Below are 68595 nucleotides of genomic sequence, written 5' to 3' on the forward strand. Positions count from 1 at the left end.
TTTATAATGACCTGTGACAGTACCATAGTTTTATTCCCCGAGCTGGATCGCTCTAAGAGGTGGTCGTTACATAATAAATCGAAGTACATTTCGACAAATTACAAAAACTTCACTAATAAACTTCTAGTTATTTATTTTGGTCACATATATCAATTTTCGAATTAAAGCAAGTTAACTCTCAGGACACATACACTCGAAAAATATATTGAAACAAGTTTCGGTTTAAGGATAAGCGCTGTCAAAGTTGACGGTGAAATATATTGCTCTTCTACTTGTTCTTTTTTTTAAGAAAATGTCTTTTTTATGCATCACAGGACAAATTAATGCAACACTGATACATTTCGTCGCCAACTTCTGGAACGCATATCTCGAAACCAGTGCTATTCTAAAAATTCGTTACAAGTGGATGCACCTTTCGAACTCGCAAGCTACGATTCGTTAATTGCATAATGTGCCCTCAAATGATTACTTGAAAGGTAATTACGGAGGTTTTGTAAATTAGTCGATTATGCGTTTGAATTCATCGTGCAAATAAGGTCCGTCACTTCGACTAGTACAGCTCTAGGAGGGAAATTCTGCCGCTGTATCTTTTGTATAAGCCTGCGCTTCTTTTCTTGTTTTTTCTTGCGTTATCTGTGAGTGTGCAATAATATCCCCCCCCCCCTTGTGTAATATCCCTGTGGAGTATTTAAGGGTACTGTAAATAAATATTTACCACTGGAAGGAAAATGTTCTGTTGTGCAACTCTTTCAAAGAAAATGTACTACATAAGCACCCATGTCGCGCTAAGGGATCTGTTCCTTCCTTGCGTAGACAAGCGGGAAAGCACGTATGCTCTAAGGCTGATTGCCGTAGGCAAACGGGGGCAGGAGGGTAGGGGGGGGGGGGGAGTCAATGCAAGTAAGCTCTTGTACCCTGCATTTCCTGCACGGTATAGAATTCCAGGTGATTATTCTGCGGTCCTCCGCTACGGCATGCCTCACAAGCAAGTTGTTGCATTGGCGCGTAATACGCAAGAATTTTATTATTCAGCTCCCTAGGAGTAAATCTCTAGATTGTATGGCAACTGCAAAGATTTTCTATTGCCCTTCGCTGTAATCTCCGCTCGCATAGAATTTCGTCATAAATTATAGTGGACACTGCGCGATGTTTAGAATGAAAACACATGTGGGGCTTCGGAGAAGCGAAAACGCGCATTTTTTCAACCGTACGAAAAGCCGCATTCTTTCGATAAATTTTTCACATAATATCCACAGTAGGGTAGCGTAAATGGCATTCGAAAGAGCCAAAATAGCTCCACTACACTGCTCTGTCGTCACCGCGAACCTCTCAATTTGACGCCACCAAAAGGGGGGGAAATCAGTCTTGCTTTTTTCTTTGTTTCCTTTTCTTTCTTTTTTACCTTTCTTTTTCTATGCTGCTTCTAGACTGACCTGCTATGCGTATGGAGAGTAGAACCGCTCTTCTGATACATGTCCTTAAACTTTGTTATTCAATGCATTGGCGTTCCAGGTAATGAGTCCCCAAAGCCGCCCGCCCTCAAGCAGTTTGTGACGACTTGAATTGGAACACCAATTACCTTTTCAGCGCATAAGTTATACATATTTGTTATTTATTTAAACATATTGGTAACCCTCATTTTGAGCGTCATTACAGGGGGTTATACACAAATACAGAACTGATTTGGAAGGAACTTTCATGTACCATCCAACATATCCAAATATCAACATAATCGAAGAAGTGGCATGGAAAGATTTACAAGGAGTATAGCACATTGCGTGCAAAAAGCCACAGCAAAAGATTGAAGGCCGATACGGTAGCAAATAAGTGCGAAATGGTAATCACTGCACAAGGAAAATTTCGGTTTTATGAAAAAATTTATATTTTTTCTTCATTTCGTCTCTGCCACGTTCCTTGTTCAGTTGCCACTTGGCGTGCAACTTCCGACCTCTGAAGTACCTTAATGTTAGCATATCTTAGCCGCGGTTGCCAATAATATTTTTCGGTGGCATCCCGAGTTCCCGTAGACAAACAACCTTGTTCTCCTTTTTCTTATTGGTTTTCGCAGAGGCGAGCAGCGACCATGGAAGTGGGAGTGTTTCTGTGCAAAGTAAGGATCGCCATCACGTCCATAGAGATTGGTTACCTCGGCTATAGGGTAAGACACGCACAGATTACTTGCCAGCTGCGTTACGGTTTTCAAAGATGCAACAAAATGTGCTGAACAATTTATTTAGTGTTTTTTGTTTTATTTTTCTCATTGTTCTTGCTCTAATAGACGGACGATGTTTTGTGCAGCTAAAATATTTGTACGTTTATCACCCTCCGTTTGCTTTTCACAAGGAAAAACGTTTGTGCAGTGAATATTGATTGATTGATTGATTGATTGATTGATTGATTGATTGATTGATTGATTGATTGATTGATTGATTGATTCATTGATTGATTGATGTGAATGAATCCTACCGTTTAATCAAAAGTTCATAGTGTTCGACAAGTTCTGTCTTTATTTGTGTGTGTTGCGTTTTCTTACCATTTGTGATAAAGTAACGTGGCAATGAACTTTAATTGTACCTACAATGTCGCAGACTAGCGTAAGAAGAAATCTATCAGCCAGCTTCGTACATTAAAGAATGCTTTCGACGTAGCACCAGCGCCATCAAAAAATGCTCTACATTCTATATCCACCGCCAGTGCCACAGCTTGTCAGACACCGCGAAGGCGCATAGGGCACTGATATCGCGGTACATTGGCACCTCGTAGGCCCGGTAAAGAATACAACACTGGTACTACTGCTAGTGAACAATCGCGCACTTTAATGCGCATACATGCTGTTTGAAAAATCAGTAACATTCAGAGCACAACGTTAATGGCCAGTACAGTCGTTGGTCGTCGAGTCCGGTCCCACCAGTCATGTGCATCCGCTATTCATGAGTGACTCGCTGCACGTTCTAGCGCAAGCGCTCGTGCTCGCTTACCTTGAAGAATGTATCGCTGCAATCGCGTCGCGCCATTGATCTGATTAAACGAGGCTATTTTGCTTTGCAGAACGACTACATTGTGCGAGGTTTTTTTTATGAGAATATGCGCGTCTCTCACCGAGGGAGAACTTGAGCGCAGTGATAATACGTTGAAAACAAACGCCTGCAAAAAGTGAAAGGACGGTGCCTGTCTATAGGCATTTGTGTACCGGCCGCCCCAGATAACACGGTGCGAGATTAAGGACAAAAATCGAAGCCTACTTTTTTTTTGCGTAGGGGGAGGGAGTAGAATTGCTTGCATGTTGCTAGCAACCTTCGAAAGAGGCGGCCAGTAAGTTCGTACCTATTAAGCAATTATTGCTCAATAATTAACAAACCTTAAAAATGAGCTACGTTACGTTACGGCAACAAAGTTCATGCGAGGTGTGTAAAGCCCCATTTGAGGACGCCACTCTCATTTTTCTGTCTCCTTCACGCATTTTTTAAGGAAAGTTCGCGAAACCATTAAAGAAGGAGTCGCGGCTATCCGGTCGCGCACCACAGCGTTTATTTTTTTTTTTTCATGAGGAAGAAGAAGTTACGCGCAAAGTAGAGCTTCGCAATCAATCAAAGTGGTGTTTTCAAATGTGCTCTACAAGCCCTGCATTGAAATTGTGGCCATCAATTTAATAAATATCAATGTAGTTTACTAAATCTAACTATTTTTCTTCCAAGCAGATAGCATTGGGCCGCTACGACCTGCCGTTGCACGTAAGTCACCATTTGTGATGCAACTCGTAAGCGTGGGATTTTTTGCGTACCGCAATTATCGGAGAGCCTGTTCACGAACCATATGACTTGGTATAAGGCCGCGACGGCACCTGAAGCGTTCGTGGCGGCGTATGAGTGTTAAATCTACATGAGTTCTCAAGGCATGAGGCAGTCGTACCTACGGGTTTGGCTCTCTTCTATGGTTCGATTGACTTTTATGGTTCCGCATATTTTAAACTTAAATACTTGCTTGTTTTTCTTTGTACTTTCTTTTTAAATCACCTGAGGCTGATACCGTTGGTCTCTCGGTGCATTTTATTGAAGGAATGGAAACTAACTGCATGAGAGATTGACACGTCCTGGTAGCTAAGGAAAAACATTGCCCAACTAACTTTTTTAATCATTCTCTTTAGGGCAGAATTCTAAAGGACTGAATTTGCAACAATGAAACTGAAGCTGAGCAGCAGTGAAATTGTCTTTGTTTAACAGAACGCGTAAGGTTGTAGCGCCACTTTCTAGACATCCGGCCTTAAGTCGTGCTACGGAATGCAGTGGCGTTGCAGCTAACAGTTTCTCAAAAGCGTGCCTGAAGAGGCTCGGAATAGTTTCATGTGTAACGCAAATGCATTGTATTAGCACAATTTAGGAGTGGATACACTGAAGGTGCCGCTAGCCTTAGGATTCCAGCTATGTAGACATGCGGTCGTTGCCGGTGAGCTTCAATTTCGCCGTTAGTTCATCGCTTTATAAAGGAAATGATACGCTAGGAATCGTTTACTTCTCGCAGTAGCATATTTGGGTAGCTTTTGTTCTTGCATTGCATTATTCTTAAAGAACAGAGCCGTTGAGCACATACGTAGCGGCAGCATATGTGTCCATACATATAAGCCGACTCATCATGTGCATGCTCCCTTCAGCGCCGGCGTGGAAGGCAACTGCAATCCTCCTTTCTTGACGCCTTCTGAGAATTAGTCTTCTCCTGCCACCGACGCAGGGGGAGAGGGCAGCGAGTGAGGAGGAGAGCTGTCCTTCGCGAGCGCTCCATCACGGCACTTATACCTTCAGACGCCCCAAAGCTCTCATTCGACAGTACATGTATCTCAAAGAAAGATAATTGTTGGAATTCGCCGATGAACATGCCCTGCTCATGGGATGAGCAAGAAAAGCTTATACCCTTACCACCGGCGCCTTCTTATCGGTAAAAAACGTCCGACCACTACTGGCCGCATCGAAAACGGGTGAAACAGACAAACGCTGCTATTCTCTTTAATGTAATTCGCCATCTGAGCATGCAATTTCTTGCACAAGTGAAGCCCGCCTCTTCGAGTAATTCCCCTGATTTGATCATCATGTTTGTGGCGTCGGACGTTCTTGTGGCTTCGTTTATTGGGCCTTATCTGCCTTCATTGGTAGATAATGCCTGTGCTCTTTTTTTTGTGTGCGAAAGGCAATGAGTCTCTGTGAACACGCATAATCTCTCTTAATTGAAGTGGTTCTGCTGATTCGTGCGTCCGTTGAGTAATGGTTTCAATACCGGGCGTCTGTGCTATAGGTCCTATGGTCGAATCCAGCAGTCGGACAATTTCAGTAATCTTTATTTAATTATTCAAAACACAGCCCTTTCTTGAAAATGATCAGTTTGCAAAGTCACGAAGCCGTTTAAAGCCACAAGGACGAAATTTCGGCAAATCCATATGCCAAAAATAATTCCCATGCTTACTGACAGCTCCCGCAGACACTAGCGTCACGGTTCCATCTAGTAATTGCATGAAATTATGAGGTGACAACAGTGAAACTCAGGATCGGGCAGGTCGAATTACTTCGTCTTGCTTTAAACTCGCTCTTATGTTCACATAAACTCAAACTTGTCACTTGAAACCAGTACCTGCATAATACCGAGGCTTCGACAACTTTGTACATAGTTGAAATAGATGCAATGCTCTGGCTAGATTGATAATTGAGGCTTACCGTATTAATAAAGTGGGTGATGTAAGCCACGCTTGAATACAGATAGTGTCGAAGGATCTCGTTTCGTCGCATACGTATGACTTCTGTTTTTCCTTCTTTCTTTTCTTTTTCGCTCGTTCTTTACGCGATAGTGATGAAATTGCCAATTCGCAGGCCTTGAATAGAGTCCGCTAACGCAAGGCAGGGATCGGCGAAAAACACAATTTGCGATATCCACTGCCGAAAGCCACGGCTTTATGCGCTGCGGCTGGCGAGAAATACCCATTTCTGCTTGGTGTAAAATACTTCAACATCGGCGCTTTCATGGCAGACGAGGCAGAGCTATAACACGTAATGTGCTAAGAGCGAATAAAAATACCTGCACCGCATGTCACTGCTAAAACAGTACTTACATGCCATTTCGAATTTCACTTTTTGCCCTGTATGTAGGTCCTGTAGACTAATGTCCCTGACAGACACAAAAGCAAAGTCCTTTGCAGTAAAGCCCTTTTGTTGTTATTCTGAAGGACCCTTTGTAGAAATCTGCAAAATGACCCTTGCAGATAGGAAAACCACGAAAGTTTTTAGGTGGTTCCTCAGATCAACGATGCAATAAATAATTAAACAAATAAATAAATAAATAAATAAATAAATAAATAAATAAATAGCGCTGCTTCTTAGAGCAACAAGAGTGAAAGCACTTTAAAAAGAAGCTGTGCGTTTAGATTATATTTAGCGATTGTATACAACCTAAAAACTTTATTTTTCCATTGCTGATGGCTTATAATGCGCATGTTTGTTTATTTTCTTCGTGTCTTTGCGTTCTTAGCCGCAATTTAAATTGAGCTACCAACTATGGACAATCGGTGTTTTGCTGTGCATGCTGCTTATTATTGTGCTGCCATGGTACTTGCCACGTTTCTTCCGTCGTTTTTCACGTTTCTGTTGTCCTGCAAGTGACGTGATGCAAGCGTTTCAGAGTATAGATAGAGTAAGCCTTCACTGTTCGACAAATCACATAGCGGCCAAAAATTGAAACATTTTCGCGAGGTAAAAAAAAATACTTACTGGGCACTATAGTTTTGTGACAGGTTTCCTTTTATCGACAAGCTATGCACACTGTGTACGAGAATAATGCCCTTCCCGCTCGACAAGTAGATGCGCTATCTGCTTTCCAACAAAGGAACTTTGCTGTAAGGCACATACTCCTTTATCGTCTGTTACTCCGCTTAAACGCCTTTCCGGTAGATGTCCCTTTACCTATAGGACTTTAGAGTGTTCGCATGTCAGGAGTATAAGCGCTTTCTACGCATCAGTTTCGGTTTCCTTTTCGAAGAGGAGTGTGTGCCATGATGTCATAACTCATAAGGCAATCACGCGGGAGCAAGCCATGATGAAGTTCTTGCACTCGCTTTCGCTCGCTCGGTCGTCCGCTATGCTTAGATCGGGCAGCTGAACGAGCAACAGCCTAGCAGACGACCGTAGCCGGGGACGAGCCGGAGCAAGATGGCTGGCACTGACGTCATCGTAGGCGCCATGTTGATGAACCAGCACGGCGGGTAGCTGCATTCGTTGGCGTCTCGCGCTGCTCCAACACATTGCAGCACAGTGGGTAGAACAGGGCTCTTTCCTAAGCTTTACTTTATCCACGAAAACAGGCTACCCGCAGCAGTGACTATGTGATTGCATCGGTCAGTACTGACGTCATCCTAAACGCCATCTTACAGAAACATTGTGGCGGGAAGCTGCGTTCGTGACGTTACGTGCAAGCTATCTTACAGTTTGTATTCCAGGACTACTCTGAGGCGTTCCAACATACCTGGTATCCGTAAATAATGTTCAGAACCTTAGATTTCAATAATTTCGAATAAATGCTAGACAATAAGAAACGGCTTTCCACATGTGACAAGATAACTCATAAAGTGCTTGTTTTCTCATTCTACACGTCAACGTGTGCACCCCTAGTGGCACGCACAGCATCCAGTCTGGCCGTCGTACGCATCGATATTGTCGGATTGCTTGCAAACGCCTGCAAACGTTGGCATCTGAAACCCTCCTCCTGTTCACGAACACTACCTGTCTCCATAAATGACCTATAACAAGAAGGATAGTTGGTCGGGACGGTGGTTCTCTTACATACTGTGTCCGAAAGTTTTGTTGCACTTGGGTATCGGACTTCGTTTGTATGAGATTTCTCCTGCGGTGCCCACACTTTTCGGCAAATCTGCGTCACCTGGAGAAATAAAAACAAAATACTTTACGATTTATCTTATTACAACCCTAAAACCGTTTGTTATTATCAAGTGTTGTTTTAAGGCTGATAAAGTCTAAAGTTGTGAAGGTAATTTATAAACACCCTATTTTCTAGGATTTCGAAGTCCAAAACTTTCATTTCAGGAAAAAAAAAAGCGAAATCCTGAAAACGTCATGTGAGTGCTCGTTTAGGTTAATTCCTTAATCTGCGGTTTCCCTTGCGAGTCCGTCACTATATTTACAGCTACTTTCTCTCGCAAGTAACTTCGACGTGCCGTCCATTCTAGTTGCTTACCCTTTCAATACTGAACGAACAAAACGCTAGTTCCGTCTGTCTGAACAAAAAGACAACTTTGCTCTTACCGCAGAATCGCGCAGAACCTTGGCCTTAACTTTTCTAGAAAGTTACATGTTGGACACACATTTTCACTCATATATATCTCGTATTTAGGTCGTGGCAGTCTACCCAATATGTGCTTTCTTATAGATTTCGCAAAAATTAAGGGCTTGCAATGTAATATATTTTCTCATTACTTTCAGATGTTCTGCTTTTGCAAGCTCTAAGCACAGTGACACTTTTTGAGGAGCACTTAGACGCACTTTATAGATAATGGGCTCTCGTTACCTTACATACCCATGTGACGAAAGCACTAAAACAGTGTTGACAGATACAGCATTCCTTAGAAACCCTATTTTCAACCATTTCGCGGTTGGGTAATTGATTACTATAGAAAAGAACAATGAAAACTTCATTTTTTTTTATTTTGTGCCGTAACCCAAGTGTTGGTACGTCAATGCAACATCATAACTTTAAAAGTATTTAAAAGTATCTCCCTGTATTTTAGTCGTTTTAGAACACTAAATGTTCTCCATAGTTCATGACTTCAGTTTTCTTGCTCTTTTAGAATGCGCTGCAGTCTATTTTAATGAATGAATAATCGACTAGGCCCAAGCGGGCGCTTCCAAATCAATGACGTCACGACGTCTTGCTGGGAGAACGTTAGGGTGGTGTCGCCAGCTGTCTTTTGTTCTTGCGACTTTTCTGGCTTGCCTCTTCTCACGGCCAGAGTGGCATTTTTTGCTATCTAAGAAGGGTAATTTACATATATTTTGCTGTTCAACTAAGAAAGTTCAAGCTTATTTTTCTCTTTAGTGTTCCTTTAAATAATAACGGACGTTTTGATGATTTGTCGTTGAGCACGAGGAGAGAATAGGCGTTCATAAAATCTACAAGAAAAATCTACACTTAATTACAGCGCGAGGCGTCATGTTTAACATGCTGTTACGCGACATGTTACGCTTTATAACGTGACATCAGCCATTGCAGTTGAATATTCTTTACCTCTACAAAATCTTACTCCGATATATGTCAAATCTGGGTTTCGCAAGAAGTATACGAAATATGAACATTCGGACGGATATTATACCCTTGGACAAGACAAGAAGCATCGCCTATCGACGAACTATGAAAGTGCACACTTTTTTCGAAGTTGGTGCATTTGCAGTGCGCCATGGAAGAACCGGCCATACGTAATCACTCTTTTTGTTGCAGTTTTTCAAGGGGCAGAACCAAAGGAACGCTGTGGTAAGGAATTCCCTATAAGTTCCCTAAAGCGATGCGAGGTTGCACTCAAGTTAGCTCACCAGTGTATGAGCACTGTCTGTCAAGGAGCAAACAAAATGGATGCGCTGTCCCGTCAAAACACCACCGACCGATGGTACACTTCGTCTCAGTAGTTCCATGCTGCGCAGCCAAAGTTATCAAGCGTGGCACGGCAGAGCCAGCTGCACCATTTACCAATACTCACTACAATATTTTATCTCTGCGCAAAATTTGAGTTCGAACGAGTCAGCGGTTTAACAGGAAGAGCAATGTATAGCTGGCGCTTTCATTATCGTTTAATTACTGCACAGCACTCATCATAATAACTCTAGGGAGCACCTGATGATTGTGCGATTAAAATTCACTAGTACTCAAAGCACAACCATATTGTAGAAAATGTGCGTAGCACCATTTTCCTGAAATACGGAGAAGAAATGTGCCGTGAAACGCATTGCCTTTCCAGTAAGCTTTTTTTTTTCCACATTTTTCGTGTTACGCAAATATGTTACTTCGAGCAGCACTCAATTTCGCTGCATATCTTCAGTACCAAGTCCTATTTCTTGCAACTTGTGGAAGGCGCACATTTTCTACCAGAAGCATGCGTTTTCAGTACCGGTCGACTTCAAATTTAGGATTAATGCGTGTCTTCGAAAGTCAGTAATGAAAAGGACAATTAGTTGCAAATTTTTTAACAATCGCTTTGGGGATAGCGTCAATGTCGCGCTTTTTGAGTACATTTCATTTAATCAATCACGAATCCGAGAAGTGCTAAAACATATGATGCTTATTAAATGGGCTGATAAATGTGTGTATTACGTTGCTATAGTGATCCGTGAACAAAAATTATATATTTATATCTTATTTACTGGTTTTAACGTTGCCTTATTGCCCTTACGACACTTTATGCCTTTAATTTATTCTTCTTTCGAGGATGGGAGCGAGGGGGTTTAGTTCACCTTTATCTATCTGGTAACTGTAACAACGATATATTCACACCCTAATCTCTGTATTGTATTTCTACCTTTTCTATATGTACGTTCATGTAAATACGCACTCGTATTGGTTACATGTCTATTTCCCCTTGGCGTATATTCCATCACTATGCTACCCACTTTATTCGATGTTCCTTAATGAATCTGTAGGGTAGAAGAAATAAACATGTAAATTGGCAAATATCACACAGTCGTTGCTCAGACACTCAATGTATCTCAGTATTTGTTCTAATAGCAACAACGCTGATCATTAGAAACTAGGCTTACCATCTCTGAAAATGTGCTTAGCCGGAACGAAGATCCTGGGCGGGAACATGGCGAAGTTTTTACCGCTTGATTCACAAATTTCATCGTCGCTTCCGCACTGCCACAGCAGTGCAGGAGAAAGACGAGCGCATGTCACCTTGCGTCTCACGTTTCATGTTCGCAAGTCTTCCTATAGAAACGTTCGCTCCAGGCTGACGCTTTTCTTTCTCAGCCACTTGTCGTCACTTCCTAGAAAGAACGTGTTTGAACATGTTTCAACCTCTCTAAAGTGTATCGTGGGTGGCTCAGTCAGGAGGCTATCCCACTCAACGAAGAGAAAACATTCGCAGGAACAAAGGTGCATTCGGCAGACAATCTGAGATCGGCAACGATAATGGGTAACCGGCACTGAAACTTGGCATGTCAACAGCAGCGCTGTACCACATGGGCTACACGGGCGGAGGAAACAGTTATCAGCAGGACAAACTACAACTTCGCGCCAGCTAATCACACGATCATCTTGTGGCACATGTGTCTAGCGTCAGAGCTGAATGGGCACCGAAGCGATAGAACGACAGCAGCGCATTGTGCTGCTCACTACGCGCATGGCAATGGGCAGAGATCGGCTTGGCGGATCGGGCTAAAACAAACGTTTATGCAAAGGTGCGTCTGTTATCTCTCAAATACTGAAGCATTTTGGGGACCTGGCTAGTGGACTGCGCCAGCATATTTTAGTAGGGCACTCATACTCCCGTAGCACCTCCTTGCCAGCGCTGGTACTCCTATCGGTTTGCTGAGGCCGTATTACGTAAGGATTCTTTTATTGGGATAGCAATTATATGGACACTCCAGGCGCACTTCTGCTGCTGCTGTCGGCGTCGCTGTGCGGTTCCGTATAAAGTCCGAAGGCGATAAAATTGCTGTCGCGTGCTGTATGCCGTAAGTACGAGTGAAAGAGTGCAGGGTGAGCCGGCGAACGCGACTCGCCCTCGGCGGCTGCTGATTAGGGCGCGGTTGTGCGGGCGCCGTATCATGAAAGCGATCTGCGACGTGGCCAAAGTGCGCGCCCGCGCGAGCCTCATATTCAAGCGATCTGCGATGTTTATAGAGCGCCTGCAGTGCCGGTAACTTCGTATGTCCTGTGCTTTCGGTGTTTCGTTCGCGTTGATGTGAGATGCACGAAGGTCAATTCACTCGCTGCTGCTGCCGCGATTCCTCACTCCAGCGTTTTTAAAAACTACGTTTCCGCGGTCATCGAGCGAGATATCTTCATCTTTACCTATACGCGCGTGACGCCATGCTTGTTAATTTAGTTAGGTAAGCGAATGTTTACAAATTTCTGCGGCCGATAGCGCTACTATCCTTACTTCGTATAGCTATCTAATAATTTGCTATTGCAATAAGTGCTTCGTCTTCCGGGCGAAACTGCGACTTTTTAAGTCTCCTTCCTTATGACGAGCACAGGACACGACGCCTACGTTATCGCCATTATCGGTCCCTAGTCTCGATCGATGATAACAGAAGTGAATCCGTGGGAAAGAATCTTTAGCTTATACGGTCTCTGTACAAACAGAGCGTTGAACCATAGAGTACTAATCAATGAATCCGAAACATCGAGAATAACAAAGAAACATGAAGAGAGTCTACGCACCGGTGAGTGAGTGAGGGAATGGAAAATGTTTAATTAGGTCTGACGGGAATAGATAGGAACATGGCAGCTTTCGGAATAGTGAACCAATGACTGGGGTGCAAATCTCTGGTAAAAGGAAAACGTTTAGTTTGGGTTAGTTATATTGGCAACTCCAGAATTGGTTGCTTGTGCTGGCGGCTCTTTCGTTTGGTGTTCTGCTTAAGTTTCTGGTTTGTAGCGTAGAATCGAGGCGTTTCATCGAAGCCGAACGAAGCCGAGCGAAGCCGAAGGGGTCCCTGCTGCCCATTACCTTGTTTCGATCGCTCGCAAGGATTTCAGGGTAGTAACCGTTGCGTTTTGCGTGCAAACGACCAGCCTGCCAAGAAAGCCGCAGCAGCCATCTTTAAAGACAAAGAGCCTTTCAAGTGAGCCGGAGGTTGAAAAAGAGAAGCGTTTGCGCATAGCTGGCCTTCAAAAGGTGCAGGCACTTGTTTCCCTCGTTGCTGCACTGCTGCAGTTATGATATTTGACTGTTTTTGACCTTCACAGGCAACTCCACAGTGGGACTCGTGTTGCGCGGTATCCCACAGCATCGCACAATACATAGACAGTAACGTCTGTCGGGCTTTCAGAAGGCAAATACGGTTATTGTTCACTGATCGAACGAGGCTAAAGACTGTTAAGTTACCTAGTCAGTGTGTCACCACACGAAAACAGACGAGAACTCCGTTTGTGAGTGGGGGTGCACGTTCCGCTATGTGGTTAGCTTGTTTGCGCTTGTTTGCGCTCGCATTACGCAGTGTTCGAGGTAGGGTCCAGGCTTGGGAGTACAGCAAACACCCGCCACGTATAGGAATTCTCGAACACCGGTGAAACGTGAGAAGTAAACAACCAGTCGGACCAAGTTTCGGTTCTTCCAACAGGTTGCCGAAATATTGCGAGGGTTTCTTTTTTAGCAATGTCCCTTCTATTAGTATAAATACATGACTAGGAAACTAAACGAACCGGTTGTAATGGAACTCAACTGTATGCACAGTGTCGGAAAGCAAACTATCTTGCGCTGTGGCCACGCTGAACGACCGCTGGTTGGTGTTGTTTCTCAATTTTTTGAGAGCAAATAAACAACTCACCGCTCTGAATGAGAAAACAGCATATTCTGCCTACACCGTTAAACTAAATTATGCTATCAAAACGATATGTCGCCAAGCGGCATAGCATGTGTCATGATCAACTTTATACCTTCCGACCTAGTTATCGTTGTTGCTACCGGTGCCTGCGGACAAAAGTACATTAGCGGGAATATTCCTGGTGTTTAACGCATTAATAACGCTAACGCTGGGGCACGAAATCTAAGCTAGCCAAACGAAATGAAGCTTGAGCGCACATCCCAAATTTATTGAAGCGCCTGCCTAAGCAAAGTACTTGGCACGCAAACAGCATAGTTAAAATGTACAAAAAGAAAGCAGGAGCTTTCTCGCTACGACTAAAGATGTCGTCCCGAGTGAAGCGTTTCGAACAAACCACCATAGTGTCAATCACATTTTTCTCAATGCGCAAGTTTCTTTTCCATGTCTACCTCTGTTGCACATCGCCTGCTACTTTCGTGAAACAATGAAGTAATAAATTTCTGTCTTTCCACCTGTATGACACGCGTAATGGTATACAGCAAAACTCTTTCGACAACAGTCTTTTCTTTTTCGGGCTTGTGCGCCGCGGCATCACCATCACTCGAGAACTACTGGGCATTGTTACAGCGCACGTTGTGATGTGAGAGCGTGCGCTGAACATAGATCGACTGGTTCTCGGCGCTGACACTAAGGGAAAACATTTAGTTCGAGTCGTAAATACGCAGTATCGAGGCCGTTATATATTTCCGTAGAGCTGGCACGATGTTACGCGTGATCTTAATTTGCTTACCCCCAGCAGCACAGTGGAAGCTGCGAATGGGACAGCGATATGCCATATGACAGGTCACGTGAATACTCTCTATAATGCGTAGTACCTGTAGCCCAGTACAGACAAAATAATGCGCCAGGAGAGCGGCTTGACACTTCATTTAGAGCGATTATACACTGCGAGACTGCAGGTAAGTTTAAACCACATGGGGTTCGTTATAACGTGCTGTTATGCGTAAGTACACCTCATTGCATGCTTGGAGTCAGCCACCACCTAAATATGAACGGAATTTAAACTCGGGGCTTCGTGCTCGAAACGATCTTCCCTCATTGTGCCACTGCAACGAGATAAAAACTTTCCCTTAACACTAAATTATGGGGTTTTACGTGCCAAAACCACTTTCTGATTATGAGGCACGCCGTAGTGGGGGACTCCGGGAATTTGGACCACCTGGGTTTCTTTAACGTTCACCTAAATCTAAGTACCACGGGTGTTTTCGCATTTCGCCCCCATCGAAATGCGGCCGCCGTGACCGGGATTCGATCGCGCGACCTTGCGCTTAGCAGCCCAACACCATAGCCACGAAGCAACCACGGTGGGTAATTTTCCCTTTCATTAATGTTCCTCCACCTTCCAAGTTTCCGCGGAACTAGTTAGCCACATTATATGTTTCTGCGACTCGAGTTGTCGATTAATTCACCCTCGCTCTGCGATAGGCTACTGTCCAGTGTAGCTCAGATGGTAGAAAGATCACCCGCGAAAACGTTGACCACGGATTCAATTCCCGGACCGGCACGAAATTTTCTTTCGCTGCGATGCTTTCTTTTTCAGAAATTCTTGACTTTCTTTGTAGTCTAATGCTACAGTCAGGTGGATGACATTGTTTTTTTTCCTTTTTGTAATCCTCCTTCCTACTTGCTGGCTTTGGCAGAGCTGATGTGACATCTACCACTCTGCCGAGCGCTACGGAGGCCTCTCATCTGATTGATCATATAGAATTCCTTGGCCTTGTCAGGTGCACGCGCTTTTACCCCTACCAAAGGTGAACGAGGCTAATAGCAACCCCCTCTTCTTATCGGATCAAAACACTGGCCTAGTTGGTATTGACTGAAGATGAAGTGCCACGTGTGGACGTCAGCCACTTTGTCAAAACACGCGTGTTTGCTATCACCATCATGGCACAAGCACAATGCAGATCGTGGAAGCGTAACACAAGCACACTTTATTCATTCTAGCCGCAACAGGCGTGTAAGTCATTGAGAAGACTAGTTGTGAGTCACTACTTCAGCAAGATCAAATTGCCTTCATGTAAGCCACGGGATAATGTTGTAAATTTATGTTTATTTTGTTTTATAGCGAAACTTTATTTGCTTCTTTCCCAAATTGGCCAAATCTTGCTACTGGCTGAGCTACTTGCTGTCTCGCACGATTGGTTGGTACAGACCGTAATGCTTTCGGCACCGGATATCATGCGAACCGAGGTGGACCTTGGCGGCATTTCATGTATAGGGGCTCCGCCACACACACGGCGACGTCGCCATTCCGTCATCGTCATTTCACCGCCTTCATTCCATTGTGATCAGTCCTTCGTTGCCATGCCGTCGTCATCGTTTCGCCGCCTTTACCTGGTAATCGTCATTGCGCTGTCATTTTCGTCGTGATCACACCACCGTCATCATGTCATGATCATCATTCCGTGTCATCGGTTTATTTGCATTCCGTCATTGATATTCCTTAGTCGTTACGCCATCGCCGTAATTTCATCGTCGTCTAACCGTCATCGTTATGTCACCGCAATTATGCCATCGTAAGTGCACCGGCCGCCATCGTGCCATCGTCTTCACACTTCCTGGATATACCGTCGTCGTCATTGTGTCGTCATCCTAACTTCCAAGTCATGCCATCTTCGACATGCCATTGTGGTTGTTCCATCGTCGCCATTCCATGGTAGTCATTCAACCATCGTCCTCCCATTGTCGTCACGCCGTCGCAGTCACACAGTCGTAGTCACCATTCCATCAACATCATGCCATTGTCGTCATGCCGTCGTCCTCATAGTATGTAGCGTCATCCTATGGTCATTATGCTGTCGTCATATACTGTTGTCGTTAGTTCATCGCCGTCATTGACTCGTCGCCATTCCACCATCGTGGTGGCTGGGATCCACTTGTTTGGGCGCCCCATATTCATGTTGAGCGAGGCGTATGCTGGCGAAAATGTGTCCAACTTGGTCACGTGCTTTTTCCTTGTAAATGGTTGCGAAACAAGAACACCGTTCTTCACAGAAAGCAATCAAAGCTCATCGTCAAGCGATTCCCTCAGCGCGTGGAATCTGTACACTTCTTTTAATTTGCTGTGGTATCTACTCACCCAGAATTTTCCGCGTACATTGGTATTTATGTTCTTGCAACAAACCTCTAGAAGCGAACGCAGCGCTTCCACTGCAGCGCTTGCTCATTTGTCTTCTGTCGCGTCTGTCGCACCACGGCACATTATTGTCGACCCTTCTTATTGCAGCCCTTGGCCTCAGCCAGCCAGCGTGTTTTCAAGAGGAAACTTCGGAGTGATAGAGAGTGGAGGAAGGTAAGGCACTAATACCACAACATTTTAGTCCAAATATAGCGTAAATGCGGAACCGTAGAGCCCATAGTATTTACCCAGAGGGTATCTCGTCCTCCCGTTGTAGTTGTATGTGCACGAGAATAACTAACTTTGGTGCCGAGATCATTCGCTTACGAGGAAATGATCTGTCTAATCTTCCCAGTTGTGGCTTTGAACGTTGTTGATTTTTGTATATACGGAAGGCAAGTAGGCTCCGTACAGCTGCATAAACATTGCGGGTGGCTACCGTTACAACGAAACATATTGTTGAAAAATATCACCTCGCAAAGTCACAAATTCGTATAAAGCCAAGAGGAATAAGTTGAGGCAAATTCATTTACTGGCTGTCATTCCAATTGTAGCTGAACCGCCATGCTTACAGCTCCCGTAGACAATAGCGGAAAGGACTGCTCGAGGAAGTTTACGTATATTCCAGTGAGGTACACGCAATGTAACTTTACTATTCCAATCATGAGTAATTAGGTTTTAAAGCGAAATCTTGATGACGGCCCCCAAGCAGGCCGTGTTGGAGCATCACAGCGTCAGCACTGATTGACTGCCGCAGCCGCATAAACTTACGTGACCTAACATGGAGGCGGTAAAGTGCTATGTGAGACACAAACATCAGGAATCACTTGTTAAATATACAACGCATATTGTGATTTATTTGGATTAATTATTACTGCGCGTCAACCGTGTGTCAATCGTGTCTCACTCGTGTACGCATCAATCGTGTAACCAGCGTGTGTGGCAGAATAGGCGTTCCGTTGCACGCGTTACGTTGCACTTGCGCTTTATATCGACCATGCCGTCGCACGCCGTCCTTCAGCGCCGCACGAACACAACTGCGGAACGCCCATCAACAGCTTCGCTGTGAAAGACGCGTTGCGTGTTTTTATCGCGCGATCGTGACTCTTCACTGCATTTTCTCGGCATCCCGCGCCTCAATGCAGTCACGTGCCAGTTCTAGGGAGAGAGTGAAATGTTCCATTATTTCGTTGAAGTGCATCGATTATTCTTAAAGTGTTTTTCATTCCAAAGACGGAAATAGTTTTCCCTGTTCATGAATGCTTTCATCATTCCCAACAATCACTTTTCGTTGTTCTGTATTCGGTGCAATGCAGTTCTACCACGTCTCCTACCTCGGCATGGAAACCTGCTTGCTGATTATTGACGTAAGTGTTTTGCAAGCAGGATGAAAGAAAAAGGATTTTTACAGCTCTGTTCAGGTGGTTCTAGCTTAGTTCGTAGTATTACTGACTACTTCCGCATCTTCGAAATGTTGCACAATCTCATTTGATGGTATCTTCGGCAGAACGGTCAAAGCTGCGGCTCGAAGCAGTCAGATCTGGAGCTCCTCTTCGTCACAGCCAGAGTCAGGGCACCTCAGGTGAACACACCTAGAGAGACAGGAATGGATCCGTGGGCAACCTCCGCAAATATGAGACTGCAGAGCCAACGTCCCCGCACACCACAGATCCAAGAAAATTGGCAACCTCCGCTTTCACCGCTCAGGAAAAGAAAGTGGCGGTCATCACGAGATCGGAGCGGCTCCGAACGCTCTTGGACAGATCTGATCACACGGAATGAAATACCCAAAGCAGGTTTCGAGCACTCCGTTTCAACAAGCGAAATACAGTGTCGCCTGTCAGAGCGTCTTAGAGCATTCGATAACCTCCAGCCGAAGATACCATTCGTGTCAACGCTGAGACATTACTATTAAGCATGCTTTTTCAATCACAATTTAATGTCACTAAAATGTGCGGTAATACGACCTCCTCAAAAGATTCAACTAAAGCAGTAGTACTGAGAGTTAAAGTACATAATAAAGCAAAAGAGAAAAAAGTTATTTCAAATAAAGAACTTGTGGCACCCGCTTCAGCTGAGTGTCGAAACGGCTAAGAGCTAGTCGGTCCTGATATCCTACAAGAAATATACCTATAATGGCATAGAGCCTGCGACGTCTTTAAAGCGCCTCTCACCAGATCTGGCCGTTTTGAGCTGACAAGCACAGAACATACATTGCGCGATAACAATCGCGTCTTCAAAGTGTTATATCGCTACGCGCCACGGAAAGATCTGGAATTTCAATCCGAATGCCGTTTCCTTCTTCACTCGCGGCCTCCGCGCTCCAAGCTGGACGGTGACGTAATTGTGCCCCTGCGCCTACGTAATCGTGTCCGCAGTGTGACGTCGCTCATGGTGACACGTGACTTCAAGAATGATTCAATACAACAGCTGTCATTTGTGAGATCTGTTGCTTGAATTGACGAATTGAAGTTTAGAGAAATAATAAAACACACAAACGGAATGTCTGTTTTTTTTCTTTTGTTTTACTTCGCACCGAAGCAAGAGACATGTACTCCCGCTTCGTCTGCTTGTTTCTATGGTCGTGCGGTCACGTGCGCAGGTACCGAAACTATGCCATTTTCTACCGTGTTCCAGCGCGTGATCACACTTTGCGATCCGCTTGTTCTGCCTCAGTATTCGTGTAGCCCTGAATTATACCGCTAGTCATGTTTCCTGGTGCACAGCGCGCAAGATCCTGCTCTGCGCGAACGAGACAATAGCTCGCGCGCGACACCGTCGGCGGAAGTGTGAAGCGCCGAAAACGAAGCGAGGAACCAAAAAAAAAAATTATAATAAAGGCGGGGCCTGTGACGTCTACGTCACGCGATCCTCGAGGCCCTATATATGAGAACGCAGGGAAGGAATTTCGCTTGCGAAGGCTAAGCGGGGCGAGTGGAGAGGGAGTCTCGCTATGCAGTGGAGCCCGCCTGCCGAAATCATGGGTTCGTGGCACTGAAATATGTCTATCTCGGCTCTTAAAGGGAAACTGAAGAGTCTGTCGAATTCAATAAAAAGGTCATATACGGATGCGGGAACCTTATAATAATAAAGCAGGTAAAATTTTGGGGCAGATTTTTCGCTTAGGAATGACGTAATCGTCGGTTGAAATTGCGCTGTAGCTCCGCCCCCCGTCAAGCGCCGCGCGCTGCTGCTGACGCTGACGATGCGAGCGCAAACCGGAAACCGCGGCGTAGTGATGTCAGCACTGGTGTTCCGTTCCTTCGCACTCTCCGCGACCGTCCCTGACCATGCTTATTTCTGCGTGCGTGCCGCCCTAATCTGCTTCGTTCACCCTACATTCCTTTGTTCGCGTGTATATAGAGTGGTAATTGACGTGCGCAGCATCAGTCGAACTTGCAGGCCGATCTAGCCGGCGTTCTGCACGCAGCCTACGGTTGCACGAACACCAGCGGCCGCGACGATGTTCCATTAGTTCCCGCAAGACAAGAAGCTTTCAGCTAAGTGGGAGGCTGCTGTGAAGCGAAAGAACTTCAAGCGCTCAAGAACAACAGTGCTGTGCTCTAACCACTTCCGTGACGATGATTACTACCAGAGTTTAGCAATAATGCGTGCTTTGGGTTCTCCTTCGTGTTAGCACGCTGAACAGAACGTGCATGTTTATCTACCACCTTGACGCAGGTTTCATCGCCAAGCGCCGCGAATTTTCTATTCGCGCGTGTGTTGTGAAACAGCCTGCATGCAGCTACCATAACGCAGTGCAAGCGCAAAGTTTGCATGTGTTGGAAAGCCTGCTCACGCCAAGATGCTGCACTCCCCCTTCTCTCGCACACATAGAAACCGATAATCTCACCTAGCCGACGGAATTCGCCGGTTACGAGTAGCGTGCGGAGGGCACGCTAATGATCGAAGATTCTATACTACGCGGGCTACAACAGCCGGTAAACTTTTCCCGCGTTTAAACCGTGTGTGTAGATTGCCGACAGCGCAGAAATGCCGACGATCGCATCACCGCTTACGTTCTACGAAAAGGCATGCAGCAACATAACACTACAGTTGTTTGCCTGGAAACGTACTCACTGGATCGCTGAATGCAGCTTAGCAAAAAACTTACTCGCCAAAGAACATTTCCAACACAAGGAGATGCTAACACTTCGCCTTCGTTCGCGGTGAAAGCACTGCTTGCACCAGCATTTTGTTCTTCTTGAAGAGGCCGGCTCTTCGCAATCGGCTTGTATATGTAGGGAGTAAAGTATAAACCGCATACAAGTGATCTTGCACGCGATAGCGACAAGCGAGGCGATGGCTGTCGCGTTCACTCGTCGCCTACACGCCGAACTCCACGCGAGCGACGGCTTTGAGCGACGATTTCCCGGTATGAGGGCAGCAATATAGGCGCCGAAACTAGCGTGACGCATGCTTTATCAATTTAAATTGATGTATTTTACTGTACAAAGGAGCATAACATATTTCTGAAGGTCTTGCACTAGGTTCTTGCACATGTAAAATTTAATAGTTTGCTCGTTCCGTGCGACAAACAGTAGTATTTGAGTACATCCAGGGCGCTATAACGTAAAACTATTCCAAACTTTTTTATTCCAATTCTGCTATCAGCCCTCCACGATTGGTCAAAAACTTTTTTCGACCACCCCCACTTAACCTGTCTGTCACACGACGTCACGAAAAGCGCGATTGCTTCCCATCTGATATGATGTGTACACACTGATTATGCATGATTTGAAAGAAAAAAGGAAAACAGTTATTTCTGATTCGAACCCATTTCGCCATTAGCCCTCGGCTATTGGTAAAAAGTTTTCGGGCTGCACCCACTTCACCTGCCTGCCACGCGACGTCACAAAACCGCACAAACTCACCACGTCAAAGTGACGTGTATGCGATAAAGATGCATTAATATGCCGAACAAAACTGAATTCTCTTCGGAATAGCCGCAGGCTGCCCCGTTCCGAAAGGAATAAAAGATGGTTGCCGCCGATCGCTGAGACGCTGGCTACTCGCACCTGCCCGAGAGCATGGGTGTATTTGCGTATAATAAAACTTCTTGCGTGGCCGTATAACGTTTTCGAACACTTTCGGCACGTTTACCACCTCATTCTGCCAACTCTTCTTTACTGAGGGTTAGTTTTAACGTCATTCTTGAGCTTCCGTTGCATGCCGCCGCGAATTTCGACGAGCCACCACAAGCTAAGTAAGGGAAAGCCGACCAATCGCAGATGCCGGCCCCACCCTCTTCATCCGGCCATCGATTTTCAGTGCACTGGCTCTGCCCCAGCGGATCCCTCTCCACTTGAGCGTTCTCCTCGCCTCCTGTCAGCCAATTAGATACGACAAGCCGCTCAGTGTAGGCAATGTTATTCGTTTTTCAAGCAAAAAAGAGTGACCTCCTACACTCTTAGGCAAAGTTACACCCTTTGGAGTGCCCCTTCGGCCACAGAACGATAATTGTCATCTGCCTTGATGCGTTTCCATCCTTCAACGCTGCGAGCCTGGTACTTTCCAGTAACGAACGGCATGCGCGTTATCAGTACGATAGCGTCCCCGAGAGGAAAATAGCGGGCGCGGCGTTTTCAAGAAAGGAAATGCATCAAGGCAGATAACGATTATTGTTGTGTGGCAAAAAGCGCAATCCAAAGGGTGTAACATTGCCTAAGAGTGTATGAACGAGGAGAGTGTTTGATTGGTCTGTACAGACAACCCTGTTGGTGACCGCCCTGTGCTTGCGTCGGTGGTTACGCAAATTTGACGTCAGGAGATTGGAATAGAAACATATTGGAATAGTTTTACATTATAGGGCCCCCAGTTCCGGCTTCGCACTATTGGCTAGTCGCTCATAGCACTTGCGGGCGACGAGCGACGAGTTCTAAATTTCTAGAAACGAGCGATCGAGCGACGACACCGAGTGATCTGTTCAGGCGACGGCCTGTTCTGTCGCTCGAAGCCGTCGCCCGTCGCCGTCGCGCGCAAAATCGCTCTCGTGGGGTTTGGACTTAACGCCGAACTCCTCATAGAAACGCAAGCTCTCGAAATTTTCCACAACCGTCTCAGCAAAACAGCGCCAAACTGCTTTGCACCGTGCTTCGTGTGTAGCGGCAGCAGTCGGTTCGGACGAACACCATTGTTGACGTCACGAGGCGCCCGGCTAATCACAGGCGGAAACGAGTTCGCGAGCTGCCCCGAATCAGCTGCTGCGCTTTTTGTCGAAATAAAATCTGTTTGCGCTTTCTTTCGCGCAATTTCGATGCGATATTCGAATTCAGAGGCTTCAGCACCATGACGTACTGCTCCTCACTCATTTTTTCTCGACAAGCTTTCAGCTTCCCTTTAATGAGCCGACTTGAAAAATTTTTGCGGCAGAACGCTCCCTACAGGACACGTGACAACTTTCAGCGCATAACCAAAATATGCTACGGGGCCTGGTGAGAGGCCCTTTAACACAAGAAACTCTGTGCCACATGCAATGCGAGTGACGGGGTCAAATACTAACCTCGATGTCGTTATTTTGAACTTAGTACATATTCATTGGTGCTAGTCCTGGCGAACAATATATGCCAAGGTGGCTTCACGAAGACTTGTTTGCTGAAAACATGTGCTCACGCAATTGTTTGCATTATTCAAACTATTTTACGCTTAGGTTTGTAGTTTCGACTACAAGATGTGAATCCGCTATTTTGCTTGTAGTTTTATATCTTTGCTCAATCTTATCAAATCCGATTAGAAATAGGGCAATACCTTAAGCATTATTTCCAGCACTATTGTATCAGTAGGGAATCGATAGGTTTTTTTGTCCGCTAAGTTATAGTTTTTCAGTGGCTTTACAAAAACACTTAGGACTTCAGGAAACACTTGCAACTAAATATTCACCGCTGCCATCATTCTGTCTTATTGTTTTATTTAGTTTTTCAAGCTTGTTGTTTAATACACTAGTTGCGCTTTAAAAGATTGCGTAAATATTTCTGCAATACATTGAACAAAAGACTAACTAAAGGTCTGTGAATAACGCAGCCATTCATGTGATGTGCTTTAGGTAGCACTGCAGTTTAGATATAGGTTCGAAGACAGGAGCAGCCTTTGTTACTTATAGAATATTGATTTTTGCTCTATCTTTTGATTGGGGACTTCGTGCATATTGTGAGTAACCTATTTAGGAGTACGTCATGCAACCTGAGCAACCTCAAGAGTGTCGGCGCGTGATGGAGGAAAAGGAAAAAAAAAGTTGGCAAATCAGTAACGGGTAGTTGATGTAGTAAATAAATAACCCGGAATTATTCAAACGAAAGCAAGAGAAACGGAGACAATAACTTGGTTTCAGAGGAGGGAAATAAAAACATTCGCCGAATTTTCCTAGATGCCAAGCAAGAAATCGAAGAAAAGCTTTACAACAACAACTATAGGCAGCGCCTTGTTTCTTTAGGCCCGAGCTGACGGCCTGAGAACAAACATACAAGAGCAAATATTTGCAACAGGATTAGGCATCTGCCTGCAGCAGCAAATGATCCAGTCATGACTCAGCAAACTGTAATGAAATGTCAAGACATTCGCCCATCCAGTACTGTGGAGAACGTCCACCTTCCGGAGTGACTTAGGGTCCAAAGCTCAATGGAGGGATACCAGGTCAGCGGTCGAGATAAGCAGCAAACGCTTCGATTATTCATGTAATAAAGCAGGGAAGAGAAGGAATCGGGTTCGGTACCGGCATTGGTAACCTTACAAGATAAAGTGAGGTAGACAAAATGCTAGGCTGCAATAGGTATACAATAGATATACATATGATTAGCTCGTAAAGGCCATGTGACACTTTGTCGCCGCCCAGTTCTCGAACGAATGCCATTACAAATCATCATTCATTCTCATGTCCTTCATAAGAGGGTCCTTTGCCGACTAATGCTTACGTGGCTGTTTAGAAACTGGATCGTATTTCCGTAGACAATTCACAATAGCAACGGCTGCGTCACATGGAGAAAGAGTACCACTCAGAATGCAAGTGTTGCTGAATTTGCATCATATCTAGAACTCCTTCCATTTACGACCATTTAAGGATCCTTCAAGCCAGGTAATTTCATGCGTCATTGCTGTGAAGCAGTAATTTAGGTTATCCTGTTTCTTTTCCTTGTTTTTGTTTTCTTCTTTGTTACATTGCTAAATAACTGCGGGGAGCTAGCGACAACCAGAAATAGCACCAAATATACGAGAATACAGGAAACCACTCACTTTGTCTCTAGGGAAAGCTGCTTATGAAATAAAGGAACGCCAGCAGTCCAGATTGGCCTCATCGTGTTGTCATGAATTAAAACGAGACGCGTTGCCACCTCGAACCACATTTCTCACGCCAAGGAGGCTCCTCCTCCTGACTTGACGTGACTTCTCCAGTTTCACTTCTCAAAACGTCTAACGTTGTCTCATGCTTCCTGCACCCGCACTGCTTTGTTGGTGTTTTGCTGCTCAGAAAGAACAAGTTAGGAACGGGACACGCTCTGTTGAGGATCCACGCCATGTTGTCTAACTCGCTGTATTATGGGCGCAGTAACGTGCCTCCTTATAATTCGTGACAATATTTTTCGGCAGAACTTGTTATGGGGCTAGTCGGTTCTCGCTTATGGCACGAATAATAGCGTCAACACTGCGGACACAATTAGTGACAGGACTAACGTTCGTAGCGCAGCGTTTGTTTCAATAACGCCTCGCCACCAATCTGACATGCGAGAAATACACCTGTAACGCTAGGTAAGACGTCATGATCGACTTTTTGATAATAAAGAAGCCTTGCCCCGCGGTCTGAGTAACGTAAAGCATGTGAAGAAATAGCATAACGGGACTTAAGCACACTCGTTCATGACTATAAGAGGAGAACGCTCAGGCCTGTCGAGGGCAGTTTCGCACTTGGCGTGTATGTCGCTCTGCCACACATGTATTTTGTTGCGCTAGCATTAAGGTACCAAAGTCGAAAAAAGTGTGCGTGGAGTATGGGAAACCTGTCACGTGTGTGTCACATGTGCGTGCGAGTGTGGGTGTGCGTGCATGCGTTTGTGCATGCCCCTCTCTCCTCGAAGAGGTATGGCGTGTGCTGAGCGAGCTTCTGAACAACACGCTGCAGTGTGATCAACTCGGTAGAAGTTATGGATCTGGGACCTCAAAGAGGTGCGACGTTGCTAACGCGTTTCTCTCGCGTTTGCCGCTAAATCGCGAAATAATTTTTCTCTGTTTTCTTTTCTCATTTTTCTCGTTCGCAGGTATACGCTACCTGGCGACTGGATGCGTATGTGCAAAAGATGGTCTCCAAGGGCCTGTTTTACTGAGGCATAAAAATTGACCGAGATTCTCCGCAATTACTATTTTATTAGCGTACGAAAGGCATTACTGCGAACACATGGTGAAGCAGTTGCACACGTACTCCTTGCTTTCCACTCGTGTTTGGAAATCATGAGAGAAAGGAAACATTGTGGTGCCGAGAGCAACAGAATGCACGGATGCAACAATCATCCACAAGCAATGAAAATACGCTCCTTCCGGTCACTTTGTCCTCTTTCTCTGATGCGCATGCGCATTCGAAATTAAGTCAAGATCACATGAGAGCTGGTTCCGTAAGGTATACACAGCAGGTAGAAAGCAACCGAGAAAGGACTATAGCACAGGAGAGAGGCGACAATTCACTCGGCGCCCTTCTTGCCTGACGTGCACGTACTTTATAGGATGTAGGAATTTGTCAAACCTATTACCTTCCCAGAATATCGTTTGGAAATTTTTTGAAGTGTTAATTAAAAAAGTTACCCGACTAGCAATTCCTCTCGCTCTGAGCGCATTTACCGTGAAAGCACGATTCACAGACAGTGGAGGACTCTCACAGTGAGAACTGGCCATACTAAATAAAGCTTAAAAATAAAGAAAAAATAAATAAAGCGAAGGGAAGCCAAGGGCCGGACATGTGCTTTTCTTAAACCTAATTCGCGAATCAACTAGTAGATTAACACGCTTTAAACGCAATATTACTTGTTTGCAATACAAATAGCACCTTCCCAAAAGCATCTTGCTTCCGATGTGCTTATTACCATTTTTGTACGCTCTGCATTCTTGCTCTATTACTGCGGCGGTATGCCAGTGGCTGTGGTGCTCTGCTGCTTAGCACGAGGTCGCGGATTCGATTCCCCGCCCGCGGGAGCGGCATTCGGATGGAATGGAAGGCACTAACGCTCAAGCGCCAGGTATTCAGTGCAATGTACAGTACCCGCCAAAATTATTCCGCAGCTCCCGTTTACGCCACAGCGACGCAAGGAAAAGGGCCGACGTAGGGTATGCACAGCGATCCCAGGTTGCAGCATCCAAGTGCTGTCACAGTGAAAGCAAACTTGACAGAAAAATTGTAACAGAGCAAACACATGCAACCACAAAGTACCAAGGACGAAACACAAGCGTGTGCGATATTTCTATTATGCGACGGGCGTTTGGTCGACAGCTGCGATTTGCCTGTGAATCAAATAGTATCTGCCCCATTAGTATGGAAAAAAAAATTGGTGTCCAATCCACTCTGTGAAGGTGGTTGTACAGTAAAGCTGAAACGACGCCTAGAACGCTTACCCATTGCGACGTAGCTTGACATTATTCACATGGTGACATCCACACCATGCACTTTCTTTAATTATTAGCCTAAGACGTTTCAACGGCCAGCGACTTGGCTTGCGCCACTACCTCATGCACCTACAAAAAGGACCAGAGAGAAGAGAAGTGGACTTAACACTTTCGCTGTGCCTCGTATATAGACTCTCCTCTTATGAGGAAGCTTTAGCTAGGGCCCAACTCCGACGTGGCCGATTCTTATACATGTAACACGCAAAAACGTTTTTCTATGGATAACCTCTGGACCGATGTTAATAAAATTTGTTGCATTTCAGAGAGAAAGTTAAATTCTCGTCACTCTTGGAAGCGAAATTTCAATTTAGGACCTGAATTTTGTTAAAAAGATTTTTAAACATTCGGAAGTTTGAAAAAATTGAAGCACGAAATATATAAATTAATAGCTCCGCATCAAGAACAAATATCGCATTTGTGTAAACGGCATCCACTAGGTCATTGGAAGCGGACAAATTTGATGTGTGAAATTGGCCAAATTTGATATATGAATTTGTTACGTTGTGTACAAGGGTCCCACAAAAGCTGTATTTCCATATTACAAACTTTTTTTGAGATTCACGTGTGACATAACAATTTTGTCCACTTTAGGTGTACTATTAGATGCAATTCACATAATTCTGATATCATTTTTATTGCTGCGTTACAGCGTTGTAAGACTTCGTTTTCTGGGGATTTTCTATTTTTGGCACTTTTTAATAAAAAGTTGACAACCTAAATAAAAAATTTGAAACAAACAGTCACTATATTGTAAGTGTTTTCTTTTAAGTGCAACAAACCTCGCCAAATTTGGTGCACTGGTTGCCGATAAAATCGAATTCTCTTTTTACATGTATTTAGATAGGAGCACCCGAGCTAAAGCTTCATCTTAAAGAGTCCTCCCTATGTCTGGCCTTCCCACAGCACTGTCACAGCACAAATCCATTGCTAGACGGGTTAGTCTTTTGCATGCGAAAGCGTAGCTACGTCACTCCCTGCTTCGCATACTACAGTTGCCACTTCCCGGCAACTGCAACTTATCGAACCATAATCTTTTCCTGGAACGCTTGCGGCGAAGGCTATGCTTGAAGGCGAGCGTTCTCCATCTTTTTTTTTTTATTTTCGCATGGCCGGCGCCGCAGATGCTCGGAGGCGAGCGCCATTTGGTGGTGCTGCAAGGATCCTAGCGCCGCACGCCTTCTGCTGATTGAGGGGGGGGGGGGGGGTAGACGTATACAGCTTCGCTGCAAGAAAAGTAATTAACGTAATTCTGTGGTTTTGCATTCCAAAATCACAATATGATTATGAGACGGCGTAGTGGGCGACTCCGGATTAATTTTGACATCTTGCGGTTCCTTAACGTTCACCTACATCTAAGTACATGACCGTTCACGCATTTCGCCTACACCGAAATGTGGTCGCCGTGGCCGCGATCACACTCAGGCGCGAGATTTTTCTCTGCTAAAGCGCCGGCAGAGCAGTGAATGCGCATGGCTGTCAGCCATGCGGACATAAATATGCGTTCTATTCGTGACAGCCTCACAAAAACTAGCTGCTGCATTATGGAAGTGTACAAGGAATTATTTGAAAGAGAACGTCAAAGTCGTGGGTTCGTCTCACACCGGAGGTGGTGAGTTCGGCTCTCTACCTTCACAATGTCAATTGGAATCTAACTTCGAGATATTGCCGGTTCGCCCACATCACCAACTTGGTTCGACTTCCATCAAATGTCGTGGGTTCGAGTGCCTGGATTAACTGTATCTTATTACCTGTACCTTAATTAACTTTGCCGTAGTCAACACCACAGGTCGTGCGGACGCTTTTTCTTCGCATCAGCTTCACACTTATTTATAAAGCAAGTGACGTCCTCATTCGGACTAATTAACACCAAAGGTGGTGAATTCCACTTCCACCAAAGGTCGAGGGTTCAACTCCCTCTAATTTTGGTGTCATGAATTTCGGTGCCATAACGCCGAACGGCACAATGTCGGACATGGAATTTTTCGTACCATGAGCCATCTAAGGTTTTCGCAATAATGAGGAAATTCAGCCATAACATGCGGTAAGCTAGCATAAGACAGAGGTCATTAGTACTCACTAAAAGATGTCTTCCTTCAGCAGCGGAAAAAAATGGGCAGAACCCATCTCACGATGACGGTCGACTGTAGTGCGTTTAACATTGAATGAATGCAGCGAGACAACGTACTGCCACCATCGACATGAGATATGAGGCGTGTACTGCAGCGGAATTACTCTTTCGCGCGTCCCTAACGACAGTCGTAGTTTCGCCCGAAAGGCGAAGCATCGATTGCCATAGCAAATTAGCAGACAGCCATACGAAGTAAGGATAGTATCTTTATCGCTCCCAACTACTTGTAAACATTCGCTCGCTAAGACGCATGGAATCAGTGTGCGCAGCAAACATGAACACATCACACTCGATTACCGTGGACACTCGCGGTCACTATGGCGGCGTGCTGAAGAAGTGCTTCAGCGCAGCGAGCGAAGTGACCTTCGTGCTGTCTATCGCATCAACGCAAAATGAGCGCCGAGAACACTCAGCACGCACAACGCTACGAGCCGCAGACACACCTTGACTCTGCCCCCAACGCCGATCGCTCTCAAGATGCATCCACGAGACCGCGTGCAGCCGCCACATACGCTGTTCCCACCGGAAAAGTGGCACATGCCCAGTGCATTCGTGGCACAGTTCGTTGAAGCATTCGTGTGAAATGCGTTTGATGAAAACCGGCACGTGCCCAGTGCATTTGTAGCGCAGCCTCCTAATGCGTCGGGTGGCTGTCCTCCAGGAATCCTTGTGACGTGGGTTTGATTCCGCTCACCATTAAAGAAATTTAAGGGATCTTTATTATCATTGTACTATTGTCATACCTAGTACCGAAGCTGGCATGAGAGAGAGATAAAACTTTAGTATGTCCTTGATGGGGTTCAGGGGTGGCGGGGGTCGGGAGATTAACCCCCAATCTCCCCCTTCCTTAGACGGCGGCCAGTCCTTGCTTTCTGGCGGCGTCGTCGGCCATCCGGACGGCCCAGAGCTGCTGCTCTGGTTCCAAGCTGAGCAGCAATGTCTCCCACTGATCGGCCGCAGTAAAGCGTTCATTGAATTACGGCGCACACCTACTGGCCTATACCCAGTGATCTTAAGTCGGCGTCAAATAGTTTCCTTGAACAGCGCTACCAACCCACTCTCGCATCTACAGGGATCCATGCCGGCGTGAAAGAGGTTCGTTGAGGAGCGGCATGTATGCGCACATTGTCGCGTACTCAGCGACTCAAGTTGGTCCGATGGTGGCTTTCGAACCTTGAACTCAGCAGGCCGATGCGACACTCATTCGACCACGGACTTCCCAGGGACTCAGGTAGGCGGGGGAAACGGTTAGATACATAGTTCCATAAAGGATGCTTTACGCAACTTGAGCCAAACATGAAAAAATATTCACATGCTGCATAGCTGAATGGAACCAAGGTAATGTTGTTTTCCGTCGCTTAGAAATAGATTATTTCTTGCATTCCTCCTCCTTAGATAATTAATTTTAATTTAATTGTTAATTTTATTTCGGCATTACGGTACATTACAGCATGTACAAAAATGCTAGGGGCACACTTCAACTTCTCAATCATTATAGTTAGACTAAAAGTGTCAATGAGAAAATTGTAGAGTAACATGAAAAACTCTCCATACAGCTTTCTGGCGCACAATACATGCTACATAAAAGTGTTTCTATGAGCGTGAAAGAAGCCCGCGAATAGACACACCATTGCCGCGCGAATCGCCACTCGAGGCACTTAGCGTGTACTATGGGCCCGAATAGACAACCTACTGGCGGCTGCAGTTTGATCTAGGAAACAACCAGGTTCGTATGTGCCACTTCGTATGTTCTCGAAGAGACCAACTTACGCTTCATCATTATAAACCTGAACCATAATCGTTAAAGTATGTGCCAATAATGAATTACCGATTATTCCCGAAGTCAGCCCCATGATTGCGTCCGCCTTCATGGCGTGTCGCGGCCCGGCTGTCCGTGCCGATTACGACGTTTGGCTCGCGTAGATTGTTTTCAGACACCGAGTTTTTTGTTCATTCCGCTTTCTCAGGCGCAGGTTTCGTCATTGTGTGACCCAAGAGCATGCCAAGCGAATGAGTGGGCGGTGCGAACGGGGTGCGATAACGCTATCGCGTCCCACTCTTGAAGGCGAAACTTAGGCGTCCTCCAATTTTTTTTCACCTTCACCCATCCTTCAGAGCTGAGTAGCCAGCCCGACCGTTACTCCGGTTAACCTCTCTGCCTTTTTGTTGTTCTTGTTACTCCGCACAGATGGCACATACCCACTGTAGGGATCGGCCAAGAATTAGGCGGTTCGGAGAAAATGGATGAAAAATGTTTAGAAAGAACGTGTTAGGGGAAGACGTGTTCTACTCGGTGTTCAAAGTGTAACAGTCGTCATGCTGAAGTGAATCCAAAAATAGGTAAATAATATTATAATTTATTGCTTTATGAAGGCAGCTAATTGGCGCCAAGAACAAGGTCTTTCATCGCTGTGCAAACATACTGGTGGCTGTGCTTCAACGTGGAAGTTCCAAACGAAAGCAAGACGAAATAGATTGTCTCCCACGTTCATGCTGAGGCCAAGCTTGTTTAAAGAGACATCGAGCATCCTTCTTTTTACTGAGGGAAATAGTCGACATACAAGAAGAAAGTGTTCAGTTTCCGATTCCCCACACTGTGTACGCAAAGGAGATGCCGCCAAACCAGCCTTATGTGTATAGAAATTAATGCCAGGATGTGGCAGCGCAGCCTCGTTAGCGTAACCTCTAATTTGCGTGGCAGGCACACTTTACAATTCCAGGGGAATAATAGGTGTTGGTTGTCAGACTAATAGAGCGCCAGGATATATTTGTACAACTCGTTCATCATTGTCAAACTCCTAAACTTACCGACAGTGATAGAGGTGGTTCGAAGAACGCCAGATACTAAAGGACCACCCAGGGAAACCTTTGCTAATGAGTCGGCACACTCACTGAAAGGCGTACCTTTGTGCCCAGGCGCCCAAATTAAACGAACGAAACGCAAATGAAACGAAGCCATAGATATCTTGCTTGCAAAATATTTGAGTCACTACACGTTGTAGGCGATGAACATAGAGTGAGTCGGTTATGATAGCCACTGATTAATTAGAGGGGCTGAATATGGCCTGTGCTAAAACTACAGCTAAGAATTCTGTTAGATAGATAGGAATAAAATCTGGAAGCCTAATCAAATAGTACCAATCTAGCGAGAGAAAACAAAAATTCTACACCTGCCTTTTTCCTGTTCTGTGCGGCTTCTGTCGTTATTACAATGTTCGTCTGAATATGACTCAAGTGATCAAGAGTCATTGAGAATTCGTTAAATAAATATTTTGCATTATTTGGGTGAATGTTATCGAAAATAATTTCAAGAGAGACAGTAGTATAATTTGCTAGATTTATCTCATACAGTTTACCAATGCAGAGTTCAAGTCATATCTTATTTTCTTTCTTTCTCTTTCTTTCTCTCTCTCTCGCTATGACAATGATAAAAACTACATTGTTAATGTATCCTCTATTGTTCATTCTCTACCATTTTCCCACTGCTTATGTCTCCTTCACAAAATTTCAAAATTCAGACTCCAGAAGGTCAAATTTGAAAAACTCAATTCAATATCTTCTGCATACTCTCCTCCTTCTCGTTCTTAAACTTTTGTTTGACATGTTCTATTTAACTTTCATTTTGCAAGCTTTTTACATATATAGTTCTCTCTTTTTTTGTAATTTCGTTTATACTCATATTACGAATTGATTCGTATCCTATTACCTACAGCGGGTTTGTTCCATCTTAGGCGTGTTTATCATTAGGCTCACCTTTACTTGTCTCGCTGCTGGCGCCCCCAGTGCTCCCTACATGCGGACGATAGGACAACGACAAGGAAGAAGAAGCGCGCATGCTTGGAATTCACGCGCTTCGACACGGGAACAGGAGAACGGAACCATGAACCGCACCTCGAAGAACGAAGTTCAACGGTCCCCGAAGTATTTTTCTCAGTCGAACGACCGACGAGTTTCCTTCGCCGATGAGAGCGTCGCGACCAGCACCGACGAAACCACCCGAAGCAACTCGCAGCCGTTCCCAGTGCGCCTTGCAGCCGTTCCCGGTGGCCTACCGCGGTCCTCGTCGACTGCCCGCCGCACCTCGACGGGAGACGGTTTCAGCCAGCGCACACAGAGCTACGGGCACGACTTCGCGCCCATGGATTCCTCGATGACCGCTCTGCTCGGTCTTCGGCCGACTCCGAGTTCGCTCGCTAGTGGACCAGCGATGCCTCCCAGTGTCTACTCACCGCGAGGCAGGTAAGTATTGCAGCAGCGCCGCCTATCAAGCGGACATAACGAGTCCTTCGCGATTTCCCCGAAGAAGCCATCTTACCATTTTCTGCGCAGTCCTTACTGGGTGCGCCCGCCGTTCGGAGGCAGCTGGTCGGACGCCTTCGAGCAGCCTTCCTCAGAGACGCGACTGTTCAAAGAAGCGCCACCTGCAGATGACCGCGACAGTTCGGCGTTCGCCTGGCTGCGCAGCATCGGCGTCGGCATGATGTTGGCTGCGATGCTGACCGTCGCGCTGACGCTGGCGCTGACCATGGACCTGCAGGACTCGGACATCAGGCCGTGGCCTAGCTCTCCACTAGAGGGCGGGATAGAAAGTATCGGCTCAAGCAGGGTCGCAGTCCCGCTGGGGCCGAGGAATGTGCCGCTAGGAGGAAGAACATCACAGGCGGGCAACGTGACCAGGCATGACCGACGTGCGGTTAGAGTCGAGCGCCGCGACAGGGCCTTGGGAGTGCAGCAACCCCGCCTACCGCAGCCTGATGCCAATAACCGTACGGTGAGTGACAGGAGTTTCTTTATGGAACTGGGCGGTGACATCCCGCTAGTGCAGTATATATATATATATATATATATATATATATATATATATATATATATATATATATATATATATATATATATATATATTATAATACCGAGACCGATCGAGTTGTCCAGCGCTGTTTATTCCACAAAAGGCAACGCCCCCAGCTCACGCGCGAAGAAGTCGAAGAACAGGGACGATGATGATGGCTATGTACAAATGAAAACGACGAAGTACGTTAATAGTGCTTACAATAACTTCCCCCCGTCATGGAAGCGGCCAGCCTGGCCGCAGATTAGAGATTATCTAAACGGGGAGTGAAGGGCTTCATCCGCGAGACGTGAACAATTTCGGCATTCCGGCGGCGCCGGTCAGTGACGGAGTGTACTGGGCGGACGAGATAGTTCACTGCAGATGTTTGCTGCACAACGGTGTATGGGCCAATGTAGCGTGGAAGGAACTTCTCACAGAGGCCTGGGGTGCGGACTGGAGTCCAAAGCAGGACTTGGTCTCCAGGGTGGAAACGTAGGTCACGGCGTTTGTTGTCGCAGTAACGCTTGCGCTGAGCTTGGATAGCTTCTGTGCTTTGCCGGGCGATTTGACGGCAATGTGCAACTCGGGCAGCAAAATCTTCTGGAAGCGACGCGTTGGGCGAAGAAGGTGCGAAAAATAGTTCTCTGTCGAATATGGTGGAAGGAGATCGTCCATACACAAGGAAGAAAGGGCTGTAGCCGGTAGTCCGTTGAATAGCAGTATTATATGCGAATGTCACAAAAGGAAGAATTTTATCCCAGTCAGTGTGGTCAGGACGGATGTACATGGAAATCATGTCAGACAGCGTACGGTGGAAGCGGTCAGTAAGGCCATTGGTTTGCGGATGATAAGTAGAAGTAGATTTGTGGACGGTATTAGTGGCTCGAAGAACTTCCTCGAGAACTTGTGAAATGAACGCCTTGCCACGGTCACTGAGAAGAACGCGAGGAGCCCCATGGCGCAAGACGATGGCGCGCAAGAAAAAGTCGGCGACCTCAGAAGCGGTGCCGGATCGCAGAGGGGCAGTCTCGGCATATCTTGTTAAATGGTCGACCGAAGTGACAATCCAACGGTGACCGGAGGGTGTCAACGGCAAGGGACCATATAAATCAATGCCAACAAATTCAAAAGGTGCCTCCGGGCAAGGGAGAGGTTGTAGTAAACCGGCAGGAGGGGATGTCGAGCGTTTGCGGTGCTGACATGACGCACAAGAGGTAATGTATTTGGCCACCGTTGAGGATAGGCCAGGCCAGAAGCAGCGGGTCTTTATGCGGTCGTAAGTCTTGTGGAAGCCTAAGTGGCCAGCCGATACATCGTCGTGAAGTGCCTCTAATACCCGCAAACGAAGGCAGCGAGGTAGAACTGGGACCCACCGGTGACCTGTTGGGTGGTAAACGTAGCGGTGTAGCACGCCACCTTGAAGGCGGAATTGTCGAAGTTGGCGTCGCAAGCGGCTGTTCGGTGATTACGCGAACCCACTAAGGCGATCCATGAGAGCTCGACAGTAGGAGTCGGCCCGCTGAAGCGAGACGAAATCAGAGCGTGATGAAAGCGTTACTTGGTCCAGGGGCGTTATCGAGAGTTGGTGAGAGGCAGGCGTAGCATCGGAACGACGTGGTTGGGAAGACGACTGCGCGTTACCTGGAGAGAGTGAGAGTGGGCAGCGAGACAATGCGTCTGCATCATGATGGTGTTTTCCAGACTTGTATGTTATAGTGAAGTCATATTCCTGCAAGCGGAGTATCCAGCGTCCTAAGCGTCCTGACATGTTTTTCATTGATGACAGCCAACACAGAGCATGATGGTCGGTGACGATGGTGAAGTGGCGGCCGTAAAGGTACGGGCGAAATTTCTGAATCGACCAAACGATAGCCAGGCATTCTTGCTCTGTTATGGTGTAGTTCCGCTCAGCTGGAGAAAGTGTTCGGCTGGCATATGCTATGACTTGCTCTTTAGATGCTGTATTACGTTGCAGAAGTACTGCGCCAATACCTTGTGCGCTTGCGTCAGTATGGAGTATGGTGGGGGCACGATCATCGAAGTGGCGAAGCACTGGTCCGGAAGTAAGATGCCGCTTAAGAGCTTGAAAAGCCGACTCGCAGTCGCTAGTCCACGTGAAAGAGGCACCGGTAACCAGTAGCTTGTGTAGAGGAGCTGCTATTGCGGCGAAGTTGCGTACAAACCTACGGAAATATGACGCCAAGCCGAGGAAACTACGTAGATCTTTCTGTTGCTGGGGGCGAGGAAACTGAAGAACGGCACTAATCTTTTCGGGGTCAGGCTGGATGCCATCTTTTGAGACGACGTGACCCAATACTTTTATTGTTTTGCTTGCAAATTTACATTTTTTTGTATTGATCTGGAGACCAGCATTCGCAAGGCAGTTGAGAACTTCGTCTAATCGATGAAGATGTTGGCTGAAGTCAGACGAAAAGATGACAATATCGTCCAGATAACACAAGCATGTCTTCCATTTTAGACCACGAAGTACGTTGTCTATCATGCGCTCAAATGTGGCAGGAGCATTACAAAGGCCAAAAGGCATCACGTTAAATTCATAAAGGCCATCCGGTGTAGCGAATGCGGTCTTTTCTTTGTCAGTCTCGTTCATCGGAATTTGCCAGTATCCTGATCGAAGATCAAGGCTGGAGAAATACTCCGCCCCTTGTAGCGTGTCCAAAGCGTCGTCAATTCGAGGTATTGGATATACGTCCTTGCCTGTGATCTTATTGAGCGCTCGATAATCCACGCAAAAGCGAACTGAGCCATCTTTTTTCTTTACCAGGACCACGGGAGACGCCCATGGGCTAGATGAAGGTCGTATGATCTTCCGCGCAAGCATGTCAGCGACCTGTTGCTCAATGACCTTTCGTTCGGACGGCGATACACGATAGGGGCGTCGTCGTATTATAGCGGAACCATCGGTTTCGATGCGGTGTGTAGCCGCAGGAGTTTGGCTCAACACAGGGGAACAGCTATCGAAACAGGCCTTGTGTTTTTCCAAGACCACCATTAAGGCTTCGGATTGCGCGGCTGTTAGGTCAGAACCAAGAACGGCTGGAGGAGGGAAAGAATCATCCAAACCTGAGGTTGGTGCTGGCGATGAAGAAGGGAAAAGCGTGACTAGAGAGATAGGTTGAGTGTCGGCGAGGGTTCCCACAGTCATCCCTTTGGGCAGCATCACAGGATCTGGGGTCGTGTTGCAAGCAGACAGAAGGGCGCGGCCGCGTGAAAACCGGACGAGACAGGTGGCAATGAGAATTCCGCGAGAAGTACAGCGGGAAGAAGGGGCGACTAGGGCGTCTCCGTCGGCGATCTGACTGGATGTCACGGCTACAACGTCTTCGTGACCAGGACGCAGGACGTAGTCTGCAGCGATGGCCAAGTTCACGCATGAAAGTGAAGAGTCCGCAACAGGTTCAAGCTCTGTATCCGTGATGTGGACAACTTCCTCTCTACATGAAATGACGGCTGAAGCAGAATGTAGGAAGTCCCAACCAAGTATAAGTTCATGGATACACGTTGGAAGGATGATAAACTCGATGTGGTGGCGTATGCCGTCGATGAGAACACGAGCAGTACACTGTCCGTCAGGGTGAATGAATGCATTATTAGCACCACGCAAAATAGGTCCAAGATAAGGCGTTTTTACTTTACGGAGCCGGGAACACAGATCACTCCGAAGAACAGAAACGGCGGCACCGGTATCGATGAGAGCTGACGCGGGAACACCTTCGACAGTCACAGAAAGCATGTTGGCCGGGCGAACAGGAGGAATTTTTGAAGACCGATAAGAAGCAGTTTCCCCTCCAAAAACTGCAACAGTTAGTTTTCCGAGAGCTGGTCGACAAAATGGGAAGTGGGACGAAGCGGTGATGTAGAGCGCCGGTAAGGGGATGGAGAACGACGTCTGGCCGAACGGGAACTATGAGGCAGATTGGGAGCAGCTGGTGGAGACGGAGAACGCTGTTGAGGGAACGAGTGCGGTCCGGGATAGTAGTCGTCTGATCGGCGAGTGCGGTCTCTTTCGTGCTCAGCATAGCCTCGCCTTTCATCCTGCTGGCGCCGGCGGCAGAAGCGAGATATATGGCCGCGTATGCCACAGTAAAAACAAACCGGACGAGGTGGACGCCACTGAGGGTACGATGGCGCAGCAAGTGCTCTGGTTCCCATCGAAGCTAAATGGTCATAGGAAACGCCAGTAGGCACGGAAGTCACGGTAGGGGTGGGTATCGAAACAACATCCTCGTAGGTAGGTGTGGAGCGCGCTACCGGAGCAAGATGCGTCGTGGGTGTAGTCATCGCTGTCAACTCCTGCTTTACGACCTCGCGCAAGTCGAAGGTGGCGGTTGTTGCGCAGGCAGCAGGGGGACGCTTTAGGTCTTGTAGTTGAAGCTCCTCGCGGATGATGGTGCGGATAAGAGCACGTAAATCTGGAGAATGAGGAACCTGAGGATCGCTGCTCTCATGTGGAAGACGAATAGACTGCAGCTCGTCGAGGCGTTGACACGTTGAAGTGATGTCTTGGACAGAAGCCGGATTTTGAACGATTAAGGCGTTGAACGCGACAGGCCCAATGCCTTTTAAGATGTGGCGAACGCGTTCGGCTTCCGTCATGCTAGGATTCGCACGGCGGCACAGAGCCAAGACATCCTCTATGTATGAGGTGTAAGACTCTTGGGGAAGTTGGCGGCGCGTTCCCAGCTTCTGTTTGGCGACTTCTGCACGGCCAGACGAGGAAGCGAAGATTTGCCGCAGCTTCGAGGTAAACGTGGACCAATCCGCGATGTCGGATTCGTGGTTGAAATACCACGTCTTTGCAACACCGGTCAAGTAGAAGGCGACGTGCCGCAATTTCTGGGTGTCGTTCCACTTGTTGCAAGAACTCACGCGGTCGTAGTGGTCGATCCAATCGTCTACGTCATCACCGCGGAGTCCCGCAAAGACAGGGGGATCGCGCTGAGGGCTCGTCACAGTCCAAGAGGGCGCCGCAGGTGGGGTCGTCTGTGTGGTAGGGTTGGAGGCGCCGGAAGGGCCGGGGTTGGAAGTGTCCATTGTTGTAGGGGTAGCTGGGTGCAGGCGGCGACCGGAACGGAGCTCCAGGGAGGACGGGAACGCGAGAGGACGTCGGGATCTTGACGTACCTCCACCACTTTATAATACCGAGACCGATCGAGTTGTCCAGCGCTGTTTATTCCACAAAAGGCAACGCCCCCAGCTCACGCGCGAAGAAGTCGAAGAACAGGGACGATGATGATGGCTATGTACAAATGAAAACGACGAAGTACGTTAATAGTGCTTACAATATATATATATATATATTATAAAGGAGATATATTGGGGTTCGTAGCGACTGCCGGTCCTAGGATGCACCGAGCAGTTTTCGAGCTCGAGCCGCTCCTGCGCGCTTGATGCTGCCGATGCTGCTGACTCTGTGCGCACGTACGTCATCTTCGTTACAATGGCCCCGCGCAAATAAAGGAGCCATCCTGGCGACTTAGTTTTCCGGAAGGGCGGTAGAAGGGTGATACGGCTTCAACGGCTGAACGTGAACGACTTCGCGGTTACGACGTCGCATGTCCGACGGCGGCGTTAGCGGCTCAACCAGGTAATTGACGGGTGACGTTCTCTCGAGAACGCGGTATGGCCCGTCGTACTTCGGAAGGAGTTTTGAAGTGAGCCCAGGCGTGCGTTGTGGCACTAACAACCAAACGAGAGCGCCCGGGAGAAAAGTGGCAGTCGAGTTCTGGGCATCATGAACAGCTTTTTGACGGTTCTGGTCGTCCGAGGTGAATCGGTGGGCCAGCTAGCGACATTCCTCGGCGTGTCTGGTGGCTTCCGAGATCTGCCGGCATTCAGATGGGTCCGGCCGGTAGGGCAGAATGGTGTCATTTGTGTGCGAAGGATGACGGCCGTAAAGAAGGTAAAAGGATGAGAATCCAGTAGTGACCTGAGTCGCGGTGTTGTAGGCGTAGGTGACAAACGGAGGAACTAGGTCCCAATTAGAGTGATCAGGTGAGACATACATGGCGAGCATGTCACCAAGAGTTCGATTAAAGCGTTCCGTGGTACCGTTGGTCTGTGGGTGATAAGCAGTGCATTTACGATGAACAATGGCGCATTCAGCAAGCAGTCGTTCGATGACTTCAGATAAGAAGGCGCGGCCTCTGTCGCTTAAACGTTCACGTGAACCTCCATGACGAAGGAGAAAACGACGAAGTATGAAATTGGCGACCTCCTGCGCTGTAGCATTTGGTAGAGCAGCAGTCTCCACATAACGGGTTAAGTGGTCTACCGCAACGATTATCCACCTGTTGCCGGCAGGAGTCAACGGAAGTGGCCCGTAGAGATCTATGCCCACGCGATCAAAGGGTTGGGATGGCCATTGTAAAGGCTGGAGTTCACCGGCAGAGTTGGGCGGTGGCGCTTTGCGGCATTGGCACTCATGACAAGAGCGGACGAACTTTCGAACGAAATTGTACATTCCGCGCCAGTAATAGCGGTGTTGAAGTCTTTCGTAGGTCTTGAAGACTCCCGCGTGGCCACACTGAGGGTCGACATGGAACGAGGAGCAGAGCTCTGATCGCAAGATTCTCGGAATGACGAGTAACCAGGTGTGTCCCTCTGGGGCATAGTTGCGTCGATATAGTAGCTGGTCGTGAATCGCAAAGTGAGGAACTTGGCGCCGAAGCGTACGTGACGCCGGAACTTTCGACGTATCCGAGAGAAGGTCTAGCAGAGATGCAGTCCAGGAATCATTACGCTGTGCAGTAGCGATAGTGTCAACGTCCAGAGGACAATGTACACTCGCAGGCGGAGTCGTCACTGGCCTTCGGGGGAAGCGGCGATCGGGATAGCGCGTCAGCATCGGAGTGCGTTCGCCCTGAACGGGAAACCACGCGGATGTCATATTCTTGAATTCGCAATGCCTAGTGGGCAAGGCGGCCCGATGGATCTTTGAGCGTCGACAGCCAACATAGTGTGTGGTGGTCGGTCTCTACGTCAAGTAATCGGCCGTATAAATATGGGCGAAACTTGCCAAGCGCCCACACAATGGCCAAACACTCCTTTTCTGTAACGCTGTAATTCGTCTCAGCCTTGGTTAACGTATGACTCGCGCATGCGACGAAGTATTCTGTGTGGCCAGGTTGACGCTGTGCCAACACAATGCCAAGGCCTACACCGCTTGCATCGGTATGGATTTCGGTTGGCGCTTGAGGGTCAAAATGGCGAAAAATGGGTGGTGTCGCGAGAAGGCGGCGCAAGGCGTCGCCACACGCTGGAGACCATGATGAGAGATCTCTAGCGCCGCTAAGGAGCTGCGTGAGAGGCGATATAATTGACGCAAAATTTCGAACGAATCACCGGAAGTAAGAGCAGAGGCCGATAAAACTGCGTAGCTCTTTCATAGTGGTAGGTTTTGGGAACACAGTAACAGCACGTAGTTTCTCGGGATCCGGGCGAATGCCCTCCTTTGACACGACATGGCCTAAAATTGTGAGCTGACGAACAGCAAATCGACACTTCTTCAGGTTAAGTTGCAACCCGGCGTTGGTCAAGCAAGTTAGTACGTGCTGGAGGCGGAGCAGGTGCGTTGCAAAATCAGGGGCGAACACCACAATGTCGTCAAGATAGAAAAGACAGATTTTCCATTTGAGGCCACGCAGAACATTATCCATCATTCTTTCGAACGTAGCAGGTGTGTTGCAAAGTCCGAAAGCATGACGGTGAATTCATACAAGCACTCTGGTGTAACAAAGGCAGTTTTTGGGCGATCGGCCTCTGCCATCGGAACCTGCCAATAGCCTGACCACAAATCCAGCGAAGAACTCGGCTCCCTGCAGACAGTCCAGAGCATCATCGATGCGTGGTAATAGGTAGACGTCCTTCCGCGAGACCTCGTTCAACCGTCGAAAATCAACACAGAAGCGGATGGAACAGTCTTTTTTTTGTGACGAGGACCACGGGAGAGGTCCATGGGTTTTGGGAAGGTTGAATGACGCCTCGACGGAGCATGTCATCGACCTGGTCTGCAATGACGCGACTTTCCGTAACGGATACGCGATATGGTCTTTGTCGCAGCGGTGAGTGAGAGCCAGTGTCGATGTAATGCTCGACTGTCGATGCACGGCCAAGAGATGTTTGCGCAACTTTGAAAGAACGGCGGAACTGCTGAAGGACTGCGACAAGTTGAGATCGCTGCGAGTGCGTCAGATCTTCGGCGATGAATGGGCTGAACACACCAGTCCATGTTGAGTCAGGTACGGAGAGGGCATTAATTCATGGACGGCAGTAGAAGGCACTTCGTCGAGGACGGAGGCAATTCGTGTTGAATCGACCAACTCGACGTAACCAAGGCATTCACGGCGGAGCAGTGATAGCGGCGACGAAAGCTGATTGTAAATGGGCATCGTGCTGACACCGGCGGCAAGGTCAAGAGCTGCAAAGCGCAAAGGAAGCGCTTTTCTGGTAACAAAGTGATGAGAGGGCATGAAGAAGACCGTCCCGTCGGATATGGTACTACAGAAGACTGGTGCGAATGCTGAAGAGCACGGGGGAATACAGGTGTCTTCTTTCACGAGAATTTTAGCGGCAGGATGAGCATCGACGGAGGCCAGGTCACCAAGGTCGAAAAGTTCAATCTCAGCCCGAGCGCAATTGATGATGGCATTGTGGCGTGAGAGGAAATCCCATCCTAGAATAACGGCGTGGGAGCACGATGAAAGAACTATAATTCAATCGTGTACAAAACGTCCTGTATGGTCGCACGGGCAGTACAAGCAGCTGTAGGGCAAATGGGTTGAGCACTCGCCGTTCGAAGCGACAATCCAGACAGAGACGTCGTCACTTTACGAAGCGAACGGCAAAACCTGGCATCCATAACTGAAATAGCGGCACCGGTATCGACGAGGGCGACTGTGGCGACATTTTCGATAAACACATCAATGACATTGGCAGGTAAAGGAGGAGGACTTCGGCATGTCGACACTTGCGCAGTTCTTGCCTCAGGAACAGCGTCGTCTAGTTTCCCTCTTCGTTAGAGACGGGTCGTCGACGCATAGGGGAAAGCGATCGGCGACGTGGAGAGGGTGATCGGAGGCGTTCGAAGCGAGGACGGCGATCAGTCTGGGAGCGAGCTGGCGATGGGTCAAGGGTCCGTAAGACGCATTTGAATCAGGCGGCACATAGGGCGCTCGGCGATCGTCATCGAACGCCTGCGATCGGCGGCGGCAGAACCTTGCGGCATGACCGGGACACCTACATGCGAAGCAGATAGGGCGATTGTCCGGCGTACGCCACGGGTTAGCGATGGCAGTGGTGGTCCAGGGGTTGGGAAAGGGGGGGCGGTGCACAGGCTGCTGGAAGCGACGCAGGGGCACAGTGCGAGGGGCCATTGCAGCAACTGTAGCATACGTGACTGATGTAGTCACGACATCCTGCTGATGAACAGCTGGCAGCGCTTACGCGACCTCTTCATGGATCACGTTACGGAGATGAGACGGTAAAGTGCTAGCAGACTCCTGAGTGACGGACACCAGAGATAGCTGTCGTGCGACTTCTTCGCGGACGAAGTCCTTGATTTGGGTTATCAGGGAGGCTTGTTCTGGGCCGGTGGTCAGGCTGCAGAGTGACGTCGCATTTGGTGTAGGATGTCGCCTTGTCAGAGCTCGCTGCTTACGTAATTCATCATAGCTCTGGTACAAGCTGATGACGTCGTCAACAGTGCGCGGGTTCTTGGCCAGAAGCATCTGGAACGCGTCATCATCGATTCCCTTCATGACGTGCTTGATCTTTCCCGCTTCCGTCATGGCAGCGTTCACGCGCCTGCACAAATCTAGCACGTCTTCTATATAGCTGGTGAATGTCTCACCCGTGTCCTGTGCGCGTGTACGCAAACGCTGCTCGGCTCGGAGTTTCCTGACGGCGTTTCGGTCAAACACTTCCGTAGTCGACGTCTTGAACGCCGACCACGTTCGGATATCCTTCTCATGATTTCTGAACCAGAGACTGGCCACGCCCGCGAGGTAGAATGATACGTAAGCCGGTTTGTCCGAGTCATTCCATTTGTTGTCACCGCTCACCCGTTCGTAGGACGACAGCCACTCTTCAACGTCGTTGTCGTCTGTTCCGCCGAACATAGGAGGCTATAAGCGTACGGTGAGTGACAGGAGTTTCTTTATGGAACTGGGCGCTGACGTCCCGCTAGTGCAATATATATATATATATATATATATATATATATATATATATATATATATATATATATATATATATATATATATATATATATATATTATACCAGCGACTGCATGACTGCGAGGCGCCGACGCCTCGGCGAGCCAACAGGCTTTTGCTAAATCTTCAGTAAACTAGGATTATGAGAAACCTTACTTAGGGTTCGTTGCGTAATTATATGTATTAATTTAACGCATTTGAAGACAATGATTATTTCCGAAGTGTTCTTTACACAAGCGCTCGTTACCTACAACTTGGCGTGGTCAAATTATGGTCACCTTGTTACACCTGCAAAAATTTAGAATAAGGGCCCTCGTGGTAGTACGTGTGATTGACGCCGCAGTGCGATATTTAAATAGTGTTGTTAGGCACTCAGGCACCTAGGTACCAGCTTCTCTCGTACTGACGGTGTCACCAGGGACGCCGTATTTTTCTTGCGACTTTCTTTAACCAGTGCGACTGGCGGTGCTCCTGCGGCTCGACCACCAGACAAGCGTCGAGGCCGTTCTGACGGCTACTTTGTGCCTTAACTCCCAAACTGATGTATTTCGCGGAACTTTCGGGAACTTCAGCAAGATCATCTTGAGGAAAGCCTGCTCTCATAATGCGCTCAACTTGGCCTTTCGCACTATAGGTCAGCTGCTGCTCACACAATACGCTAAGAACCGCGCGTTGCTAGTTTACACCAATGTCTCTCTTCGCTATCTTCAGTTTTTCGGTGTGAGCCTACGATTTAATAAGTGAAACACACGGGCGTTTACTACACCAGCCTAGGACTGAGAAAGAAATTCTGCAATATACAACAGCCCATTCTAAAATTCAATGATCAGCAATTTTATGTCATTCAAACACACAAACACACACGCACACACACACACACACATATTGCGAGAAAAGATAACCACCACAGCAGCGTACACGCAGTACTATAGTACAATGTGTCAGCCCTAATGCTGGAGGCAGCATACGGTATGTGGCATCACAGGAAAGCTGCCTTGATGTTCCTGAAAACAGTTGGATGTCGACCCACTTTGTACTGTTTGCACTATTTAGCGCTTTTCTCACAACTATACCCTCTATGTCGCATGCAGTGATTTTCTCTAGCAGTGCAGTAGGTACATGCAAGTATCAACGGCATGCATGGATCAGCTTACGACAGGACAGTACCAAGAGCGGAATGTTAAGTAACACAAGCGTACGCGAGTATGATGATGGTTATATTGTTGGGAAACAATGGTACCCTTCAAAAGGCGTAAAAAGTTCCAGAGCATGTAAGGGGTGCACTTTTAAAATGGATCTCCTAGTAGGAAGACAGCAGCTCTTGACATCATTTCTAATATTACGTAAGCAGAGCCCTTTTTTTGTTGACTCTCTTTAAAAAAAACTTGAGATGTTGTTTCCTTTCATAAAAATCTCAAGTTTTCCAAGAATCAAGCCGCAGGATCGAGATGTTGGCAAGCAGTGCTTTAGACTACAGCTTCTAAAGATTCGATGCGTTAGGACAGCATTGGTGACGTACACAGAATTGACTTTAAAAAGGCACCAAAGGAGAACCTAAGGTCGAGCTAGAAAGATAAGTTATTTGTCTCGAAGCCTATCATTGTTTACCGTCTCCCAGTGTGCTAGAATATCAATTTCTTGCTTAGAAACTCTCCGCGGAAGATCCCGCCGTGGTTCCTCGCTTTGAACCACCCGAGCCAAGATGACGCAATCTTCAAGTGACCTCCCTTTTTGCCACACACTGTGACTGAGCCAGTGCTGACGTCACGTGAGGGATACCGTAGTCTACAACAGGTGGCGCCACTCCGACTTTCCCTTTTCGTAATTATCTCGTTTACAAAAGCTCAGTCCTGGCTACGAATGACCAATCTTTTTATCACCAAAGCATAATCTTTCAATTTAGCTCGCCTTATTGAACGAGGCCACACAGGAAAAGCTAAAAGTAAGAACTCACCATTAAAGCAATGACTTACGAAAACTATAACCATGGCCTAGGCGCATGGCTACAGATTCCGCACTTCTTGATCACCTATCGGATTGACTGCGAAGCACAAAACAAAAATCAGCGGGAAGAAGTTAGTCTGCTTTCAAACTCAACACTACTTAATACGGTGTTCTTATAATTTATGTCAGCGGGATATTACCGTACACACATTATACTTGCAAGGTCATAATGTAAACATGTTCCTTCTACATTATTAGTCTAAAATGCAGAGGCTCGCAAACGGAAGATTTACCAGGCTTTATCTCGCACTATGTTTAAGTCCCTGTTCACATTCTTGATTATGCATAGATTGTGCATTCTCTCTACCAGGCATTCTTTCATGTATACTGTAATACAATGAATTTTCAAGTGGCTTTAATTCTTTCGTGCGATTCCAGTCTGCATCTTTTCGAAAATACCCGCAAATCGGTGTATGGCCGTCAAGGCCAATTGCCCTTGTGACAGCGTAGTGCGCGGAGGGAGATTCCTTAATGAAAGCGGGTACCAGTTGCGAAATTAAATGAAGTTATCAACGTTAGTCCTAGCTGTAGCTTAAGATAGCCCCTGCAGAAAGCACTATCGACAGTACTACCGGCGAATGGCGCAGTACTGGGGAAGTCGACAGAGAGAAGCTCTTCTTTCCGCATGCCACGTCCTGATCAGCCTGGTAGTCCAGGCTTGGTTGTTGAATTTCTCAGGAGGTAGGGCAGGGTGTGTTTCCTTAAAGCGTGCAGAAGCGAGGCTCTCGCCATTCCCGGCTTCGCGGTGGTTAAGCGACGTCATTGCTGAACGTTTTCTGTTTCCTCCTAAATGACATAACAACAGAAAGTTGCACGCAGCGCTTTCTGCAAGAACACCTTCCTTTCTGTTGTTGTGCGTGTCTCCTGATCCAGCTGCTGTCGCAACGGTGCCGGAGCCACTTCTACAGCTACTGCCACCGCGGCCGCGACGAGGTCTACTACAGCGCCTCCTTGCGCGCCTGTGCCCCGACGGAGGCTGACAGCGTGCAGGTGTGCAACCACGGCGCCAACAGGTTTGCCAGCCTCGAGAGCTGCCTCGCCAGCTGCGTGAACATCGGCGATGGGAGGCCGCAGCGGCACTGCTACGAGTACGCACTCTTCAGCACATGCTCGTGGTGAGTGTTGAGCAGGCGACGAAAGGATAAACCTTTAATTAGCACACTAAAGATTAACGATACGTCAGAGTACACTTGTAGACTATTGTTTCAAATGCATGTCAGGAGGAAATGGAGGTGAGAATTTTTCTGTTTTCCTGTAACGGTTAAACTGCAGCGTCACTGGCTACTTCGCAATTATCAGTGTGTTTTGGGCCGTTGGGATCGTTTTTGAGAGAAGAATTTCTGAGAGCTTGCTGTACCTCATCGCAGACCTAACTTCTTGCACTGCAGCGAAGAATAGAGTGCTCGTGTCACCCAATCAGCAAACATGGGAGGAGGGCTCGCCCATCATGTGATGCTAATGCGTTCGCGAAGCCTCCACTCGGGTGGCACTATTCAGACGGCTGTCAACGGCGGACAATGCACAAGCCCTCTTTCTGGTTCTCTCTCGGGGTTGTCCGACGCGTTGCGTAGCCATCTCGGCAATGTGATTGAGTTGGTGACACGAAGCGTGTGTTTAGCCTTTACTTCCCATTCAGCCCGTAGGTATAGACACGAGAGGGTGGAAATGAAAATGTTTTTGAAATTAACCAAACCGGCGACGGACAACAAACAAAGCGTAAAGGGAGGAAACTTATTTACATAGTATAATGAGTGCCATGGGATTGGCAGTCTGTCCCAAGAGCAAAAGTTTCCATCTACCTACTTCTAATATTGTACACATTGTACCAAATATTTGCACAAAATTTTACGGGCCACGTAATAGTTTCCAAATGTCTTGCTTTTTAGCGTTTAGAAAGTTTGAGGCGTTTTCAATGGCATTTTATATTATTGTGGCCATACGCTAAGCACCATTACCTATATTCAAGGAAACCGACTCACTACGGGGGTGTGCCCATTATGGTGGCTTACCTTTAGTCGATAATGATATCTGCATGAATTCAATGCACGAACATAACTGCCTCCTCCTATAAGTATAACTAAATTGTAATATAAAGCGGTTTTTTGCGTACGGTCTTAATCAGGTGCATTTGCAGCGAAGCTATTAATCACTTTAGATGCGACATTGTCTGGATCTATGCTTTCGATTTCGTTTCTCTCACAGGTGGACCAAGTAACAAGATTGCAACCTTCGACAAAGAAATACTATTGCGTACAAAAAAGGTGATAGTCAACCAGACAAACATAAATTCGACGGCGGGGAATTTTTTACTGCACTGCGAAAGTTAGTGCCCGTCATCACACTCCTCCTATCACCTAATCACCTAATCGCGTTTTCACTTTCTGTAAGGCACGTTACCATTCTAATTGCGGTTCGTCGTGGTGTCTGTATCGTATGAAACTAAAATTCATGTCCACAATCACAAGCTATTCACTATTCCCGACTCCCACTGCATATATTATTACCCAGAAGCTCCGTCGCATAGAAGGAAATTCCTGGGTGACATTAGCAGCACAGCCTGATTAGGCCTGTAAAATACGAACGTCGGCATTCATTTTCAATGTCGACGGCAAGGCACACTCGAGGTGCATAACATGTCACTGCTGATATAATATCGTCCTTCTAGAAGACGACAGAAACGATTCCCAAGAGAGTATATATATTTTGCCTGAGAAAACTTTTGCAAGGTCGAAGCGTTTGCAGACGTTTCACGTTCGCATTTTAATGCGAAAGAAATCATCCTTAGGCGCTTAATAATAAAATTCGTACAATAATGACAATAATGACGCAGTGCACGGCACTACATAGCCAATTGCTATACATAACATCGGTGGATGAACAACAATATGACAGGCAGATATTCAAAAATCGCTCGCAAGCAGCGGCTCTTATTGGCCTTCTAATTCAGGCAGCGAAATGTCATCGTTCGCTCACTGGTTCTGCAGGCAGGACGTAGCTTTCCAGAAACGTGGTGGTTCTGCGACGGCTCCCGCTGCAGCCGGTGGAACTTCCCCCGGGGCGAGTGTCCGCTACCAGATGGGCGGGTGTTCCGCACGCGCCGGGAGTGCGACGCGGCGTGCGCGCGTCGAGAGCGAGGCGACAGCGACGAAGAACGCCGCTGCGACGCTCCCGACGCCGGCACCTGCACGCCTCGCCAGATGAGGCACCCTTATAACTTCGCCGACATGCGGGCTGGCGGCCCGGCTCGCTGCGTCGTCGCGTCGAGCGGCGAACTCGTCGTGCACCGCTGCCTCGTCGGGTCGAACCGATTCGACTCGATGGCGAGCTGCGAACGCGCTTGCAGCGAGTTATGACGGGCTGTAACCACGTGGCCCGAGCTTCGTATACGATGTGTGTGGCATTAAAAGCCGACGCAGATTTGATTCTTGGCTGTATTTTTCGTGCCATTGACTATATCTGATTTCCAGGTGCGGTGTCCTAAAGAAGACAACTAGCTGTCGTACACTAAATTTTGGTTTCATACTTTAGCGGGCATTCGACACGCTTAAATGATATTGCGCGACATAAAAAACGACACGGCGTGAAAGAAGACGACACACCATTCATTCACCATATCATTTAAGCAATGGATTACCAACTTGCCCGGAATGCTGCTCTCATTCGACACGCTAGCGATGTGCTGCCAAGACAAAAATTTCGCTCAGTATTTTAACGCAGCCTACGATGTCGCATACATCGCGAATTCAACTGGAAACGTACGTCATCCGTTTGTTGATGGAACGACCCTACATTCTGCCGTTCTGCACATAGTCGCAGCACTACTTCATTCTGGTAGACTTCCGTTAATTTCACTACGGTTAAAGTAATCTTTCGGTTAATTCGGTCCCGACTTGCGTCGCGGACCGCTACCACGCATTTCAATTGGCACAAACTTTCGTTATTTCGATCCTAAAATTGGTATCGCGACAGGTAAATGGAAGTTGACCAATCAGCATTCACGCGCCTGGCCCCTATGGTGACCACAGTGACGATCGCATTAGTCGCAGCGTCCGTCTTGGTCGAGCTTAGGGGACAGTGCATGGGACACACGCCATCTCCTTTCAAAAACGCCTATTTTCGGCCCGCCCCAGGATCATTTACAAGCAGTAACGGTAGCTCACAACGTGTGATTCTAATAAGCGCCTTTTGTTTTTTAAAGAAATTGGGCGGTAAATTGCGCGCGTGGTGGCAATCGCACATGAAACCGAAACCACGTTCGCGGCGTTTGTACGCATTACCACATAATGCGACTACATTCCGGTGAAGCTTGCCTTAAACATCATGCGCCAAATTGATTTTAGGAAACCGGGCGGCATTCTAAAAAATTGAATTCGCGATAGATTTTAATTTTCGTCGGACGCTTTAATATACATTAGTTGTCTATTTTGGACACAGAAGGTTCGCCTGCGTTTGATTCGGAGGCATCTTCCAGCAAATACTGCCATATGAATCAGCAATGTGTCTTCGCGTTTTCTCTGCCTCGTGTTTAATTCAATCCGCTGTATAATTTCACCAACACCGTCGGTCTCGTAAAGGCTAAGTGAACGGAAGGCGAATGCGACACGGTAGAGTTTGCTGTGTGAACTTTTTTATTACTGTGTTAGACTTGCACTAGCGCACAGAGCCACGCGCTGAATAGAGAAATACAGCGATTGGACTTATCTTATCCGTTGTGCACTCTTGATTAGAGGAAAACCCAAAGTACAGCTTCTCCGTTTACTTTATTGTGACATCAATTCTATGGACACTCCAGGTGTGTTTCGCCCGTCGGTGTCGCCTTGACGTTCTGTATAAAGTCCAATGGCGATAACATGGTCGTTGCGCACCGTATGCTGTATGTGCGAGTAAAAGCATGTGAAGGTGAGCTGACAATGGCGGCTTCATCTGGCGCGTGCAAGGGAGGAAAGCAGGGCGGAAGCACGCCGTCTTCCGTCGCGCGCTAGGCATCGGCGGGAGGAAGGGAGGGGGGGGGGGGGGCGTTCTACTCCGGCGGCCGCTCCTTATGGCGCGGCTGCGCAGGCCCTATTTTGAAAGCGAACTGCGATGAGTACACAGCCTACGTCCGCGGAGGGCTCAAAGCTTCGCGTTCGCTGTGTTCTCAACGCTTAGTTCGCTTTGAACCGAGAGGCAGGGCGAAGGTCAGTTTGCTCGCTGATGCTGCCGCCCTGCCTTTTTGACAGCGTTTTGACAGCGAGTTTCCGCGGTCGTCGATTATGATGTGTTCATGTACACTTGTGTGCGCATGACACCATGCTTGTTAATTTATTTAGTAAGCGAATGTTTGCAAGCTTATACGGCCGATAAAAGTACTACCCTTACTTCGTATAGCTGTCTACTAATTTGTTATCGCAATCGATGCTTCGCTTTTGGGGCGAAACTGCGACCTTTTCAATTCTATAATAAACACAATTGCGATAGGTGTCTCTGGAGAGGTTTATATTCATATGTATGGCCACCTTGACACACCTGTGAAGAAAACTGACCAAATCTCAAGGGAAGGTTGAGTCGCCAGGGTCAAATCGCTCTCCACTCGCCCACTCCCCTTACAAAAATTTTTATAGAAAGTCCATAGACAGTCTATAGACATTTGTCTATGAAGTCTATAGACTGTCTATAGACATTTCTTTAGACTAGTCTATAGACAGTCTATAGACTTATGGCCATACACTTTTTATAGACTAGTCTATAAAAAGTCTGAGTCTATAGACTGTCTATGGATATTTCTTTAGACTAGTCTATAGACAGTCTATATACTTATGGCCATACACTTTTTATAGACTAGTCTATAAAAAGTCTGAATCTATAGACTGTCTATACACAGTCTATAGACAGTCTATAGACTTATGGCCATACTTTTTATAGACTAGTCTATAAAAAGTCTGAGTCTATAGATTGTCTATAGACTGTCTATAGACTTATGGCCATACACTTTTTATAGACTAGTCTATAAGTCTGAGTCTATAGACGGTCTATAGACTTATGGCCATACACTTTTTATAGACTAGTCTATAAAAAGTCTGAGTCTATAGACTGTCTATACACTGCCTATAGACAGTCTAGAGACTTATGGCCATACACTTTTTATAGACTAGTCTATAAGAAGTCTGAGTCTATAGACTGTATATGGACAAGTGTATACGCTTACAGTTCTACTTTTGTAGACTGAAGTCTATAGAATGTCTACAGATGAGATTTGTCCGTAGACATTTTATACACTTCAGTCTACAAAAGTAGAACTATATATACAGTTCTACTTTTGTAGACTGAAGTCTATGGAATGTCTATATACAAATGTATATAGATAGTCTATAGACATTCTATAGACTTCAGTCTACAAAAACAAAACTTTATAGTCCGATACACTTTTTTTCTATGACATTCTGCAGACATTTGTTAACAAATATGAATTTTTTTAAATCTATAAGCACTCTATATACACAGACATCTTATAGACAAGTCTACAAAGAGTGTATAAGGCCATAACTCCATAGCGGCTATCTACAAGTTAGTTTACATTTTTGTTTACATGCGGTAGCAAAACGTTTTAAACGTATTTATGCATGTGCACCTGTTCCTTTTCATCTGCACTTATGGATTACCGTTAGTAGATTAATAATGCTTCTGAACCAGCTGTACTTTCATATATGTTGCATAAACAGAATGAATTTATGTAGTACTGAATCATGCAGTGCGAAAAATAAAACAAATGCACCAGCACTGCATTCACCGTTTTTATTGCTCGATATAATAGATGAATTCCTTAAATTCATGTCGTATGCTATAATGGAAACAGATTAAATATTTACACTACTCCTTGGCAAGCATGGTCGCCAGGCTGGCCTTGACCTTTGTGTCATTAGTCCCAAAGGTGCTGCAGGTGTATGCTGCAAATAAGTAGATGCAGCAATATGAGGCAAAAATAACAAGTGTATATTCTTTGTGTGCTCATTAAGCAGCTTAATATATTTGCTCAAACCATCTAAGTCAATACTTAATGCGGTTTAACTATGACTAATGGCTGCTTGTTAATACAAATCAGCACCTTTATACAATGTTTTATTGCATGGTATGGTGAACAATTAAACAGTCACAACTGCTGCTCGTGCCAGCAACAGTATGTTCCCTTTTATGACAAGTTCATATATGATACATTATTGTACTTATCCCAAATGGTCTCCATATTTATTGCTGAAACGTTACCCAGTTGGGCTGTCTGTACATTTTTTTTGGCTGGTAGTTAAGTATGCCCGTGCAGAGGGATATTTTCAGAAGACGTGACTGGAATATTCACAGTATCATGCCTAAGATTGTAATTTATTTTTCTTAATACACATTTAAATGTCTTTCTCACACTTTTAAATGAATGGGTGATTGGCCATAACTTCAACGGAAGGCAGATGGGCTCATTGTATCGATATGGTCACTTAATTTGTTCCAGATAATGAGGCCTCTTGGGCGTGCTAACAGGTTTCCAAGTTAGGTATACCACATGAGCACCCGAAATACCACACGAGCACTTTGTGTCATGGCACGACAGATATGCACCTCCTAGGAAACAGAACTGATAGTATAGTTCGAATGAATTCTATTACAGTAAATTATTTAAGGTGCTTTGAAAGATGAAAATTTTTTCTAGGCTATCGAGGTTCAGGACGTTTAGTTAACGCAAAAAAAAACACATATTGAGTAAGAAATGCCTTGTCAGTCAGCTTGACTTTTTTTTATTTTTCAATAAATGGAACCAATTTCCTTCAATTTTTATCAGGTGAAACGTTTTAAAAATATATTTAACTCAGAGATTCTCTGGAAACATTGTATGACGTATAACAAGACAGCATACCTATGTGGCCATTTTAAAATTTCCCGATCTTTTTCCAAGCCTTCCCTGGCTGTTTTCATGAAAATTTTCTGGCAATCTATGACGCCTGCAGCTTGAGTGTAATAAAAAAAATATTGTGGTTTAATGCTTGCCAAGTACTGCCAGTCCATAATATTTAGATAAAACGAATAACACGTCAGTCACTTGACATGCAGTATTAGATTCAACTGACTTGAATCCCTTGATTAATAAAGCTGACAAGGGCTTCGGCAAGTTCGTAATTGATGGCCACACGAGTACAGCACGGAAGACACAGAGACACACGTAAAGCAAATGCAACAATGTGAGGAAAAACTATACGATGAGTTATACAATTACTTATTTTTACGGTTCAATAGTAGTTTTCAATATAATTTGCTCTCATCACTTATGCTTCTAGTTAACTTTGTTTATCTCTGACTAAAGACTACATGGCAATATTAATCAGTACCATTAGGATGTTTAGTTATACTACAGTATGATAAGCAGTTAGACAACCGTAATGGTCGCCGGTGCCAGCAACGGTACGTTTCAAGACAGGTTCATGTGACACACAGTGTACTTATAAAAATAAAAGAAATGCGAGAATCCCAAACGATTTCTATAATAATACTTGTTAAAACAAAGATACCCGGCTGGACTGTGCACATTTTTCAGGTGTTAATGCAATATGCCCGTGCCGAACGAACATGCTCAGCATACTGACTGCAGTTTTGAACAATCACGATAAGATTTCCAATTTATTTCCGCTTAGAACAGTCTGCAATGTCTCTTTTCTCATACTTCGAGATGAATACATTTGCCACACTTTCAGTAGAATGCACATGAATGGGGGCGTACTGATCAGGTTACTTATCAACTAAAACATGTTACGATCTCTTAGGTGTGTTGATAAGGGTAGAACAAATGCAATGCCCACTGAATTATTTGAATGATCTGTGCGTTATCTACTTAGAAAAGACCACCAAATTGATAATCTGGCTCTTTTTTCTTTTGTACAGCGCATATTGTATGCAGTCTGTCCAAGACGACGGCACTACATGCAACAGTAATGAAAACCGGAACACTTATTACGCACGACAATGGCTTCTTACCATGCACGATTAGCACAATGCGAATCTGCGCCAGCAGCTGCCTTGTGATTAAGAGCACGTAAACTGCAGAACGCCGAAGCATCGGAAGCCGCTTAACGCTTTTCATATAGCTCGAAAGATAACTTCTGCTGCTAAATTGTTTAAAAAAGAGATAAAAAACAAATCTTCCAACTACCGTCAAACGCAATGCCTTCAGTTTGAAACGTGTAAAGGTGTTGCCGGAGCGACTAATTTATTGTTCTCTAATTTTTTCGGCTAAGTTGCGAAGCTGCAAGTGACTGAGCTTATCGCAGGTTTCATGCTCCAAAAGCGTTTGTGGTTGCATATAAATAGATTGGGTGAATCTAGAGATTTCTACTAGATATTTCTTCAAGTCTCGTGTTTTGCTTGCTGCAACTTCCCAAATTTATTTAGATTGATTGCCAGAAACCTTAAAAATACTGCTACATTTAAACTATGCGAAAACGGCAGCGCACACACTGCTGATGCATGCCCCGCAAACACGGCCTTTCATCCGAGTACGCTAGCAGTTATTCAACTATGCCTGTCTGTTTGAAAATTCTTGATGCTAACACAATTTCGAGATATGTACGTAAAGCGTGTCACGAGAATTTCACCACACATACGGTGCAGCATTCATCGCGGCCGGATCAAGCGCCACTAAATGAGATCTACCACACTGGCTGCCCAACACACACAATCCGCTTAGTGGTAGCTCAGTATCAAGTTAAAACATGGTGTACTTCCTTTTTTACGCACCTAAGCTATAATGATAAAATCAACAAGCACGAGCGAGCGATCGCCGTAAAACATTCCGTATAGTAGAAGCGAGAACAAGAGCGCGTTATCAAACCATGTCAACGACAAACCGACACTATACCCGAGTCGCCTGCGCTACATGCAGCCGGTTCGCGCTACGAAATGCGCTCACATAATCATGATGTATTGACGTAAAACGTCTTTGATAAAGCTTACCATTCAGTGTAGTTGACGTGTGATGCCACAAAGAAGACACGCATACACAGACACCAACGTTCAGGGAGACACCGCACACCGGCACAACCGTTTACGTGCCTGGCGCACTCGTTGAGACGGCGCACCGCCGCGCATGCGCAAGAGCTCCGAGCATGCGCAGGAGCTCCGCGCGGGAGGGCGTGCGCGCTCGGAGGAGTGTGAGCGCCTTTTCCTCCTTCATTTTTTTCTTTGTCTCTTTCTCTCTCTCTGCGCGCCATGCGCGCCGGAACGGGTGGCTTTTCTTTTCCGTTATGCATTTTTTTCGTGGATGAAGGATATGCGCTGGCAGGTTGTATGACAAACGCTGTGGGCTATCGTATGAGACTGGAACGCTAACATGAATGCGCTGTTTGTAAAAGCCGTTACGGGGCCCTTCAGACGTTTTAGACGCATTATTGCCAGCGTCGATGAGTAATACAGCGTATTTGTAGCATATCTTCCAGCGTACCGCCAAATGTGATGCCCGCACGTATGTTAGTGCTAATTTTCTGTTCCGATGATAGGTCAAAGCAATCAGTACAGCATTGAGGTACTCATATGCGTGGCTGCGCAGGCATACCGCCGGCGAAATACTGGGTGGGCTCAGAGAATTTGGCACCTATTTTAAGTGAATGCGAAGCTTTGATGAGCTTATAGTGCAGGATATTAGGCAACAAAAGTCGCCCGATGTTAGTGACGCAGCCGAGATATGAAGACAATGTGAAAAGTATCCGAGAATCGGACGACACACAACGCGAGCACCACATGCACGACATCGGTTCATGGCACATTCACACAGTCCGCGTTGTCAGCTACAAACATTACGAGTGTCTTTCCTGTTAGCTTGATGCCTGTTTCTAATCCACTTGTATCTGAAGCTGGCGTTCATAACATATATTTTACCAATTTGATCGGCGTTTTGCTTCCGTTATTCTACTGCCGCAAAAGTGATGCGACAACTGTGAAGACTGTCTTGGGATTGCCGAGAGCGACTACGTAGATCATATGTGGTCAACAAATGCGGAGGTATACACTATGTGTATACTAAAGTCTACAAATAGGCTCTACAGCAATCTCAGCAGTATACAACTTTAGTGGCTTATATCAAATGCAGCTATGTATTATCCACCGGTACCTGCGCTTGGTTACAGCGTACACGGGTTGGGCCCAGATTAACGATGTTTGTCTATTGTTAATCTATAGACATGCAAGACCACGACAACTCAGAGGTGGTGAATTCACCACCTGGTCTGCGGGCTTTCGCCACTTATTCACCCCCTTTGCCACATCTTCACCATCTGACCTTCACCACCTGGTCTTCGCGAAGTGTACGTCCGGGAAGCAGCCAGGTTTAGGGCCTTCGGGTGCCTGGAAGACCTTGGTGACTCGGTCGGTGCCTGCTCGGCCGCGATCCTCGTTCGGTGCAGCTGCACCGAACGCAGACTAGCAGTCTGCACGGTTTGCCCGCCGCGCCGGGGTTGCGGTGCCGTCGTGCATGAACCAGTGCCATATCATCGCGTTCGCAGAGGGCGGGGGGTATGGGAACTCGGAATTACATATTATCGACTTTCTTCTATCGACATTCAATACACCAGGAGTAGAGAAAAAAATAGAAACCTTGTCGACTATTGTCCATAATATACAGAGTCAACAGACAAAGTATGGACAAAAATAAATAGAAACTGTATCGGCTTTCGTCTACAGGTAGTCCATATAGAGGGGAAGTAGACAAAGAAGAAACCAACTCCTTATCGAATTTTTTCTATAGACCGTCTATAGACTGCGAGTAGACAAAAATAAATAGAAACCTTATCGACTTTCGTCTATAGAAAGTCTATAGACAAAGTATGGACAAAAATAGATAGAGACTGTATCCACTTTCGTCTTAGGTAGTCCATAGAGGGGAAGTAGGCAAAAAAGACACAAACACCTTATCGACTTTTTTCCATAGACCGTCTATAGACTGCGAGTAGACAAAAAGAAATAGAAACCCTATCGACTTTCGTCTATAGAAAGTCTATAGACAAAGTATGGACAAAAATAGAGACTGTATCCACTTTCGTCTGTAGGTATTCTATAGAGGGGAAGCAGATAAAAAGGAAACAAACACCTTATCGACTTTTTTATATAGACCGTCTATAGACTGCGAATAGACAAAAAGAAATAGAAACCTTATCGACTTTCGTCTATAGAAAGTCTATAGACAAGTATGGACAAAAATAGATAGAGACTGTGTCGACTTTCGTCTGTAGGTATTCTATAGAGGGGAAGCAGACAAAAAAGAAACAAACACCTTATCGACTTTTTTCTATAGACCGTCTATAGACTGCGAGTAGACAAAAAGAAATAGAAATCCTATCGACTTTCGTCTATAGAAAGTCTATAGACAAAGTATGGACAAAAATAGATAGAGAATGTATCCACTTTCGTCTGTAGGTATTCTATAGAGGGGAAGCAGACAAAAAGGAAACAAACACCTTATCGACTTTTTTCTATAGACCGTCTATAGACTGCGAATAGACAAAAAGAAATAGAAACTTTATCGACTTTTGTCTATAGACAGTCTATAGACTTTATATAAACAAAAGTCCAAATCTATAGAAAGGAAAGGTCGTCTATGAAAAGTCTAAAGACTTTCTATAGACAGTCTAAAGTCATTTTTGTAAGGGTCGCAGCACCGCAATAACGAACGACGCTAGACAAACGCGGACGATGATTCGTTCACTGTAAGGTAATCGCAACAATCGCAGGGTTGTAACTTAGGATAAACGTGAAGCCGGGCTCCTTTCACTAGCGTGACTCGTTGGATACTCGATGACAACGACTCCAAATAGTGTTGGAGTGCACGCAGGCCACTCTTAATCATTGCAGTAAACAGCGGGTTTACTGTAACCACATACTTATGCACTGTAGAGCCGGACACAACTATGCCTACTTGCTAAAGCTAATCTGGGAGAAACATGTTGTGAACTGGGGCATGCAACTTTCTTTGACATGGTATTCCAGCCACCCAACATGCTTGAATATGAGTCCGCTCCGAGAAGCCTAGCCACCACCTAGTGTGCGTGTTCCACTAAAACGTTTACGCATACAACGTAAATAACGTAAATAGTTGCTCTTGATTCTCTAGTGAATGGGCGCACCACCAACGAAGAAAAAGACCTCGGCAACAAAACTGTTTTAAAACGCATCGTCTGCCAGTCTTTTAATACGAGGCGAAGGGATGTATGGATTTAGTACGCCTGAGAAATTGCATTGCCGATTTTCAATGGAACTACCGTCAGTGTAAATTTACGACTGCCCTATATTTTTGTTTCCTGCAGCAACATGGTTTTTTTTCACCTTGCGCTTGTTAACAGCTTTTTTCCATCGCGAGCTGAACCAGATATATTATATTTTATCACGAACTGAACCATATAGATTATGACTTTGTACTTCTTGCTGTTACTTAACATCACGGCTCATACCCACTAAGTAGATTGGACATAACGGAATTGTAAAATAATACACACAACAAAAATAAATGAAACAAATGTAACAAAGCGCATTACACGAACAACAGGATTATTATATGTTGCTTTAGGTCGTCGTTTTAGTTCACCTGAAAGTAAATGGCATGCACATGCCATAATTGGTGATTGGTAAAGAATTATGTTCTTAGGAGAAACGGGCAAGGACGAAAAAATATTACTGTTTCATTTCTCCTTGTTTTCGATGCAGCAACATGGGAGGGAGGCCACGTTAGAGCCGCCTCAATTTGTGCGTTATTACGAACACACAAGAAATTTTGGGGTGCTGGAGATAAGACAATTTTAAGAAATCCGGGGTGGAATTCACGAATCTCAGCCGTTCGTATACAATTTCTTAGCCAAAACGGGCTTACGCGAAGATTGAAGCCGAAGTGGCAGCACATTTAACTTACGGCATCACATGAGAGGGAGTAGGAACCACAGCTCGGGTTAAACGAAGAGGAATGTAAGAAGTACGGTCAACTGTTAGCATGATTGCACACCAGGCATCTGTAGTTGAGGCTATATTCTCGCGCCAAATGCCGGCACACCCCTGTTCGACAGCTTCCTCCCTCTTTCGGGCGTTTGTTACAGCGGCCACTAGCACAACCGGGATCGCCGGTTCATCGCATCGCCGTCGAAAGGATGACAGTGGAATTGTCACGCATTCTTATCAAATTTCTGAGAGGTACAGGACTGACGGAGACATGGTGACAAGTTTGGTGCGTGCGTGCGTGCGTGCGTGCGTGCGCGTGTGTGTGTGTGTGTGTGTGTGTGTGTGTGTGTTTGTGTTTGTGTGTGTGTGTGTGTGTGTGTGTGTGTGTGTGTGTGTGTGTGTGTGTGTGTGTGTGTGTGTGTGTGTGTGTGTGTGTGTGTGTGTGTGTGTGTGTGTGTGCGCGTGCGCGCGCGCGTGCGTGCGTGCGTGTGTGCGTGCGTGTGTGTGTGTGTGTGTGTGCGTGCGTGTGTGTGTGTGTGTGTGTGTGTGTGTGTGTGTGTGTGTGTGTGTGTGTGTGTGTGTGTGTGTGTGTGTGTGTGTGTGTGTGTGTGTGTGTGTGTGTGTGTGTGTGTGTGTGTGTGTGTGTGTGTGTGTGTGTGTGTGACTCGACGAAACCGAAGCCTCACTTACTTCATTGGACTCCTCCGCACATTCGTAAATACCACACGTGCGCATACACAGTGCATTGCTAATAGGTAGCAATTTAGATACCGGGAAATATTATAGGTCCCTGACCAGCTCGCGTAAGTGCGCCGACTTGACGTGGTACTTTATAGGGTGTTTTTTTTTTCACACCGAGCGCACATTAGCAGTTTGGAGCGATGAAAGGTTCGCGTCATGTAACATTCCCTATATTGGATCGGAGGCCACTTTTCGAGGACACCCTGCTGACTTACTACACGACGCTTCACGATGGCGTCAATTTTTGTAGTCCATTAGAAGTGAGAGGTACGCACCATCTTGACAGGTGCCTTTCATAAAACATTTGCAGCCCACAGAGACGAGTATTCGTAAGCTGTCCTTTAACATGACTGGCTACAAGAGGACTAATCCGACAATTATTGTATCGGTGTTTGGCATGTATTTTATTCTAAACATCAGGCTTGTTCGAGCAGTCCACATGATTTTCGTATCAGTGGTGGTACGTGATTTTATTCACTTCCTTTTGTTTATTGGCATTGTATTGACGTACCGATTGATATTGCAGGCAGGATCGCCGTCCGGTCGTATGCATGCGTTCCCTCACACCGTAGGCCACAGGATGAGCAGAACCGTGTGCACAGACACGACTTCGCTTCGACTTTGTGCTGAATTCAAACTATGAGCAATGAAATAGAAGGCTGAGGCTAACAGCACGGAACACGACAGCTAATTACCCAATAGCAACAAGTTTTGATAATTAGAAACGTTTACGCGTTTTTTGGTTGTTTAATCTCGCATGGAGAATTATAGCCTCAAAAGCGTCGAGAAAATTAATTAACTGCCGCGCTATGAGCAAGAGAAAAACTCAAACTAGAAAGAAAGAAACGATATAAGTGCTTAAAAGAAGTCGATGACAAACTTTACAGTTGTCAGGACGAACATCTCACGCCTCTTTGCTACCACTCATAGAGTGTCATGACAAGTTTTAGAAGTCGGGCTATTGGGCATAGAGACACACAGCCTAGAGGAATTACGCTGAATTTCGCAGCACAGCATTAATGTTACTGCCTCCCACAGCAGCGCAAGCCATATATAATTATGCGCTTAAACTGCTCAATGCACTTTAAGAGGACAAGCCGTAGTTAGCCACAAAGATATAAGCACGTGCCGTCCTCGATTATCATTTGTGACCTCTGACCAATTCGGCACTACTGCGCGCTCCAACACTTACCCGCGTCAGTTCCAGGGGCGCGGATGAACATAATTATATTCGTATAGGACTGCTAATCACCTATCGTAAAAATCTATTCTTATGTGGCCAGCGGCGACTGCTCTTTACGTTTTGTGAATCCACTTACGCTCATTACTGGCACCAGTATTGAAGCTCGCACCTGTACTACCATTACATACACGCCTTTTTAGAACTGCAGCGCTGGTCTGTGCAGCAGTAGGCATCACAAGCTTGCTGATCTTGGAGGCTTTTTTCGCAAGGTTTTTCTTACGCCAAACTATGTTCGTAACTTCGCTTAGAGAATTCCACCCCGTACCCTACAAACAAATAAAATGCAAGAAGAAGCAACTTCGCATAATTATGGATAGGTTTCCATAAGATCCGAGATAACAATTTGTGCGGATGCTCACCATATGCTGCGGCTGTGTCCAAGGACAAAGGCCACGTGACGGAAAGTGTACCAGCCGTGGTTGGTCAAAGGCTCCGGCGTTGCGCCGCTAAGCACGAGGTCGCGGGATTATATCCCGGCTCCGGTGGCCCGCATTTGATCGCATTTCCACGAGGGCAAAATGCAAAAACGGCCATGTATTTGAATCTGCTCATGTAAGTGCACGTGCAAATACCCTAGGCGATCAAAATTGTTCTGGAGTCCCTCACTACGGCGTACCTCATAATCAGATTGTGGTTTTGGCGCGTAAAATCCCAGCTTTAAAGAAAAACGATGGAACGAGGAGGAGGAAATAAAGAGAGAAGACAGGGATGTTAACCAGAAATACATCTTGATGGCGTGGTCGCTCTGACGTGGTCGCTCTGACGTGACGACCTCTGACGTGGTCGCTGCGCCGTAGCGCGTCTGGTGGGAAAGCGCCCCTGCTATTGGCCTCGAGCTCCACCACTGGAAAACTGGCGCCACCGTCGGCGTGACGTGCTAGGAGGGATCACGTGGACATAGAGGCCGCGTCGGCTGCTTCGGGAGCGCCGAAGCGAGCTGAAAACGAGTTTGAATTCCCTCGTACGCTGCGGTCCTCATTTAATGGCGAAGTTTTCCCGCTTCGAGTGTCTCCTTTACAACGCTTGAAAGCACTACAATAGGTAGTGGCTGCCTTTGAAGGCGCGCAACATGGTAGGCTGCTGCTCGGTGCCGCAGGGCCGGATGCACGTAACGGAGGCCGGTGTCAGCCTTATTCACACGTAGCAGCAAGACAAGAAGCTGCGTGAATCTTCGCTCGCGAAACATAAAACCGGCAAACAGTCATCGGCTACAACTCGGGTATGCAGTAAGCACAGACGCGAGGTAGATTTCTGCTACGGCGCCCTGTTTGCGATGTTCTGAAGACGCGCACTGAGACGCTCGTCCGGGTCTGCTGCACGACTAATGCATGACGGTTTGGTCTATCAACTTGTCGATGCTACAGATACTGGCAAGTTCAGTGGAGTGGAAAGGCAGCGGTAAGAAGCACATTTAAAAAAAGCAATGCCCATGGTCACATGGTCATGTTTGTGTTATGAATTAATGCACTGGATTACAAAAAAGGAGCAGCGGGAAATTGAACGCTGAGAACACCGATAAACATACAGTGCGATGCAACTCGAGAAATAATATTGAAAGGTCAAAGAATTTAGAAGAAAAAAAAAAGATTGAATAGTCGCGACGGCACATCATAGTCCCTGTAAATGAAATTATTTTTCTACAGCTCTGATAGCTCCCACGCAACAATGGTTGCTTGTATACTGTCAAATGCTCATATTCTGCGGTCTAAAGCTCATGGCACGGTGCGAGAACACGCGCGCGGAGAAAGCGAAACAGTGCGCGGACAAGCATGCAGACGCGCAGTCGGTCACTGCGAATCTGCGCGATCGCTGCATTGAGGCTTCTTTCTATTACGCTCCATTTAGTTATACAAACACTATAAGAACATATTACACATAGTTTGCTCTCAGCGTTTACCTACCTTTCACGCAAGAAGCTGGTTCGGGAGACTCCATCGCGGCGACAGCGCGCAGTGGCGTTCACTGTACGTATTCGGTAAAGAGATAGCGTCTGTAAACGATTGTGTGCTTTCAGTTTGCCCAAGATTATTATTTAGACAGTAAACAACTTCTCTCGTTTCGGAAGTACTTACAGAAATGTCCGGGAGAGCTCGCGCGTGGTGTTTTCAGTGAGCGCTGACAGCAAAACCTATGAGGAGGGCGCCGCGTGATCCCTCATACTACGCCAGCGAGGCGCTTCCGATAGATGGCGACTCCGTAACTCCTCGCCGCCAATATGTGCCGTGCTGCTGGCGAGGAGCCATGCGTCTGCGTGATGCTCTCAAGCGAGATAAAGGACGATGCCATAGAGGCGTCAGCCCCATGATTGCGACCGTCTACATGGCGCGTCGCGGCCCGGCTGTCCGTGCCGATTACGACGTTTGGCTCGCGTAGATCGTTTTCAGACGCCGAGTTCTTTGGTTCATTCCGCTTTCACAGGCGCATGTTTCGTCATTGTGTGACCCAAGAGCATGCCGAGGGAATGAGTGGGCGGTGCGAACGGGGTGCGATAACGCTATCGCGTCCCACTCTTGAAGGCGAAACTTAGGCGTCCTCCAATTTTTTTTCACCTTCACCCATCCTTCAGGGTTGAGTAGACAACCCGACCGTTACTCCGGTTAACCTCTGCCTTTTTTTTTTCTTGTTACTCCGCACAGATGGCAAATACCCACTGTAGGGATCGGCCAAGAGTTAGGCGGTTCGGAGAAAATGGATGAAAAATGTTCAGAAAGAACGTGTTAGGGAAAGACGTGTTCTACTCGGTGTTCAAAGTGTAACAGTCGTCATGCTGGAGTGAATCCAAAAATTGGTAAATAGTATTATAATTTATTGCTTTATGAAGGCAGCTAATTGGTGCCAAGAACAAGGTCTTTCATCGCTGTGCAAACATACTGGTGGCTGTGCTTCAATGTGGAAGTTCCAAACGAAAGCAAGACGAAATAGATTGTCTCCCACGTTCATGCTGAGGCCAAGCTTGTTTATAGGGACATCGAGCATCCTTCTTTTTACTGAGGGAAATAGTCGGCATACAAGAAGAAAGTGTTCAGTTTCCGATTCCCCCCACTGTGTACACAAAGGAGATGCCGCCAAACCAGCCTTATGTGTATAGAAATTAATGCCAGAATGTGGTAGCGCAGCCTCGTTAGCGTAACCTCTAATTTGCGTGTCAGGCACACTTTAATGTTCCAGGGCAATAATAGGTGTTAGTTGTCAGACTAATAGAGCGCCAGGATATATTTGTACAACTCGTTCATCATTGTCTAACTCCTAAACTTAGCGGCAGTGATACAGGCGGTTCGAAGAACGCCAGATACTAAAGGACCACCCAGAGAAACCTTTGCTAATGAGTCGGCACACTCACTCAAAGGCGCACCCTTGTGCCCAGGCGCCCAAATTAAACGAACGAAACGCAAATGAGATGAAGCCATTGATGTCTTGCTTGTAAAAAATTTGAGTCACTACACGTTGTAGGCGATGAACATAGAGTGATCCGGTTATGATAGCCACTGATTAATTAGAGGGGCTCAATATGGCCTGTGCTAAAACTACAGCTAAGAATTCTGTTAGATAGACAGGAATAAAATCTGGAAGCCTAATCGAATGGTACCAATCTAGCGAGAGAAAACAAAAATCCTACACCTGCCTTTTTCTTGTTCTGTGCGGCTTCTGTCGTTATTACAATGTTCGTCTGAATATAACTCAAGTGATCAAGAGTCATTGAGAATTCGTTAAATAAATATTTTGCATTATTTGGGTAAATGTTATCGAAAATAATTTCAAGAGAGACAGTAGTATAATTTGCTAGATTTATCTCACACAGTTTACCAATGCAGAGTTCGAGTCATATCTTATTTTCTTTCTTTCTCTTTCTTTCTCTCTCTCTCGCTATGACAATGATAAAAACTACATTTTTAATGTATCCTCTATTGTTCATTCTCTACCATTTTCCCACTGCTTATTTGTCCTTCACAAAATTTCAAAATTCAGACTCCAGAAGGACAAATTTGAAAAACTCAGTTCAATATCTTCTGCATACTCTTCTCCTTCTCGTTCTTAAACTTTTGTTTGACATGTTCTATTTAACTTTCATTTTGCAAGCTTTTTACATATATAGTTCTCTCTTTTTTTGTAATTTCGTTTATACTCATATTACGAATTGATTCGTATCCTATTACCTACAGCGGGTTTGTGCCATCTTAGGCGTGTTTATCATTAGGCTCACCTTTACTTGTCTCGCTAGCTGGCGCCCCCAGTGCTCCCTACATGCGGGCGATAGGACAACGACAAGGAAGAAGAAGCGCGCATGCTTGGAATTCACGCGCTTCGACACGGGAACAGGACAACGCAACCATGAACCGCACCTCGAAGAACGAAGTTCAACGGTCCCCGAAGCATTTTTCTCAGTCGAACGACCGACGAGTTTCCTTCGCCGATGAGAGCGTCGCGACCAGCACCGACGAAACCACCCGAAGCAACTCGCAGCCGTTCCCAGTGCGCCTTGCAGCCGTTCCCGGTGGCCTACCGCGGTCCTCGTCGACTGCCCGCCGCACCTCGACGGGAGGCGGTTTCAGCCAGCGCACACAGAGCTACGGGCACGACTTCGCGCCCATGGATTCCTCGATGACCGCTCTGCTCGGTCTTCGGCCGACTCCGAGTTCGCTCGCTAGTGGACCAGCGATGCCTCCCAGTGTCTGCTCACCGCGAGGGAGGTAAGTATTGCAGCAGCGCCGCCTATCAAGCGGACATAACGAGTCCTTCGCGATTGCCCCGAAGAAGCCATCTTACCATTTTCTGCGCAGTCCTTACTGGGTGCGCCCGCCGTTCGGAGGCAGCTGGTCGGACGCCTTCGAGCAGCCTTCCTCAGAGACGCGATTGTTCAAAGAAGCGCCACCTGCAGATGACCGCGACAGTTCGGCGTTCGCCTGGCTGCGCAGCATCGGCGTCGGCATGATGTTGGCTGCGATGCTGACCGTCGCGCTGACGCTGGCGCTGACCATGGACCTGCAGGACTCGGACATCAGGCCGTGGCCTAGCTCGCCACTAGAGGGCGGGATAGAAAGTATCGGCTCAAGCAGGGTCGCAGTCCCGCTGGGGCCGAGGAATGTGCCGCTAGGAGGAAGAACATCACAGGCGGGCAACGTGACCAGGCATGACCGACGTGCGGTTAAAGTCGAGCGCCGCGACAGGGCATTGGGAGTGCAGCAACCCCGCCTACCGCAGCCTGATGCTAATAACCGTACGGTGAGTGACAGGAGTTTCCTTATGAAACTGGGCGGTGACGTCCCGCTAGTGCCGTATATATATATATATATATAAGGAGCCATCCTGGCGACTTAGTTTTCTGGAAGGGCGGTAGCATGGTGATACGGCTTGAGACGCTGAACGTGAACGACTTCGCGGTTACGACGTCGGACGGCGGCGTTAGCGGCTCAACCAGGTAATTGACGGGTGATGTTCTCTCGAGAACGCGGTATGGCCCGTCGTACTTCGGAAGGAGTTTTGAAGTGAGCCCAGGCGTGCGGTGTGGCACTACCAACCAAACGAGAGCGCCCGGGAGAAAAGTGGGAGTCAAGTTCTGGGCATCGTGAACAGCTTTTTGAAGGTTCTGGTCGTCCGAGGTGAATCGGCGGGCCAGCTGGCGACATTCCTCGGCGTGTCTGGCGGCTTCCGAGATCGGCCGGCATTCAGATGGGTCCGGCCGGTAGGGCAGAATAGTGTCAATTGTGTGCGAAGGTTGACGGCCGTAAAGAAGGTAAAAGGGTGAGAATCCGGTAGTGGCCTGAGTCGCGGTGTTGTAGGCGTAGGTGACAAACGGAAGAACTAGGTCCCAATTAGAGTGATCAGGTGAGACATACATGGCGAGCATGTCACCAAGAGTTCGATTAAAGCCTTCCGTGGTACCGTTAGTCTGTGGGTGATAAGCAGTGCATTTACGATGAACAATGGCGCATTCAGCAAGCAGTCGTTCGATGACTTCAGATAAGAAGGCGCGGCCTCTGTCGCTTAAACGTTCACGTGGACCACCATGACGAAGGAGAAAACGACGAAGTATGAAATTGGCGACCTCCTGCGCTGTAGCATTTGGTAGAGCAGCAGTCTCGGCATAACGGGTTAAGTTGTCTACCGCAACGATTATCCACCTGTTGCCGGCAGGAGTCA

General features: G+C 46.6%; 2 protein-coding genes across 2 annotated transcripts in view; both read left to right on the top strand.

Annotated features, from left to right (window-relative positions):
• The first annotated feature begins 33353 nt into the window (after positions 1–33353).
• On the top strand, positions 33354–49600 carry LOC142588646 (uncharacterized). Its single transcript, XM_075700472.1, has 5 exons — positions 33354–33712; positions 33803–34244; positions 47418–47659; positions 48747–48805; positions 49529–49600. Exons 1-4 carry the CDS (start codon positions 33354–33356, stop codon positions 48757–48759), a joined length of 1056 nt encoding a protein of 351 aa, XP_075556587.1. The 3' UTR covers positions 48760–48805; positions 49529–49600.
• A 17136-nt stretch (positions 49601–66736) lies between these two features.
• LOC142588647 (uncharacterized) overlaps positions 66737–68595 on the top strand; it is an 11127-nt gene continuing 9268 nt past the window's right edge. The window contains exons 1-2 of the mRNA XM_075700473.1: positions 66737–67145; positions 67236–67677. Coding sequence (XP_075556588.1) covers positions 66787–67145; positions 67236–67677 — 801 coding nt within the window. The 5' untranslated portion in view covers positions 66737–66786. The remainder of the gene's footprint in view (positions 67146–67235; positions 67678–68595) is intronic.

Source organism: Dermacentor variabilis, chromosome 7 (genome assembly GCF_050947875.1).
Source record: "Dermacentor variabilis isolate Ectoservices chromosome 7, ASM5094787v1, whole genome shotgun sequence".
NCBI lineage: Eukaryota > Metazoa > Arthropoda > Arachnida > Ixodida > Ixodidae > Dermacentor > Dermacentor variabilis.

Bases quoted from the DNA above. Each gene is read 5' to 3' on its own strand.
- LOC142588646 (XM_075700472.1), top strand. From the start codon at position 33,354: ATGAACCGCACCTCGAAGAACGAAGTTCAACGGTCCCCGAAGTATTTT. The intron at 33,713-33,802 runs GTAAGTATTGCA...TTTTCTGCGCAG, and splicing joins GTCTACTCACCGCGAGGCAG to TCCTTACTGGGTGCGCCCGC. The intron at 34,245-47,417 runs GTGAGTGACAGG...CTCCTGATCCAG, and splicing joins CTGATGCCAATAACCGTACG to CTGCTGTCGCAACGGTGCCG.